The sequence below is a fragment of the Populus nigra genome, chromosome 14, assembly GCF_951802175.1.
Source record: "Populus nigra chromosome 14, ddPopNigr1.1, whole genome shotgun sequence".
NCBI classification, from domain to species: domain Eukaryota; kingdom Viridiplantae; phylum Streptophyta; class Magnoliopsida; order Malpighiales; family Salicaceae; genus Populus; species Populus nigra.
Genome location: NC_084865.1, coordinates 4,560,637 through 4,631,992, shown reverse-complemented (window position 1 = coordinate 4,631,992; position 71,356 = coordinate 4,560,637). Strand labels below are relative to the sequence as shown.

The 71,356-nt window shown below is 33.5% G+C and overlaps 6 protein-coding genes and 1 long non-coding RNA gene across 12 annotated transcripts in view; 2 read left to right on the top strand and 5 right to left on the bottom strand.

The window, feature by feature from the left end:
- The first annotated feature begins 21,407 nt into the window (after positions 1-21,407).
- Positions 21,408-28,425, top strand: LOC133672686 (short-chain dehydrogenase RED1-like). The gene is made up of 3 exons (XM_062093174.1): positions 21,408-22,018; positions 27,045-27,204; positions 27,852-28,425. Exons 1-3 carry the CDS (start codon positions 21,517-21,519, stop codon positions 28,186-28,188), a joined length of 999 nt encoding a protein of 332 aa, XP_061949158.1. The 5' UTR covers positions 21,408-21,516; the 3' UTR covers positions 28,189-28,425.
- Positions 28,426-30,808: 2,383 nt separating this feature from the next.
- Positions 30,809-35,102, bottom strand: LOC133673408 (uncharacterized). The gene is made up of 7 exons (XM_062094189.1): positions 34,603-35,102; positions 33,887-34,134; positions 33,610-33,765; positions 33,313-33,472; positions 33,045-33,187; positions 32,648-32,683; positions 30,809-31,710 (listed from the first exon to the last, which is right to left on the bottom strand). The coding sequence occupies exons 1-7, from the start codon at positions 34,676-34,678 to the stop codon at positions 30,958-30,960; spliced, it is 1,572 nt and encodes a 523-aa protein (XP_061950173.1). The 5' UTR covers positions 34,679-35,102; the 3' UTR covers positions 30,809-30,957.
- Positions 35,103-35,800: 698 nt separating this feature from the next.
- LOC133673037 (uncharacterized) lies at positions 35,801-39,710 on the bottom strand. The gene is made up of 2 exons (XR_009834943.1): positions 39,182-39,710; positions 35,801-36,089 (listed from the first exon to the last, which is right to left on the bottom strand). It is a non-coding gene; the product is annotated as an uncharacterized LOC133673037 (long non-coding RNA).
- Positions 39,711-42,788: 3,078 nt separating this feature from the next.
- On the bottom strand, positions 42,789-44,748 carry LOC133672694 (large ribosomal subunit protein eL30-like). The gene is made up of 6 exons (XM_062093183.1): positions 44,642-44,748; positions 44,522-44,566; positions 44,281-44,386; positions 44,063-44,164; positions 43,162-43,230; positions 42,789-43,061 (listed from the first exon to the last, which is right to left on the bottom strand). The coding sequence occupies exons 2-6, from the start codon at positions 44,540-44,542 to the stop codon at positions 43,021-43,023; spliced, it is 339 nt and encodes a 112-aa protein (XP_061949167.1). The 5' UTR covers positions 44,543-44,566; positions 44,642-44,748; the 3' UTR covers positions 42,789-43,020.
- A 2,525-nt stretch (positions 44,749-47,273) lies between these two features.
- Positions 47,274-52,696, bottom strand: LOC133672415 (uncharacterized). Of its 2 annotated transcripts, XM_062092822.1 has the most exons (6): positions 52,375-52,696; positions 52,078-52,109; positions 50,483-51,940; positions 48,500-48,700; positions 48,254-48,405; positions 47,274-48,083 (listed from the first exon to the last, which is right to left on the bottom strand). In XM_062092822.1, exons 3-6 carry the CDS (start codon positions 51,909-51,911, stop codon positions 47,613-47,615), a joined length of 2,253 nt encoding a protein of 750 aa, XP_061948806.1. In that variant the 5' UTR covers positions 51,912-51,940; positions 52,078-52,109; positions 52,375-52,696; the 3' UTR covers positions 47,274-47,612. The 2 variants fall into 2 exon arrangements, with proteins under 2 accessions (XP_061948806.1, XP_061948807.1); XM_062092823.1 differs by lacking the exon at positions 52,078-52,109.
- Positions 52,697-54,064: 1,368 nt separating this feature from the next.
- LOC133672720 (uncharacterized) lies at positions 54,065-59,790 on the bottom strand. Of its 4 annotated transcripts, none has more exons than XM_062093223.1 (4): positions 59,150-59,790; positions 58,852-58,924; positions 55,921-56,032; positions 54,065-54,847 (listed from the first exon to the last, which is right to left on the bottom strand). In XM_062093223.1, exons 1-4 carry the CDS (start codon positions 59,368-59,370, stop codon positions 54,732-54,734), a joined length of 522 nt encoding a protein of 173 aa, XP_061949207.1. In that variant the 5' UTR covers positions 59,371-59,790; the 3' UTR covers positions 54,065-54,731. The 4 variants fall into 4 exon arrangements, with proteins under 4 accessions (XP_061949207.1, XP_061949208.1, XP_061949209.1 ...); XM_062093224.1 differs by having other exon boundaries at positions 58,852-58,942; positions 59,178-59,373; XM_062093225.1 differs by having other exon boundaries at positions 59,178-59,373.
- A 10,302-nt stretch (positions 59,791-70,092) lies between these two features.
- The window catches only part of LOC133673447 (MICOS complex subunit MIC60, mitochondrial-like), a 5,961-nt gene continuing 4,697 nt past the window's right edge, over positions 70,093-71,356 (top strand). For both annotated transcript variants that reach the window (XM_062094257.1, XM_062094256.1), the window contains exons 1-3: positions 70,093-70,368; positions 70,550-70,616; positions 71,022-71,356. The exon at positions 71,022-71,356 is cut by the window's right edge and continues 409 nt beyond it. In XM_062094257.1, coding sequence (XP_061950241.1) covers positions 70,358-70,368; positions 70,550-70,616; positions 71,022-71,356 — 413 coding nt within the window. In that variant the 5' untranslated portion in view covers positions 70,093-70,357. The remainder of the gene's footprint in view (positions 70,369-70,549; positions 70,617-71,021) is intronic.

Here is a 71,356-nt window from a genome sequence, read left to right as displayed (position 1 = left end):
CCACTTAAGGTCTCTTTATCCAAATATTAATAGTGAATAATAACAAGTTATTCCCATTAAATATTTTGGATATTCATCCCTTTGGGATTTCTTTATCCAAACATTAATGGTGAATACTAGATGATTTCTCCACAAAATAAGATTTTTATATTTTTTGGAATATTGGCCAACACCCTTTGGAGTTTTACAAACATGTTGTAAAATCCAGAAATGCAAGAAAATAATTTTTGTGTTTAAGAAATCCATGCGAACATATTTTTCAAAACTTCCAATTTTTTTATATAAAAAAAAAACGTTTAAAATATGTTAGGGTATTAGCCGTATGCAACACACAAAAAAAAACATTTTTTATATTTTCTTTGTCAAAAATACAAACATTACATTTAATCACAATAAAAAAAAAACACATGTTAATCAAATTCTTAAGGCTTTAATAAATCAGTTATTAAATCCCAAAAAATATGTAGAAACATGTTCTTACATTTTCACAGGAAATACAACAGGATTTTATTTTTCCTTCAGATACTTGATCATATAAAAATTAAAAAATTAAATTCATTTTCTTTTTTATCTTTTTGATTTTTTATAATTCAATGACATACATAAAACAAATACAAACATACACACACATCCATTTTTATTATGTTTTTTTTATACACCCATATGTCATTACAAATTACACAAATTTAAAATAAAACAAACAACACATCACACAAATAAAAAAAATACATAATAGCCCCCAAAAATCCAGGAAACTGCTAGGAAGGCTTCTGGCAATGCAGGAACAGTGGCGGCGCGTGTTCTCACTCGCCGCCGCCACTGGCGGCGCGTGGGTTCACGCGCCGCCAGAACAAAATGACAGGGGAGATCTGCAACGGCTTCCTCCCCTCTTCATTGTCTTCGCCGGCGGTGACAACCATCGTGACCTGCAACAAGAAAAAAGAAAAAACACAGGCAGTTGATTTTAAACCATTTCTTTTTTTCAAATATGCTATCGGTCTTCCCCTTTTTTAGATCTGTTTCTTCTGTAGGTCTGTTTTTCTTTGTTTCACCTTCTTCTCTGTTTCAGGTGGCCGGCGGCAAGGAGGAATTATTTAGAAAGGGGCATCGCTGCTGGGGAAAGGAACAGCGGTGGCTGGCCTAGCTGCTGCTTGTCCGTGGCCGTTACTGTTGAGGAGACCGAAAGGGAAGAAGATCTGTTGAAATGGGGGGAGCTCCGCTGGTTTCTGTGAAGGCCGAATGAGTCGGCGCCTGTGAGGGGGAGAGGGAGATCGTGACTGAGGGGCTGTGGGTTTGTTTGATCGGCTGAGAAAGGAGAGGGACGATGGTGGAGCGGCTGTTTGAGAGTTAAATGGGAGACGGGAGCAGCTGAGTCTGTTTAAGAGAGATGAGGGAAGAGACGGGGCTCTGTCGAAGAAGAAGAGAGGATGAGCGGCTGCCTTTTGTTGGCTAGGAGAGGGGGAAGGGAGGTGGTGTCCGGCGGCTCTCTGGCTTTTGGCCAAAAGAGAGGGGATTGGCTGGAGGCTTGGGAAGAAAAAAAATATATCAAAAGGGAGGGGGCGCCGGATTGTTGGCTTGTTTTTGGCCAAGGACGGGGGCAGCCACTGTAGCTTTTTTTAATAAAAAGAATAGGGTTAGGTTTTTTGTTTGCCCTCTATTTTTATCTCTAAAATTGCTTCCTTCTTCCTTTTCTTTTTCTCCCCCTTTTTATATGGCTGGGTGTTCACTTATATAGAAAATCTCTACACGTGCTATTTAAAGAAATATTGCAATAATTATTGTAGAGATTGTCTTCTATAACCAGCACCAACAAATCCTATATATATGGTATTTTTTTATTGCAGTGATTATTTTCCATAACCAGCACGAATCAAATCATATATCTATGGTATTTTATATTGCAGTAATTATATATGATTCAGTAATCATCTCCTTGACATATTGCTTCTTTAATATTAGCCCTGATGCTCTATGTTGTCGCCACAAGTAAACCTTTATTTTTTTATTTTTAAAAATTATTAAAACATGGGTCAAAAATTTGGTAGCAACAGATGCCCCCTCTTTACAATGCTTACAAAGCAAAATTCCTCAATATTTTTGCATAGTAAGCTTGTAAAGAAAAAAAAGTCTTCCTTGCTTGCTGAGTGATCCACTCATCCAAGGACTTCAATTTTTAAAAGAAAATAGTCTCGTTATCATGGGTGACCTGCCCCTTTTTTTTGTTTTTTTAAAAAAATTGGTTTATTTTCACGGGCGACCTGCCCACACACACTCAAACATGGTCTATTTTCAGGGGCGACCTACCCACATACTCATGCTGGTCTATTTTCACGGGCGACCTGCCCTTTTGAGGGGGTTAACCTAAGATCCCAACTGGCGATCTCCTTTAATCCGAAGTAAAGTCGGTGTGTAGCTCGGTCAATCTGAAATCCCATCTGGTGATTCCCTTTAACCAAAGCTAAACTTTGTGTGTGGTTGGGTTAACCTGAGATCCCATCTGGCGATCTCCTTTAATCCGAAGCAAAGTCGGTGTGTAGCTCGATTAACCTGAAATCCCATCTGGCGATTCCCTTTAACCAAAGCTAAACTCTCTGTATGGTTGACTTAACTTGAGATCCCATCTGGCGATCTCCTTTAATCCGAAGCAAAGTCGGTGTGTAGCTCGATTAACCTGAAATCCCATCTGGCGATTCCCTTTAACCAAAGCTAAACTCTGTGTGTGGTTGACTTAACTTGAGATCCCATCTAGCGATCTCCTTTAACCAAAACCAATACAAAAATGTGTGTGTGGTCTTATTATGACGGGTGACCTACCCAAATGCAAGATGGTCTCATTGTGACGGGTGACCTACCCAAATGCAAGATGGTCTCATTGTGATGGGTGACCTACCCAAGTGGAGAGAAGGGAAGAGTGGTCTCATTCTTATGGGTGACCTACCCAGTGGAAGAATGGCCTCATTATAATGGGTGACCTACCCAGGTAAAAAAAAAAAATGGAGAATGGTCTCATTCTAATGGGTGACCTACCCAAAAAATGGTCTCATTGTGATGGGTGACCTACCCAGGTGGAAAAGAGGAAGAGTGGTCTCATTCTTATGGGTGACCTACCCAGGGGGAAGAATGGCCTCATTATAATGGGTGACCTACCCAGGTAAAAAAAAAAAGATGGAGAATGGTCTCATTCTAATGGGTGACCTACCCAAAAAATGGTCTCATTATGATGGGTGACCTACCCAAGTGGAAAAGGGGAAGAGTGGTCTCATTCTTATGGGTGACCTACCCAGGGGGAAGAATGGCCTCATTATAATGGGTGACCTACCCAGGTAAAAAAAAGATGGAGAATGGTCTCATTCTAATGGGTGACCTACCCATAAAAAATGGTCTCATTATGATGGGTGACCTACCCAAGTGGAAAGGGGGTGGTCTCATTCTTATGGGTGACCTACCCAAGTGGAAAGGGGGAAGAGTGGTCTCATTCTTATGGGTGACCTACCCAGGGGGAAGAATGGCCTCATTATAATGGGTGACCTACCCAAGTAAAAAAAAAGATGGAGAATGGTCTCATTCTAATGGGTGACCTACCCAGAAAAAATGATGGTCTCATTATGATGGGCGACCTACCCAGATGTAAGAGAAAAGGATTTTAGAAAGGGGTCTCAATATCTGGAGACCTGCCTATTGTAAAAATTTTAGAACAACTCCAGGTTTTTTTATTTTTTTTAGAAAAATCCCACGCTTTTTTTTCTAGGAAACAGTCTCAATATCGGGTGACCGGCCCCTCTTAAAATTCTTAGAAAACTCCACGCTTTTCTAAGAAACGATCTCAATATCAGGTGACCGACCCCTCTTAAAATTCTTAGAAAGCTCCACGCTTTTCTAAGAAACGATCTCAATATCAGGTGACCGGCCCATCTTAAAATTCTTAGAAAACTCCATGCTTTTCTAAGAAACGGTTTCAATATCAGGTGACCGACACATCTTAAAATTCTTAGAAAACTCCACGCTTTTCTAAGAAACGGTTTCAATATCAGGTGACCGCCCCTCCTAAAATTCCTAGAAAACTCCAAGCTTTTCTAAGAAACGGTCTCAATATCAGGTCACCAGCCCCTCTTAAAATTCTTTAGAAAACTCCACGCTTTTCTAAGAAATGGTCTCAATATCAGGTGACCGGCCCATCTTAAAATTCTTAGAAAAACTCCACGCTTTTCTAAGAAATGGTTTCAATATCAGGTAACCGGCCCCTCTTAAAATTCTTAGAAAACTCCACGCTTTTCTAATGAATGGTCTCAATATCGGATGACCTGTCCTATTTTTTAGAAAAATTTAACGCTTTTTTTCAAAAAATGATCTCAATATCGGGTGACCTGCCCGTTTTGAACTTAAAAAGAAATCATCTTACCTTGAGGAATGAAGCAGTGCTGGTTCACAATTCCTATCATTTTCTGTAGTTTTGTTGACCTGAGATTTTGGACCTCAGCGGTTTTCCCAAAAACTTGGAACTATTTTGGCCTTCGTCACACCTTCTCCTGCCAGGTTAGTGTTATGACAAATAGCATGCATGTTTTTTTTTGTTACCTATTTTGGAAACATAGGTCCCCCTTTCTGTTGTAGACTTATTGAGCTCTTGTTTCCATTTATTTGTCCGACTCATCCTCTTGAAACAGAATATGCTTGACGCGCTATACTTCCTATCCTCTTGGTGAAGAGATCTTTGGTTCCTTATGGGGCCCTTTCTTGCTCCATTGAGTATTGTCTTTTATTATTATTTTAAAAGGAAAACTCAAAAAATTTGGTTTTGTTCATGAAAACTGAAACTTTCAATGCAATTAGCAATTCTCATAAAAGATGCTTTTTTAGAAGTTTTTATGATGATACCCCTTTGGGCTTTGGTTCACTATGGACCCCTATGTGCACTTCGTACACTTCTTGCCCCTAGTGTGGTGTGCAAAAATATGTCAAGTTTAGATTTGATTTGGTTCTCCCCAATTGATGGAGTCATCTCCTTAGTCATGCGTTAAAAAAAAACAGTTCTTTTAAGTAAAAGATTTCAAATGCTATAAGATCATACGTTTTATGAAAAAAAGTTCTTTACAAAGAGAATTCATGACCGAACTTTATTTTATTGATTGGGAAGCATAGTATTTCTTTATAGAGTCAGAATTCACAGGTCTAACTAGATCTTCTCCATCCATTCTAGATAACAATAAAGATCCTCCCGATAATGCTTTCTTTACCACGTAAGGGCCCTTATTGTTTGGCGTCCATTTACTCTAATCTTCTCCTGGTAAAAACAACATTTTCTTCAGTACGAGATCTCCTTCGTGGAATCCTCGAGGTCGGGCCTTCTTATCATATGATTTGGTCATCCTTCTTTGGTATAGTTGATGATGACAGATTGCCTATCCTCTTTTCACTGATCAGATTCAACTATTCATATCTAACTTTTACCCATTCCTCTTCTTCTAAATTCAGAGTCTACCAATACTCTTAATGAGGAGTTTTCCACTTCTAAAGGCATCACCGCCTCCATTCCATATACCAAAGTGTACGGGGTGGCTCCTGTTGAAGTTTGAATTGTGGTGTGGTACACGTGAAGGGCAAATGGCAACATCTCATGCCAATCCTTGTAGGTGACCACCATCTTCTACATAATCTTGACATTTTCGTTAGCAGCTTCTACTGGACCATTCATCTTTGGCCTATATAGCGAGGAATTGGAATGCTTGATTTTCCATTTAGCGCAGAGTTCTATTATCACCTTGCTATTGAAGTTTGGACATTATTAGTTATAATATTTTCTAGTGGACCATATCGACAGATCAAATCTCTTTCCATAAATTTCTTTACCACCTTTTGCCTCCACGTCATCCAAACATCTCAACAAAGTTCTGTCAGATGATTTCTTATACAAAATTTCCCTATCAAGATAGAAATCCATTGCCAACCTCCTCATAGTCTTCTTGTTGATTTTGGATGCCCCCATGGGATATGTCTGGTTTTGGATCATAGTACCAAAGGTTTTCATCTATTTCTCTTTCAACTGAGCAACAATGAGCTGAGTTATTTCTGGTATCAATATGTACCGGTTGTACCTTGTGTCCAAAGTCTATTCTAGCCATAGAAGCTAATGTGACCAAAGCATCAACAAAATGTTTTCCTTCCATTCCTAAATGGGTGAACTTTATTTCCTCAAATTCTCTAGCCAATTTAGACAGGTATTCTTGGTAAGGTCTCAACTTATCGTCCTTGGCTTGCCCTTTTCCTTTCACTTGGCAAATAATCAAAATTGAATCTCCATACACATCTATCTTTCTGATATTCAGCTCCAATGCTACCTCTAAAACGAGAATGCAAGCTTTATACTCCTATGTTGTTATTGCACCCAAACTACGACTTAAATGAAACCGGATAATGTTTCTCATCAGGAGAGATTAGCACTGCCCCCACTTCGTTACCATAGCACCATCAAAGTATATAATCCACTAATCTGATTTCCCTTCCTCGAATGAAAACACATCTTCATCAGGAAAATCAAAGTTTAACAGCTCATAATATTCCATAGCATGGTCAGCTAGGTGATCGGCGATGACATTCATGGATTTCCTTGTCATATATACTATGTCGTACTCAGCCAGTAGAACTTTCCATTTGGCTTGATAGATAAGGGTGGATTAAGTAGGTACTGCTTGATTTTCGCGAAAGCTTCTTCACACTCTTATTCTAAATTCCAAGATTCTTCTTCCTTAACAATCGAAGATTGGGTCACAAGTCATGGTTAATTGAGATATAAACCGGGCAATGTAATTCAATCTTCCTAAGAACCTTATTACATCCTTCTTAGTCTTGGGAGGTGGCATAGATTGAATAGCCTTTACTTTGTTGGGATCCACTTTTATCCCTTTGTCACTTACCAATTCTAACAACTTCTCATATTTCACCCCGAATGAACACCTCGTTGGGTTAAGCCTCAAATTATATTTCCTTAGTCTTTCAAACAATTTCTTCAATATTTGGACATGATTCTCTCCCTCCCTAGATTTAGCAATCATGTCATCCACGTATACTTTAATCTCTTTTTTGCATCATGTCATGAAATAGAGCCACCATGGCCCTTTGGTAGGTGGCCCTGACATTCTTTAACCTAAATATCATGACTTTGTAGCAAAAGGTCCCCTATAGTGTTACAAAGGTTGTCTTCTCCTTATCCTCTTATGCCATTTTTATCTGATTGTAGCCTAAAAATCCGTCCATAAAGGAATATGTGGAGATATGTGCTGCATTGTCAAACATATCTATGTTTGGTAGACAAACTCTGATTTTATCTTCCTTTTCGGGTACTACCACTATATTGGACACGCATTATGGATACTTGACTACTTTTAGAAAATCGACGTTCCACTGCTATTCAATTTTTGCTTTTACTTTGATTAAGACATTCGGATTGGTCATTCTCAACCTTTGCTTAACCGATTTGGATCCTTCTACTAGTGGTACCTTATACAAACCAGGCATATCCTTGTAGGACCAGGAAAAAAAAATCTACATAATCTTAGAGTAGTGCAGTCAACTCTTTTTTTTAGGGGTGATCAAAGTCTATATCTTCAACTCTCTCTTGATTTCTTCATCGCCTACATCTATGGTTTCAAGCTCCTCTCTAGCGGGTTTCCAAGCTTGTTCGTGTTATTAATTTTTGTGAATCCCCTAATGTTATTTTCCTAACATTCTTCCTCTTTTACAACTAATATGTATTCTTTAAAGTCCGGCCATTCATTCTCAGTGTAAAGTGCAGGTGTAGTTATGGAAGATTCGCTTTGAAAAAGGAAAGTGATGTGTAAAAACAACAAGATGAACTTTTGAAAATGCATGATCTTATTAAAGGGAAAAGTTTGTCTAAAAAAAAACAAGGATAAAATCCCATTGACATTTGAAACCTCGGTTTAAAAAGTTGAAAAAGGCAAACAACACAATATCATGATCACACAAGCATTGTTGATTAAATTTTGAACACCAATGGAGCTTCTTGGGTCTCCCAATTCTGGAACATCTCTCTCTTGGCTAGCTTTTGAATAAAGGTCTTGAGATTCAAGATGCTTTGAGCTTAGGCTTATTTGGATGCAAAAGGATATTATGGAGCATACATCCTAAGGATAGGTTCTAGTTCCTTTATGTGAGACATAGGGTTGGTTTACTACTTGGTTCTAAATAGGGTCTCTTGCTGTCCTAGTGATCACCCTCGTAAAGGCAATATGGGGGTTCAGCAGATAGTGGGATGGTACATGTACCAATCACTATCAGTCTAAACACTCAGCAAAGAGTTGGGGTTTACACAAACTTAAACCTTGACTCAAGTCATAAGGCAAGCTGCTAGTCCCCCACTTAACTTAAAATTTAATGTGTGTGCTCTCCAAAAAGAAAATAATAATAAAGTGATGAATGACTACATCATGTATATCATAATGTAAAGATGCATGCTAAAGCTTTTAAACAAATTATCATTCATAGTAAAAAAAACAACGACACATAGCATAATAAAAAAAACAATTACCAAGCTTAGTCCAAGGGTCCCTAGTGGAGTCGCCATCCTGTCGCACCCTCGCGAGCGGAGCGCGGCGTCGCGGCGATCCTCTATTGGTTCCGGGGTCTTTTGTTTTATTGAATAAGGGGAGTCGCGCACCTAGTATTATGGTCACTAGGAAACCTAACTGGTCTTTCAGAGATTCTAAAGCAAGGGACTGGTTGCGTAAAGGGAAGGTATTAGCACCCCTAGTACGCCCTACCTAAGGTAAGCTGCTTGGTGTTTGGTTTGTCTTATAATTGCTATGGTGTTAGTGTTTTCTAATTCCATCAGTTTTTCTAAGTTTGATTCTAACTAAATTTATTAAGATAGAAATCCAAGGAGATTCCATGTGCTTTAAAAGCTCATTTTTCCCTTGGTATTTCAAGAGTTTGCGACTCGTAAATCTCAAGGAGGAGGGACAAAAATTTAGAAATCTAGGGCGCTTTAAAAGCCTATTTTTGCCTTAGTGTTTTATACTCTCACGGCTCGTAAACCGTGGAGTAAAAAAAAAATGAAATGTCCTCGATTATAATCAAGGCTTCTTTCAAGGATGTGTGATGACTTATTATCCCTAGAAAATTATTTTGGATATTTACCACTTAAGGTCTCTTTATCCAAATATTAATAGTGAATAATAACAAGTTATTCCCATTAAATATTTTGGATATTCATCCCTTTGGGATTTCTTTATCCAAACATTAATGGTGAATACTAGATGATTTCTCCACAAAATAAGATTTTTATATTTTTTGGAATATTGGCCAACACCCTTTGGAGTTTTACAAACATGTTGTAAAATCCAGAAATGCAAGAAAATAATTTTTGTGTTTAAGAAATCCATGCGAACATATTTTTCAAAACTTCCAATTTTTTTATATAAAAAAAAACGTTTAAAATATGTTAGGGTATTAGCCGTATGCAACACACAAAAAAAAACATTTTTTATATTTTCTTTGTCAAAAATACAAACATTACATTTAATCACAATAAAAAAAAACACATGTTAATCAAATTCTTAAGGCTTTAATAAATCAGTTATTAAATCCCAAAAAATATGTAGAAACATGTTCTTACATTTTCACGGGAAATACAACAGGATTTTATTTGTCCTTCAGATACTTGATCATATAAAAATTAAAAAATTAAATTCATTTTCTTTTTTATCTTTTTGATTTTTTATAATTCAATGACATACATAAAACAAATACAAACATACACACACATCCATTTTTATTATGTTTTTTTTATACACCCATATGTCATTACAAATAACACAAATTTAAAATAAAACAAACAACACATCACACAAATAAAAAAAATACATAATAGCCCCCAAAAATCCAGGAAACTGCTAGGAAGGCTTCTGGCAATGCAGGAACAGTGGCGGCGCGTGTTCTCACTCGCCACCGCCACTGGCGGCGCGTGGGTTCACGCGCCGCCGGAAAAAAATGACAGGGGAGATCTGCAACGGCTTCCTCCCCTCTTCATTGTCTTCGCCGGCGGTGACAACCATCGTGACCTGCAACAAGAAAAAAGAAAAAACACAGGCAGTTGATTTTAAACCATTTCTTTTTTTCAAATATGCTATCGGTCTTCCCCTTTTTTAGATCTGTTTCTTCTGTAGGTCTGTTTTTCTTTGTTTCACCTTCTTCTCTGTTTCAGGTGGCCGGCGGCAAGGAGGAATTATTTAGAAAGGGGCATCGCTGCTGGGGAAAGGAACAGCGGTGGCTGGCCTAGCTGCTGCTTGTCCGTGGCCGTTACTGTTGAGGAGACCGAAAGGGAAGAAGATCTGTTGAAATGGGGGGAGCTCTGCTGGTTTCTGTGAAGGCCGAATGAGTCGGCGCCTGTGAGGGGGAGAGGGAGATCATGACTGAGGGGCTGTGGGTTTGTTTGACCGGCTGAGAAAGGAGAGGGACGATGGTGGAGCGGCTGTTTGAGAGTTAAATGGGAGACGGGAGCAGCTGAGTCTGTTTAAGAGAGATGAGGGAAGAGACGGGGCTCTGTCGAAGAAGAAGAGAGGATGAGCGGCTGCTTTTTGTTGGCTAGGAGAGGGGGAAGGGAGGTGGTGTCCGGCGGCTCTCTGGCTTTTGGCCAAAAGAGAGGGGATTGGCTGGAGGCTTGGGAAGAAAAAAAATATATCAAAAGGGAGGGGGCGCCGGATTGTTGGCTTGTTTTTGGCCAAGGACGGGGGCAGCCACTGTAGCTTTTTTTAATAAAAAGAATAGGGTTAGGTTTTTTGTTTGCCCTCTATTTTTATCTCTAAAATTGCTTCCTTCTTCCTTTTCTTTTTCTCCCCCTTTTTATATGGCTGGGTGTTCACTTATATAGAAAATCTCTACACGTGCTATTTAAAGAAATATTGCAATAATTATTGTAGAGATTGTCTTCTATAACCAGCACCAACAAATCCTATATATATGGTATTTTTTTATTGCAGTGATTATTTTCCATAACCAGCACGAATCAAATCATATATCTATGGTATTTTATATTGCAGTAATTATATATGATTCAGTAATCATCTCCTTGACATATTGCTTCTTTAATATTAGCCCTGATGCTCTATGTTGTCGCCACATGTAAACCTTTATTTTTTTATTTTTAAAAATTATTAAAACATGGGTCAAAAATTTGGTAGCAACAGGAGTAGTGGATACGTGAGCTGCTGATTTTCAGTTTTTCTGTTACTGTTTGTAAGGCTATTTATAGCAAATTCTCTCTTAATGAAAACTGTAAAAATACTACAGTTGTTTCTTTAATTTTCTGAGATCAACATTTGGTATCAGAGCCTCACAGGTTATTTGATTGAATCGTGAGAAGCAGCAGCTCTCTGCACGAGTGACAAGAGAAGAGATGTCGATGGAAACAAATTTTGTCCAGCCATCAATTCCAAAGTTTGATGGACATTATGACCACTGGTCCATGCTGATGGAAAACTTTTTACGATCGAAAGAATACTGGACTTTAATAGAACAAGGAGTACCTGCAGCAGCAGAAGGAGCATCTTTGATAGACGCTCAGATGATGGCCATTGATGATCAGTGATTGAAGGATCTGAAAGCTAAGAACTATTTGTTCTGAACTATAAATCGATCCCTCCTGGAAAGTATTCTCAAGAAAGACACAGCTAAGGAATGGGACTCATTGAAGCAAAAGTATTAAGGCACGGCTAGAGTTAAGCGTGCACAGTTGCAAGTGCTTCGAAAGGAATGGAAAATGCTATAGATGAAGGTTGGTGAATCTGTGAATTAGTATTTTGCTCGAACTTTGAAAATAGTCAACAAGAAACGAATTCACGATAAGAAGATGGATGATGTTGTTGTTATTGAAAAGATTTTGAGATCCATGACACTGAAATTCGACTATGTTGTATGCGTTATTGAGGAGTCAAATGATATGGAAGCCATGTCCATAGATGAATTACAAAGTAGCCTCCTAGTGCATGAGCAACATATGAATTATCATACTGCTGCAGAAGAACATGCCTTGAAGGTGGCGTATGAAGATCATTCTGGAGGAAGAGGACAAGGTCGCGATGTTTTTAGAGGGCAAGGCAGAGGGCATACTAGGCCAAGTTTTGATAAGTCCACTGTAGAGTGTTACAGCTACCATGAACTAGGGCATTTCCAATATGAATGTCCAAAGAAGGGATTCATAGCAAATTTTGTTGACACAAGTGAAGAGATGTTGTTGATGGCTTATGTTGAAGAAAAGAAAATCAATTCAGCTGAAGTTTGGTTTTTGGATTCAGGGTGCAGCAACCATGTGTGGGAAGAAGGAGCTTTTTTCTAATCTTGATGAGAATTTTAGAGAGACAGTGAAACCTGGAAACAACTCAAGCATGACAGTTATAGGGAAAGGAAATGTAAGGATCATGGTAAATAAGAATACTCAGGTGATCACTGGTATTTTTTATGTCCCTGATCTAAAGAGTAACTTGCTGAACATTGGTCAGCTTCAGGAAAAGGGACTTGCAATTCTTATTTAGCATGGAAAATGCAAAGTCTATCATCCTGATCAAGGACTAATTATTGAGACTACAATGTCATCAAATAGAATGTTCATTCTACTTGCTCATTGTCAAGCAAAAGAGCAGACTTGTTACAACACCGTGACAGAAGACTCAACTAAAGTTTGGCATCGCAGATATGGTCATTTAAGTTATGATAGACTGAAAACTCTTCAACAGAAAAATATGGTGCATAGAATACCTCAGATCAAGCCTCCTACGAAGTTGTGTGAAGAATACATGATCGGAAAGCAGCCTAGAGATCCTTTTCCCAATAACAGTATATGGAGGGCAACCAGAGTTCTTCAACTAGTACATGCAGATATATGCGGACTAATCAAGCCTATTTCTAACAGCAATAAGAGGTACTTTATCAGTTTCATTTATGATTTTAGTCGAACAGTTTAGGTCTATTTCCAAGGAGAGAAATCAGAAACTTTTAATGTTTTTAAAAGCTTCAAAAATCTTGTTGAAAAGGAATCGGGGGTTTACTTGAGTGGATTAAGAACTGATCATGGAGGTGAATTTACTTCCAATGAATTCACCAGTTTTTGTGCTGCACATGTTATACGAAGACAACTAACAGCAGCATACACATCACAACAAAATGGTGTGGCGGAGAGGAAAAATAGGACCATTATGAATATGGTTAGGAGTATGCTAACTGAGAAGGAATTTCCTAAGAATTTCTGGCCAGAGGCTGTCAACTGGTCAATTCATGTGCTGAATCGAAGTCCAACATTGACTGTGATAAACATCACCCCAGAAAAAGCTTGGAGTCAAATCAAACCTTCGATCTCCTACTTCAAAATTCTTGGTTGCACTGCATATGTTCATATTCCTGATAATAAAAGAACAAAGTTAGATGATAAAAGCTTAAAGTGTGTCTTTCTTGGAGTCAGTGGGGAATCAAAGGCCTACCGATTGTTTAATCCACTATCTAAAACAATTATAATCAGTAGAGATGTGAGGCTTAAAGAAGAAGACAGTTGGGACTGGGATAATAGTTATGAAAAAGCCATTTTGGTTGATCTAGAGTGGAGTGACAGCAATACAGCTGCCACGAATATAGAAGAGCCAGCTGACACGAACGCAAAAGAGATCAGGCTACATGCAGAAGAGAGCTATACCATCAGACCACATGCAAACGTCGAAGCAGCAATCAGGCTACATGCAGATGAAGTAGTAACAATTCTAGATGTGAATACAGAAGGGAACGAGTCTGCTGCAATAGAGTCTACTGCAATAGCAGAAAATCATTCAACAAACTCAGAAGAGGGAAGAATAAGGAGACCATCGGGCTGGATGCAAGATTATATAAGTAGTGAGGGTTTATCTGAAGAAGATGATTATGCATTTCTAGCTTTGTATGCAGGCAGTGATCCATTAAGTTCTGCCGAAGCAGTGAAAAGTGAGAAGTGGCAGAAAGCTATGGAGTCAGAAATAGATGCTATTGAGAGAAACAACATTTGAGAGCTCACTAGATTGCCTGAAGGAGGGAAAAAGGTAGGAGTTAAATGGATTTTCAAGACAAAATTTAAAAAAGACGTTGAAGTGGATAAACACAAGGCACGTCTTGTGCCTAAGGGGTACACGCAGCAACATGGAATAGACTATTCTGAAGTCTTTACATCGGTTGCTCATTTGGATACCATTCGATTGGTCATCTCACTTACAGCTCAAAAAGAATAGGTTATCTACCAACTAGACCTGAAATCGGCATTTTTGCATAGAGAGCTCAATAAAGAAGTTTATATTGAGCAGCCTCCTGATTTTGAGAAGAAGGGAAGAGAGCAGATGGTGTACAAGCTAAAGAAAGCACTGTATGGACTTAAACAAGCCCCTCGCGCTCGGTACAGTTGAATCAAATCATACTTTGCAACTCAAAACTTCAAGAAATGTCCTTATGAACATACACTGTTCATCAAAACTGGAGGTGGAGGTAATATTTTGGTTGTATGTCTTTATGTTGATGATTTAATATTCACTGGGAATGATGCAAGTATGTTTGATGAGTTTAAGGAATCTATGGTTAATGAATTTGATATTGATTTGGGAAGGATGAGATATTTTCTGGGCATTGAAGTCTTGCAAAGTTTAAATGGAATATTTGTTGGGCAAAAGAAATATGCAGAAGCAATATTGGTAAGGTTTAAAATGGATGGCTGCAATTATGTTAACAATCCTATTGTTCCCGGTACAAAGCTTTGTTAGGATCATGGTGGATCAAAAATAAACAGCACACGATACAAACAAATTGTGGAAAGTTTAATGTATTTAACTGTCACTAGACCTGATATGATGTTCGTAGTAAGTTTCTCAGCAGGTACATGGAATGTCTAACTGAACTTTATTTATAAGTTGCAAAAAGGGTTTTCAGGTATTTAAAGGGAACAATCAGTTTTCAAGTGTTCTACAAGAAGAGAGGATTTCAAGGTCTTAATGTATATTCTGATAGTGACTATGCTAGTGATGTTGAAGATGAGAAAAGCACTTCAGGTTATGTATTTATGTTAAGTGCAGGAGTTGTATCATGGTCTTCAAAGAAACAACCCATAGTGACACTTTCCACCATAGAAACTGAGTTCATAGCAGTAGCATCATGTGCTTGCCAAGCAATAAGGCTATGAAGAACTTTACAGCAGTTAGGGCATAATCAAGAGGGCTTTATAACAATCCACTGTGACAACAGTTCTGCCATTAAACTCTGCAAAAATCCGGTGCTACATGGATGCAGTAAACATATTGATGTTTGTTTTCATTTCATTCGAGAGCTCACCAACATGGGTGTCGTGGAAGTAACTCATTGTCAAACTCAGAATCAGATTGCAGATATAATGACTAAACCATTTAAGCATGATGTCTTTGTAAAACTGCGTGGTCTAATGAGAGTTTGCTATGTTTCTAGTATAAACTGATGCACTTGGCATACAGTTTAAGGAAGGATGTTAGATATTAAGATTTTAGCTTTAAAATTTGGTTCACCAGTCTTTGTACTGGGTTGTTAATAATTCCTATTTAATAGGATCATTTAGCTTCAGTTTGTTTTAGTCAATCAATTGCTTACCTGCTTCCCATGTTATAGGAGTAATGGATACGTGAGATGCTGATTTTCAGTTTTTCTGTTATTGTTTGTAAGGCTATTTATAGCCAATTCTCTCTTAATGAAAACCGTAAAAATACTACAGTTGTTTCTTTAATTTTCTGAGATCAACAAGGAGGTGTAGTGCAAGGGTTGCTACCCCTCTTTGTCACTAGGAGCAGTAGCTAAAAGCTATCATCGGCATGGGTGCCCCACTCCAGCAGTAGCAGTTGTAATAGCTACCAGCAATGGGCTAACAGCATTGAGAAGAAGATGATGATGGGGGAAATTACAATTCTACCCCTACAACTTGCGTCTATTTACAATTATATTTTGGGAAAATTTATGATTATGCCCTTATCACTTATACACAATTACAATTTGGTATTTAGGGTGAAATTACAATTCTACCCCTGCATGTATAAAATAATGATTTTATATTTAAAAATTAAAATTCTAAATTAAATTAATTGTAATATTAACTTTTCTAATTAGATGAGGATCAAATTAAATTTTTTAATTAAAAGTTGATGACAACGAGTTGTTATACTTGATAAACCTATCAACTATATGGAAGCAATATCTAATATTGATTATGAGAAATGACTATAAAATCTAAAATGGATTTCATGTCACTAACCAAGTATAGATTGTGGTTGATCCATTAAATGGATAAAACTCATTGATGTAAGTGGGTCTTTAAAAGAAAGACTGATGTGAAAGACAATGTAAAAACATACAAAGTTAGACTAGTTATCGAAGGTTACAAACAAAGAGAGAATATTGACTTTGATAAAACCTTCTCGTGAATAGTTATGTTAAAACCCATAAAACTTTTGCTTGTTATACTTGCATACCATGATTATGATATTTAGAAAATTGATGTCAAAACTGTATTTCTAAATGGGAGTCTTCATGGAGATGTGTATATTACACAACTTGAAGGTTTTGAATCTAAAATATTTACCAAAAATATATACAAGCTACACAAACCTATTTATGGACTTAAGTAAACTTTAAGGAGTTGGAATATCCATTTTGGTGAGAGAATCAAACAGTTTGATTTCATCAAAAATATGGATGAACCTTGTGTTTATAAAAAGATTAATGGGAGTGGAGTTATTTTATTAATATTATATGTAAACAAAGTATAAAGGTGTCTTGTAGAATGTTATGCCTTTTATAAACTGTAAGAAGATAGAAAAACTTCTAAAAAATACATCAAATATGAAGGTATCTTGTAGAGGTGGTGGCACTTGATCCCAAAAAAAAATTCAAGATAAACCTAAAACTATAAGTAATGTTTTTATCATATATACCTACAATAGTAATGTATATTAATTTCTTGTATACAAGTCAAGTATTGAATACATCCATCCTAATGCTATTAGAATTAAGGAATGCTATATTCTTTGAAGATATATTTTTGTTTAAAAAAACATATAAAAATCATTTACTTAAAAAAATGATTGAGTTAACTTTAGTCGTTGTCATCAATCAAAAATGTATATCTATCTAAAAATAAAGGTTGGAGAATAAATTAATTAGAATATTTTTAAATAATTAGGAGCTTGATATTTATGAACTGTAAAAGACTAAATATCACATACTCAATTAGTAAACTGAGTAGATTTACTAGTAATCCAAGTTTAGATCTTCGAAAAGCAATAAAAATGATACTCAAATATTTACCTTTGATTATAGGTTATACTATATTGGTTATCTAGCAATAGTAGAAAGATATTGCAATGCTAATTAGATATCCAACACTAAAAATTTAAAATCTACTATTGGATATATCTTCACACTTGGTGAAGCAACTGTATCATGAAAATCCTTTAAACAAATGTGTATTTTAATATCCATGATTAAATTTAAGTTTATTTCTCTTGAAAAGACTAGCGAGAAAGGTGAATGGATTTTAAATTACTTAAATGATATTTTATGTTAGTCAAAAGTAATGCTAGAAATATATGTCATTTACGACAATTAGTTTGCAATTGAAAAGGCACAAAGTAATATGTATAATAGTAAGTTTAGGTATATACAAACATAATATTGTTAAAAACTCTCTCAAATGAAATTATTTTTATTGACTGATATTTTGGTTAAATTTCTGTTACAAGTTTAAATATATGTTTGGTATACATGCTAATATATTTTTTTAATTTCAATTACAAGTTTACTTTCAATAATATAAATGGCATGCTTATAAATTATCAGCTTTGATTTTAGTAATTTTAAGATTGGTTAGAGCGGATTTTTTTTCTCTAAAGAAGGGACGTCACAGTGTTGAGCGTTGGTCGATTGATCGGAGATGATGGGAACTGCAACTAAATTAAATTGTAGTAATTTAATCTTGTAACTTATAAGAATTTTAATAATTTAAATTTTTGACTAAAAATTGTGTCTTTTACTCAATTTTTTTATTTATGCATTTTTTTAGTTGAAGAAATCATTATTTGTTTTTTACTATCAATATGATTATTTGAATAAAAATCTTAATTAACTAATATCTAAAATATATTCTTAATTAATTTAATAAATTTATATATTTATAATATTTTAAATTAGTTTATTTAAAAAAATCAAAGTAAAGATAAAATCAAGCCAACCATGTAGGCCTTAAAAAAACAGCTTAAGTGTGTGGGCCTACCTGCTAGGCCCATATGTCTAGCCTTTATTAAAAAGCCTAGGCTTGTACTTAGTATTTTTTAGTTTTTTTCTCAGGTCTTTTTTTTATTGGGCAATAGGTCATCTGTAGTGGCAGGTGACATGTCGTCTATTGTTATGTTTTTTATGAATAAAAAGTCAGAGTTCAAGTTTTTGGACTTTAAAAAAACAAATTTTAAGTTGTTTTTACCTGAAAAAACCTCAAAAAACCATAAAAAGATCTTCAAAAACAACTTGTTAACTTCAAAACACTTAAAAAACAAAAAATCAACTGAAGCAAAAAAAATCTAAATGAACTGCAATTTACTTTTTCAAACATATTTATAGAAAGAGAAATTTATAAAAAACATCTTATACTTTGGTTTAAATTACAAATTTATACAAAACATCTTATACTTTGGTTTAAATTACGATTACCTGTTATAGTTTGAAAAATTGCCATTTACAGCTTAAACTTTATATACAAGTTAATACTTAACATTCTTTTAAAAAGAAGTCAACAAAAAGTATATAATTATTTACAAGATTGCCAATATTTTTTATTTAAATACTACATAGCCCTTACAATATTAATATTACAACTTTACTATCAAACTTTAATTATTTTTCATTTGTTGACTGAAAAGCCTTTGTAAATGATAATTTGTATCAAAGAACATGATGTTTTATGTAACTTTTCCTTAGAGGAAAAAAAATCAATAAAAACTCATTAACATCAAAATATGCTATTTTAGTTACTGAAATATGGTCAACCAAATGTTTTTTTTTCATCCACTATTTTTTGATGTTTTTCTCTATTTTCTCTCAAACTTAAGAATTAATATGTAAAATGAATAAAGTTTTGGACTAAAATGAATAATTTTTAAACTAAAATGTTAAAACAAAGTTTGACAAAATTTTAAGATAAAGAAAAATTTCATAGAGATTCTCACCTAAGTATATTTTTATCAATTTGAACAAGAATTAATAATAAAAGGATAGATGAAAAAAAATAACATTATATTCATAGATAAATTGAAACATTTAATTTTTTAAAGATGAATTGGATACTACGTCTAACATATAAATAAGTTTAAGGTGTGTTTGAAAGTGAGGTGAGATAAGGTGAATTTTGGTTTTTTAGAGGTAGAACTTATTTAAACACAACTCACACCTTACTAAAAACTATAAATACATGCTTTTTGTTATTTTTTTACCTCATTAAAAAAAATCAAACTCACCTTACCACACTTCCAAACACACATTTAGTTAATTATCTTTTTTACCCTGATATTAATTTTTTATCTAATATTAATCATATATATATATTATATAATTAAATGATTTTTTAAATTTTAAAATGGATTGAAAAATCATTTATTTTATAATAATACAATTAACTCAATTAAAAATATAAAAGATAAATGAGGCATCGAACTCCATTATAAAAGAATAAACTAAAAGAGGAGGGGGAGTTTAAACAATGTTTTTATTGTACCAAAAAACTAATTTTACTATGGATTCCAACAATAAAATAATTATTTTACCCCTGAATCAAATAACATTTGTCCTGGTTGATTGGGGTAAAAAGGTCTTTTTTTTTTACGGATAGTAAAAATATATGTCTGGTGTCTAGGGATAGTTTTTGTTTTTTTAATTTTTGATGCATAATTAAATTACTTGAATGCCCTTAAAGTAAAAAAAAAAAACCTTGGTTGAGGGTTATTTTTGCATTTTCAAGTTGATTTCTTTTTGTTATTTACTGATTTATTAAGGGTATTTATGGTCTTTTAATGCAAATGAAATAATATTAAATTTAAAAAAGATAATAGCACGTGCATTATAAATGTCAGTACGTGGAAGTTGTCCATACACTTTAATTAGTGCATGCGACACTTTCTTATGGTGAAACCTGTCATTTTGTCATGTTGTTGGATGCTTTATTATGTCCTCTTTCTTATGTGTGACATGTGTCGATAGCGGGTGGATATTTTGTCATCAGTGGGGTTTTTTTTTCTTTTTTTTTTTCTCTCTCCTTCCTCATTGCATATTGGTCTTCTTTGTTCTTGACATTTCTACTTCTACCCTTTTTCTTTTAGTTTCTAATTTTTATTCTTGAGTTTTTTTAAAAAGTTTATCTCTTTTCAAATTAGTATATATATATGGTTTTTATTCTTTTGATTTCTTGTTTTTTTCCTTAATCCTTTTATAAAAGTTTTATTGGTCTCCAATTTTGTCATTCAATCCAAGTTTATAGTGTGTTATTGTTTTCAATTTGATCCTTATTTTTTAATTTTTTTTTCTTTTTATGGAGTTATTTTTCTTGTCAATCTAACCCTCTAATTAAAATTTATGTCCATTTTCTTTTATTTTTTAATTTTATTCTTGGTCATTTTGTAAAAGTTTTATTTCTTTTAAATTTAGTCCTTCAATTCCAATTTGTCATATATTATTTTTTTCAGATTGATCCTTATTATTTTAATTTCTAATTTTTTTCTTGATATTTTTATAAAAGTTTTATTGGTTCTCAATATATTTTTCAATCTAAGTTTATGGTATGCTAGTGTTTTTAATTTGGTTCTTATTTTTTAATTTTTTTTGGCGTTATTTTTTTTTATAATTTATCCCTCCAATAAAAAAAAATTAGTTTCCCTCTATTTTATTTTTTACTTTTATTTTCACCTTTATTTTTTTAATTACTATTTTTTAAGATAATTTTGTGATGTTATTTTTTTTCTCTCGTTTCATTCTTTAGTATTTAATTTGTTTGGGATTATTTTTTTTTCATGAAAGATACTTTTAATTTAATAACCTGAATTATGAATTTAAAAAATTAGAAGATATCTTTATTTTTTTTAGAAAAATATGGGCTTGCAATACGGCCTAGAATAATAATAGTGTTTGATATTATGATCCAATTATAGTTTTCAGATTTATTCAATTTTTTTAATGTTAAATTATTATTTTTTAATTTTAAATTATTTTGATATACTAATGGAAAAACTAATTTTTTAAATAAATTATTTAAAAATATTTTAAAAACAATTTCTATCGAAGCATTAAAATATAAAGATAGACGGAACGATATCTCTTGATGCACAGAAGAAAAGTAGCTACTTCTCCATTATTGCAGTGCCGTATCAACTGTCAGAAGTGACACACTGAGTCACTTCGAAAAAAACTAATAATATATGTAAAAATAAAAACAGCTTAAAAATGGCAGCCTTATTCACTTCACATTGTACAAACAACGAAGACACACCTTTTACTTCTCATTCACTTCCTATAAATGCCCTCAAAATCTTTCCTTTTCAATCTAAGTTTTTCAACTGCCAAGACCTGCTACCTATCAGAAAAACCACCCAAATGAGTAGTAATTCAATGGAATCTTATGGCCAGCAAGTGGTTCTAATCACTGGTTGCACTCAAGGAGGTATAGGCCATGCCTTGGCACGTGAATTTGCTAACAACAACTGCCTTGTTGTGGCCACAGCCAGGTCTTTGATTTCCATGAGAGACCTTGATCAAGATAAGAGATTTTATCTCCAAAAATTGGATGTTTTGTCAGATGAAAGTGTGCAGCATGTTGTGTCGAACGTTGTTGAAAGATATGGTAGAGTGGATATCTTGGTGAACAATGCTGGAATTCAATGTGTTGGCCCTCTTGCTGAGGTTCCTTTATCTGCTATGCAAAACACTTTCAATACCAATGTCTATGGTAATCTTCTTCTTCTCATCAAGTTCTCCTCTTGTTTGTTTCATTAATCTGTGTTTCTTTTGATGTTTTCTTCTTATGCCTTTTTGCCCTTTTCACTGTTTTGTTCTCTTTTGAATTGATGTGTGCATCTTGATTTCGTTTACTGTTTTCGTCACCCCCTTTGGCTAAATTGCTGGGTTTCTCTGTCTTGGTTTGTTTATACGCCATTTTGTAAATGGGACTTTGGAGTTCTTGTTAGGTTCCAGACTGTGCAAAGATGAATATTTTCCCCTCTCTCTCTAATTCTTAGGGTGCAGATTGATAGGAGTCATTATAGCTAAGATGGTTTTGAATATTTGGTTTGTGATTTGTACATGAACAGCATAATTAGGTTGAATTTCAACTTGAATATGTGAGATCTGGAATTGGTGGTTGATATCCCCTAGGTGCTGAGTAAATATCCAGATCTTTTTCTGCTCATTCTTTCTGCTTTTGGGAGCCAAAAACCCAATCAATCAGAATCTGATAACCTTAAAACTATGGAATTGGTAACTGCTATTATGTTCTCTTAAAGTAGTCTAAAAATGGCCGACGGGGGATTTTCAATTATGAAGATCAGTATCAGCCACTGATTTATTCTTTTATATATATATTGATATCAAATTGAAAAAAACCAGGAAGGAAATGGAAAAGGTAAACAGAGTAAAAGCTAAATGAAAAAGAAAGCAAGCTAAAAATTTATTCAAAGTCAAGCAACAAGATCACTTAACCTAGTCAACTGATTTCTTGTTAGGTTGGCCTAATGGGCCTTGAAATTCTTTATTGTTGTTCATATTGGTGATTCTTCTCTGTTTCCCCTAGTAATTCCAAAATATTCAGCTAATGACTGGAAATTTCGTCCTCCATCTAAGAACATTTGTCCTAACCACGTTTTGAAGGATTTCATTAGCTGACTTTTTGTACAACTTGCTTTTGTTTCTTTGGAGTTTCGGCCATTGCTTGAAATGTAACTGGTTTTCAATTTCCTAGGTTCTCATTTTTTCATTGTAATATGAGGTACACGATGCGCTAATGATTATATTTACTTCTATAAATCTCGCAAATCAAACAATGTCAGTGTACAATTTACTCTTTTAAATTGCATCCTAGGACACTTTTTGTTTGGATCTTGTTATTGATTCTGATGCTAAATCCTGTTTGTGTGTGAGCGAGCAAATGTGGTTTCTGGTGCCTTGGTTTTTTTGTCTAACCGTGATAGTCTTGGACTCAAGTAAACTTATTCATTTGGACCATGGCAGTGTTGCCTCACGTGATTTAACTTATGAACTATGGGACTGTAGTAGTCAGAAATAACAAAAGAAAGACAACAAGCATAATAACACAAAATCATGTTAAAAAGAGTCTCCGCACACAAATTCTAATTTGAATTTTATTCCTATATATTTTCTCTCCAAGTAGTCTATGTCTCTAAAACATAGTTTTAAAACCCGGCTCGGCCCGGCGGGTCGACTCGGGACCTGGCTGACCCAGGGCTAGAACCGAGCCGGGTTTAAGAAAAAATAAGGAAAGTAAAAAACCCGGGTGACCCGACAGGTTGACCTGGCAAGACCCGGTCAAAAACTTGATTGCAACCCGTTGACTATTTATTTTTTAAACCAAAACGACGTCGTTTTGATTTATAAAAAAAATAGGGGTTGACTCAAGTGACCCGATCAAAACTTGGTGACCCGGGAAAAACCCATGACTCGGGCCTTGGTCCGGGTCGACCACCAGGCCAGGTTTAAAAACTCTGCTCTAAAAGGTATACAACTCCTAAATAAACCCAAAAACCTACTTAAATAAGGTCAGAAACTAACAGTCCTAATTAGAAAGGAAAAAATAATAAAAGTCCTAAACAAACTGAGAAATCAAAAAATAAAGAAATAAAATTGGGCTAAACAACACGTTTTTGGTCTAATTTATAGGTGTTCCGAGCCTTAGGTGGTTATAGCACCTTCCTGTGAGGTTGGGCATTTGGACCCTCCTAGTCAAATTTGAGCATATTCTTGGGTCGAAAGTTATACATCTTTTTACTAGACCAATCACTTTGCGCAACCCAAGTCTCTTATTGGGCTTGGTCCTATCTCATCGGTTCATAAATATCCTTGCAAAGCTATCCACGTAATTCAATCGTGGTAGATCCGGAATTGAATGATTAGAATACCTTGTATCAATTTTCTCAGGTTAGAAAAAACTTGTTCTCAAGTTTTGGTCATCCATCCAACAACATTGTCATTGTTGTCAACCATTAAAAGCAATGTTGGCACCCTTGTGCTCCATTGACCAATGGTGTGTTGGCACTGTACAATTAGTCAACTCAAATAAAGTAAACCAAGAATCAATCTACATACCACTCCTAATCTTTACAAAACTATTATTAGTTGTTAACGACTTGTTCCACATTGTATCCTTTCTCAAATCATTTTGATTCTCTACGCTATCCTTTTTCTATTCCATAAATTGGGATAAAAACAATATATTTTTACCCTTGCTCTAAATAACCACCATCTCTCTCCTGTGTGCCAATGCTATATGCTTCCCCTTTATACTGAGGGTATACATGTTATGTTGTCTGTCATGTATGAAATTCCTGTTATATTGTCATGGTTTGTCTAACGATAAATGACACGCATCCATAGATACTGCATCATACCGAACACTATCAAAATATCTTTTGTCTATAGAAAACAAAACAATAGAAAATGAAACAAGATAATGTTTGTCCATGATTACCTTGTTGTCTCGATTCAGCCTGTTTAGTTTGTAGGGCTTGAGGTGTTTTTCTATCTCGAGTCACAACTTTCTATTATCCCAACTGACACTACATTCTCACAACTACTATTGTTTATGATCAGGTTACACACCTTACAAATTGAATGGAAAAGGCTAGTGTATAGTCAATCCTCGCTTGAACCACGAGTAGGCAAAGCTCATTTGGATGACTAAGGTATCATTGTCATCATCTTGCAAAACCTCCTCATTGTTCATTGTCATCTGAATCATTATAAATAGGATCACTTGCCTCCCCATCATGTCATCAAGTTGTTCTACTAACAACTTCTTACGCAAAAGACTCTCTAAGCTAAATTTAAGTGCAATTCAACAGTTGAATAGAAAGTTATATGTTTTTTTGTTTGGTTGATTACTCTGTGCATCCCAGGCCTCTTCTGGGGCTTAGCTCTATTATATTAGTGCATAAATATTCATGCAAGGCTATCTACTTAGCCCAATTATGACTGGTTTGTAATTGATTGATTAGAACCACTTGCATCACCTATCTACTTATATATTCCAATAAAATAACCAAATTAGCAGGATTCTGTTGCTGCTGCTGGTAACTGTTTTTCATAATTTTGACCATTTAATTGTCTGTTTGAACATCTGGAGCTGCTTATCCCTCTTCATGATGCATGATAATCAGGCCTGATAATCATGGCGCTCTCTGGACATTGACACACAAACAATTCCTCTGATATCTATTTTGCATATGTACATGAATTTTGAGTGATCGGGAACAACCTTGGCACATACACTCCCCATTCCCTTTTTTGTCTATGAGCATTTCCAGGGAGAACAATTATGATGCTCAAGCCAAATATCCTGATGCAGCATCACCTCCAATCCACACAGATTCACTATTGTATATGTCACTGTCTGCGATTCACCACTGTCTGCGATTCACCACTTAGATCTGTTTCTGTTAAAGCGTGCATGTTCTTAGCAGTAATTCTTTATTCCGTTTTAATAACCATGACTCACAGCTATGAATGATGTAAATTTAGGATGCACAGGCACCTATTTCTTTTACACTTAACTGCAATGTTTGCTGTTTTCTATAGTCAACTATTTTGATTATACATTAAAAATAAAACTTTCCTGGTAGTCTTACCATTAGGTTTGAACTTGGGTACACTTATCCCAAAACAACTCCTAAGATATTTTGGAAACTTCTGAGGTTATGCTACCTCATGAGTTAAGTCAGATTCTTCAGTAGAAGGTCTCTGCAGGAAAGTAATTCATCATAAGATTAATTGAAGTGTAATATGTGATTTGATGCTGGCAGTAAATTTTCTGGGTAGAATTATGAAGCCTAAAGTCAAAATACCGGGGATAAGTAGATGTCATAAATTGATGTCTCATTGTTCTTGACATCCATGAAATGTATGGATATTGCTTTTGTTCTCCATGGTATGAGAGGCTGCCTTGAGCAGTAATATAGTAGTGAAGGTCTATGCTATCTACTTGAGTCTTGAACGTGGCTCAAATTGGTCTTATAATTATTTTATCTCTTTGGTACAGCTTATTTTTTGCATTTGTAGAGGTTCGTGTGAAGCGAGTTATTCCATAACTGCACCTTTTGGCACATTCAGTTGGATTTGCAAACATCTTACTATTTCATTTCATTTAATACTAGAGTTACCATAAGATCATAACAGCATCAGAGTCATTCAAACCTTATTCTCCACCTTTTGGTTTTGTAAAGAAAGAGTTTATCTACCACCTTCTTTCCTCACAAAGCGCTAGAGTTCAAATGATTTTGAACTTTTGTTTTCTATTAAGCCGGCAAAGAATTTTCTTTTCTACAACTACACAAGGAGGAGCCTCCGGTACCTTGTAAACGTGTTGGTTAATAAACTTCTAAAACAGTTCATATTAACATATCGGAAGACAGTCTATCAATATGGAAATTTCTTGGGACGACTGTATTGGTAACAATGTGCTGCCTTGCATTCTTGTTATTCAGAAGCTCCAGTATGCTGTCCGGTACACTCTTAACACATGGTGCAGCATTCATAATTCATAAACAGACTTTCCTGAAAATACGGCAAAGACAAGTTTATTGTTGTAAATCATGGATTGATCCTTGCATCGGAGTTATCTATGATGTCTTTGTATGAATTTCAAGCCTCTCCCATCCTAACTGATCCTGCTATCACCTAGCATGCTATTGATGAAATACCAAGATATTGTTTTTCCTATTCTTTTTAACATCAAGCATATAATGTAGGGACAATGAGGCTGGTACAAGCTGTTGTTCCTCACATGGCATCTAGCAAGAAGGGAAAAATCGTAAATGTTGGAAGTGTTACTGTTATGGCTCCTGTTCCGTGGGCTGGAGTCTATACTGCAACCAAAGCGGCCCTTCATTCACTAACTGATACCTTGAGGTTTGTATCTTTTGAGATACCTGTGTTACCTATCATCTCCTATTAAACATCTGGTTCATATCTGCATAAAATCAATAGTACCAAAGTGTTTGAAAGAGTACGGACCACCCTTCCAGAACCTGAAGCCTACATGCACACTTAAGCACACAAGCATTTAGACACATATCTGATGAAACGTGCAGGACTCTTTTGGCATCAGCCTTCTAATAATCAATTAATGTGTATGAAGAGAACTGGATAGCAGAAGTTTCATAAATTACTACTGCAAGACAGTCTTTTGGTACCCTTAGTGGTGATTATTCAGATGAATCAAATCTATAATCCATTTTCTTAAACTTCAGTTCAGCATAACTTCTGATTTATCAACAATGTAAACGAATATTTATTTCTGCCACCTTCAGCTTAAGATAAATGGACATTTTTAAAACTAGAATCTTAGTTCTTTTGTTATTTGATACATAGTAATTATTTAAATAAATTAGATTATGGTTCATATATGATCCAGAAATTAATCCAAAGCTATATTTCTTCTAGTCGAATAAGAGGAAGAGACATTGATGATTCTCAATATTTATACAACATGGGAAACTTAGCTATTTTTTATGCCGGAGACGCTAATAGTAGGAAATTGCCCATTTTAAATGCAGGCTGGAACTCAGGCCTTTAGGGATTGGTGTGATCAATGTTGTTCCTGGAGCTATTAAATCAAACATAGGAAATTCTGCCGTAGCCAGCTACAACCAGATGCCTAAGTGGAAGTTATACAGGCCATTTGAAGAAGCAATACGGGAGAGAGCGCATCTTTCACAAGGACTTAAGGCCACTCCCACGGAAGAGTTTGCGAAGAAGACGGTTGCCGCCGTGCTAAAGGAAAACCCTCCGGCATGGTTCTCCATTGGCCAATTCTCCACTGTGATGTCAATCATGTACCATTTGCCACTTTCTGTTAAAGATTTTATCCTAAGGCGAAAATTTAATTGCTGAGTTCTGCACCATGTAAGTGAGTTGGTCAGCTTTGCATGTCTACAAAGCCTTGTAATTGCACATGTCCCCGCATGGTTCTTGTAAGCACCTTCCTCCTCGTCCCTGCACAGCAGCACAATACAGAAATAAGTAAGTTGTGGGGTTATGGAACTGAAAAGGATGCTGCTAAATTTACTGCCAGCTTTGTTGTTCCCACCACTTGACCTTTTGAAATGACAAATTCAACCTCTTTATTTATTCTTACTTTGAATATTTAATATAATGTCTCTTCTGGGTTGGAATAAAATAATTATCAATAAAAGGTCGCGAAAAATGTATGTATATGTTTTTATGACTTGACTATGAGTGTGCTTTTATAAATTATTATCCATTAAAATATTTTGTTTTTGTTTGAAGATAAAAGTATTTTTGGGCTAACATGAATGCCAAGCAAGATTACGTCTCCCAATAGATGATTTTAAAAGTTTATTTTAACACCCAACTCCTATATAAATTTAATTTATTTTCACTTGTTCGTTTAGTACTAAGATTAAACTTATTTTTTATTAAAATTTGAATTTTGTTTTCATTTTGACGAGTTAATAGCAAAAATAAATTTTAAAAAATAAAAAATATATTATTTTAATATATTTTTTAAAAATAAACACTTTGAAACAATTCTACTCCACTTTTAAAAACTCTTGAATGAAACAAAGTTTTTTAATTATCAGCTTAACCCTTTGAAAATCCCTTTGAACATCCATTATGTATATAAAAACATGAATTCTTAAGCATTTTTAATATACTATCCATTAAAACAATATTATCATTGCAATTCATCTCAATACTAATATGTAATCCTACCCTACCTTCTAAATTAAAAAAAAATCATAACATGGTAAAATTCTTAAAATACTTGTACTTTGACTAATAAAACTCTAACAATGTTTCGAAAGTAGCAAATAAAAACAAAAAAATAATAGAATTGTATTAAATTATTAAATATTCTTAGTATTTCTGTTGTAGGATTTCCTTGGTATTGTCTTGGTATAAGTGAAAGGATTCATAAAATTTTTATTACACCTTTTTGCAAGCTCTGCTAGCATTAAAAAAAATCTTTAATCAAAATAATTTATACAATTTTTATCCTATGAATTGATTTTATTCATATAAATTAATTTAAAATTTTAAAAATGAAAAGATTCAAGAATAATATTAAATTAATGCTAAATATTGTCATGCAAAAAGTAAGTAGATCTTGAATAAGGATTTTATTCCCGTCATATACCTTATTTATGATACAAACATATTTTATTGAAAAGACAATATTAACAATTATATATTGAATGACAATTCATATTTTTTTTTTGTAAGATTATAATTATGTTATATAACTCTATATATATAATTCATTAAATATTTGAAAATTTTCTTTTTTATTAAAATTTTAAAAAAATCTTGTAAATATTAATGGACAATATTCAATATATAGTTGAATAATACATTAGATAGGGAGCCATGAGTTGACCCAATTTTTTCCAACATAAAAAAAATGCTAAGGTGACACGTGCATTTCTTAAAAAAAAAGTCATTGATTCTATTGTATTTAATAAGCATGAATAAAATAAATATAAAAACAATAAATAAACTCAAAAAAAATAACAACATAAAAAAGGTTAAAAACCATTTATATTCATTCGGGTTAGCATGTCAAATCTACAACTTAATTGTGATATCAAGATAACACAATCGAAAGAAAAATAAATAAAAATATAAAACTCAATTATCAAATAACTTAATTTTGAAGAACAAAACTAAAAAATATGAATTAAGAAAATAAAAAAAAAAATTCGAGTCAACTTGATCTAACCTGTCAATCTCATGATTATAGATATAGGATTAGGAAATCTAGAAGAATAAAATAAAAATAATAATTTAAAAAATAAAACTAAAAAAAAAATGCATGAGCACTAGTTCAATGATGGGCAGGTGTCGTAGTGAGTATGAGCAGCGCTGTATTGACTGTCTTTGAAACCAAATAATACAAGTCTTTTAAATATGTCAACACTGAAACTCGAGCACTGATCATGCTTGTGCAAGAGACAGGGCCTTTGTGGAAGATATAATGGTGCGCTCAGATGTTGACTATACCCCAATCAATCATCCCTGGAGTGTTGAAATGCGTAAGGTGGCCATCTTTGGAAGACGTTCAGGGTAGTTCTCAATACAGATGATCCTTGCTAAGATGGTGGCCAGGTCTAGCTGACGCTGATAAAAGGTGCGGTTGCCAGGATGATTTTGTTTTTCAAACGAATGTTTGATCAGCATTGCAGCTGAATAATATGGGCTGTAATTGCTGTCTAGATACCGCGTGGTCTCCTTTGTTTCAACGAGTATGTATGGTTTCCAGTGTGTATGATGCCTGTTGACGAGTCTTGAGATTTTCCATCCGTCCTCTTAGCATGAGGGCACACCAAAAACTTGAAGGGTTAAACAATCTTGCTCATTAACTAAGAATCTGTGCTTACCAGTCGAGATATCTGTAGCTTGTCATATTTCTGGGTGCTGGAACCTCGGCATGATGCATAAATAGCGATTAGATAGTGTATGATATGATGTCATAATAGAAATCAACTAGAGCTTATGCCAAAGATTACTTTCTCATTACTGGAAGTCCTACTCATGTGAAAAGGAGGAAGGTCGCTAATTACAAGCAGCGTACCTACGTGAAGATCAATTAAACTGGCCTCTGGCTAAAATTAACAAAAACACCATTAGTATGATTTTTCACTAAGAATGAGAAGGGTGGCCATAGTACACCATTCCATGTGGTCGCAGAGGCCTGAAATTAGGACCCTGGGGTTGCTGGTTTAAAGACATTGGTTGTTGCTGGTTTATTGTGGCCTGCTGTTGTGCCAATGGTAGCTGTTGCTGCTGAGGTATTTGTGATGGTTGTTGCGCCATGGACACCATTGGACTTACCATATAGGGTGGGGGTGGGGGTGGTGGTGGAGGTGGTCCTGGAGGCAAGGGAGAAATGTTACCATAAGCATATGGGGTCATAATCCCTCCTGCTGGCTGTAAATATTGCTGAGAGGATTGGTTGGGAAGCATGTGAAACTGAGCTTGAGCACTTGGAGTCTGATTCTGCATTGAAGGTTGGGGCAGCAAAACTGACTGATACGAGTGTGTTGTTGGAGCAGCAAGTGGTTGGGCTGGCATAAAAACATTTGGATCTGAAACAGGCAACGAGTTTTCCGGTTTTGACAATGAATCGTAGGCCTTTGTTAATTGAGCATTCTTTGCTTCTTCAGCAGCAAACGAAGAGAGAACAGAGTGCATGATCATTTGAGAAGATGAGGAAGCTGCAAGCTTTTCTGCAACCTCAGCAGCAATATCAGCAGCTGTCCTCTTAGGTGTTTGTCCTGCTTTTGCATTTGAATCAACTGATACTGTTGTTGCAGTAGATGCTTTCGACACATATTCTTCACCATTAAGCCGCCTTCGCATGTTGCTGGCTTCCTCTACCTGTGCCTGAGAAACCTGAAATTGACCAAAAATTTTAATTGAATAAAACAAATGCTCCAATAACCATCAGATATAGATAGCCCTGATGGGGACAGACATGAGTCTAGATGGCCAAGGAGGCTTGGAATTAAGATTTCAGAGCAGCAATGCTCAGTAAATTAATCAGAACTTATTGAACTGATTGCATCTATAGGGCCCACGTTACAAAGTGGCTTCAAAGCATACTGGCCTTGAAAACATCCAAAATTGTGAAAACTCATTGAATATGTCAATGTTACGAGGATGCGCAGGCCAATGTATTTCTTTGTCAGAAATACAAAAGTTGTATTAACTGAGCTTCCAAAACAAGGTGTCAAAAGAGAATGCAAAGACTGGTGTTCTTTTAGAACAATACAAAATCAAAGGTTTATTGGTTGAATCAAGGACTATAGGCAACAGTAAAAAATCTTTTTCACTTTTTATATGTTGGCATTTCAGAGTACAAAGGATATCAAGGATCTACCATTAGTAAGTCCGCTCAAACTCTTAATGACACAAGGTATGAACTTTTATCTAAACATTAAAAATCCCTTCAGATATTGTTGATAAAAGTTCACCCTAACTCAACAAGTTTATAGGCTAATATTTATAATACAGATATTAATCTCATACATCTATATTTCCAGAAATTTACGGCTGCCAACTAAACATGAAAACAGTCTCAACTGACGTTAGCAGCCAAGAATGTATAATCAGATAACTGCAAAAGCATATAGCATTCATAAAGGCTAACAATGAACTAAATTGTGTATTATGGCATAAATTATTATCTCTATTTTATCAGCAAAGATGATCACGATTGACTGAGCAGCATACATGCACATTCTATGCATATGCCCAGTGTTTATCAGAACCCACCATAAAATAATTGAAAACAGAATAAATATTCAAGGTCCAGAATGAACATTCGTACCTGAATCTGAGTTTGAACTCCCTCCAATTCAGATTCCTTGGAAAAACAACAAATAAATAAGTCACAATTTAATCAAATAGAATTCCACAAACTTGTGCATCTCATTCATTCAAAAACACACTGGAAAAATTCATAGAAGAATACAAGCAGGGTAAGACATCCTCCTCTACAGGAAAAGAAAACTAATAGAGAGGAGCATTTCAATTGCAGAACATCTGCTGGAGAAACTCCATTCAAAAGCCCCTGCAGATATGCTCTATAGAGAGGCCAGATAACAATTTTATCACAGATTCTCTAGAGTTCCTCTCGGCCCAAACACTCCAAATGATGACAATTTATGAATAAGTTAATAATTTACATTTCAACAACTACTGAAGGTGATGATAAAATCAGATACCTGTTCGTGTAGAGCTTCTTTTAACAGAGACACAAGTGCTACTCTACTTGCTTCAATTGATCTAAGTTTCTCAATGCTTTGTTTCAAAAGATTCTCTTCATCCTCTAGTTCCTTGGCCAAAGTCTTTCGTTTTGGATCTTTATCTGAGCAAAAAAAGTTGAGCTTCAGAGACCCACAAATTTTCAAAGTCAAAACTCAAGCTGTAAAAGCATTTCCAAGAAACCACTTTAATCTGTTTCTATATTAACTTCAAGTTCATCTCTCTTACCATTACCACTACAGGCAACATCAACATCTTTCTCCATCTTCCTCACACGACGAACTGAAGATTTGCAATTACTCATCTCTGTCTCCTCATTGGGTTGCTCACTAACCACCAAATGAAATGCCGATACTATTTTTTCAGCATCACCTCCGATGGACAATTTCTAGTTTCCAGAGCAACGACAAAACAGTGAAACACATTATCAAGAAAAAAAAAGAGGTCGATAATATAGAACTAGTGCATGCATCCATAAAAACAAATGGAGGAGAAAAGGAAACAATGAAAGGTCCTTGGTCTAACCGTTCTAGTGGATCGTGAATCTCGTTTTGTAATTTTGACGGAGCGTGAACGTTTTTTGTTGAGCTCCAAGGGTGGAGGTGCATCTTCTCCAAGAATTACCTCTTTGAGGCTCCGGGCACGTGACCCAAATACTTTCCTTTCTTCCCATATATTTACCTGGTGATTATGCAAACAAAAGTTTAATTATCCTAATGCTCCAACTTTCTTGAAAGACACTACACCATTAAGCACATCAATGGCATCTTAAACTTCTGTCAAGGCTCAACTAACATCTTACCAATCTAGAGACTGCCTTCTTCCCACGGTCATCACCTTTCTCAACTACATTTTTTAGCGCAGTAGGAAGAACTTTCCAAAACTCCTTAACAAATTCATTTCCTTTCCGCTTACTGTTCTGTAGGATGTCATTCGCAAGATACAGTAGAGGAACTTTCTGGAGCATATCTGAGTTGTGGAACTGTTTATCCCATGTCTCTACAACTGATTCTGCTTTGCTTCGGTGAAAGATGCACCAATGGGACAAAGCTATACAATAAAGTTAAGGTAACATCCATTCCAAGTCAATAGATAATCAAAATTCTCTGTAAGAAACAGGGATAGTCAGAGATGGACTTGCCAGAACCATTTCTCTAACTTGATGAACATTGAAGTAGAAATGCCAAATGAAAAGGAATCAAAGTCAGACCTCAAATACATCAAGCAATGACTTTGAAATGGATCCAGAAACTCAAAACAAACATCGGATAAAACTATTAAAATCAGAATCAGTTCTGTCACAGCGGACAGTATTGAAGGCAGGCAGAATTTTCCCCGCGAGGTAACACTATTTTCAATGTAGTGTCCAATTTCTTGCTTACAAATAATGGGATGTCCAGAAGCAGAATAAAATACAATTTAAATCGCAAAAAGTTACCAATTTGTTAGGCATATACAAAGAGCTGAAATAAAGCTGCAAGAATTCATTAATTCAATAAACAAGAAAAAGAAGGATACTTTCAATACACTGCTGGGTGCCATTGAGCTTAGAAAGCTTATCTGCAAGTATCTCTTCACTAAATACACTATCCATATCACCCTAAACAATGACTTTCGCTAAACCCCACCACGGCACCACCAAACCCTAAAAGAAAACACTTCAATTGTTGAAACCAAGCAAGACCCTTTATAAATCCAATTGAAAACAAGAAGTTACAATCATAAAAACACAGCTACAACTATCCAAACTGATGAAAACTCCAATCTTAAAGCCCCAATCTTTAAGCCCTAAATATTAGCAGGGAAGAAAAGGGTTGTTTCAATTGCCCAAAAGAATTTCCTAGAGTATACCAAATTTGAGCAAATACAGAGAAGAAGGGAGGAATATGAATTGGACAGAGAGAGAGATGGACACAACAGATCGAAGATAGTAAATAACAAACCCTAAAATTCTAAAATAGAGAGAGAAGGGTTAAACGACGACATTGCAGGAAATAAAAGAAAGGGGATGGTAGTTATAGATTTGTTTTTTCTGGTACTTTGTATATAAAAAAAACCTTACAAAATAAAAGGAAATGAATTGGCTAGTGAAATTGTAAGGTGCACATTTTATTGTATTATGATTTTTTTAAAATGAAAAATAAATAATATTAACATTAAATGAAATAAATTAAAATATATATATATATATATATATATATATAAATTGATAAACTTATAAATATTAATTAAAATATACAGGAGCAATATTAATTAAATTTATTTCTGCCGCTAGGGTATAATTTTAAATTAATTCCCAACTTAAAAAGAACATAATAATAATTATGTGGTGGATATTTTTTAATGTATTATATTTTTTTAATTGAGCAACAAAAAAATGTTGCGTCTACTTTATATTATAAATGAAAAAAATATATAAGATGATAAATCCAAAATGAGTTGTTAACTTGATTAAATATTAATACACAGCTAATTTTTATAGGAGAAATAAAATATAGATGCATGTATATATGTCTTATATTAAATTTCTTTTTTTATTTTAAATATTTACATTTATTAATTATCGTTGGCAATAATAAATTATTTTTGTTTTTATAAAAAATTTATTCAAATACAGTTAATTCATGAGTTGTGCTGCCAGCGCGCTGCAGCGAGATGGCTCCCTAACCGTGGATTTACTCGGAGTGAATAAGTACCGTACCATAGGGGGAAAAAATGTTGAAAGCAGCAAAACTAACGGAGAGCATGAGCTTGGAGATCAAAGTAAGAGCATCAACATTTGCCTAAACAACAACGGTGATAAAAACATTAAAAAAAATGCCTTGGCGAGGCCAAGAAATATGTGGTTTGCAAGCGAAACTTGAGATGCCAAGGGTGTCTGGCTAGGAAAAGCTGCTGGAATTGTTGCCATAGGGGGCGGCAGTTTGATAGGAGAGAAGCGCACAAGGAGGCGGCCAATGAAATCGACACCGTGCAGAAGAGCAACCCGAGCACCTGAAAGCTAGCTGGCATGCAACAAAACGGAATTGTTAGTAGCGGTCGTCAACGTAAGAGATTAACGTAGAAACAAGAACGAAAAGCATTTTGAAATGTCAGCAAGCTGATCGCAGCAGGAAAAAAATCAAGAGATGGAGCAAATGTAAATTCATTAAAAAGGGACTGAAAGATGCTTGCTCGCATATGAGAGATGACATTCTCACATCTTGCTGAGGGCACACCAGAGAGACAGCAAGTGCTCAAGAAGCAGAGAAAGCAATCGGTTTATTTTCTTGGTATGTTGAGTCGGATACAAGACAAGAGCAGTACTATTTGGAATACAAGGCCATGGAGAAAAGGGATAGAAATGTAGAGACCCCTGCTGATTTATGAAGAAGGAAGTTGCTTGAGATCATAGCAATTATACCGCAAAGTTACATTTCAAAATGGAAAAACTACAAAGCCATTTTGACAACACCAAGAATGCTTCCCAGGTCTTCGGTATACATGACAGAGATTCTGATGTTGTTTTAGAACAAGGTGTCAAAAGAGAACGCGAATACTGATGTTGTTTTAGAACAACAAAAAACCAGAGGTTTATTGTTTGAATCAAGGGCCATAGGCAACAGGCAAAAAGTCTTTTTAACATTTCTTGTTCTGACATATTATCAAATGCATCCCAATTAATCAGAGTACAATGGATCCAGAATTATTAGATCCACTCGGACTCCAGAATACTTATTATCAGAAGATACGAACTTTTGACTAGAAGTTATAGGCGCCTTCAGCTATTGTTGATGAAAGTTCAGCCTGACTCAACAAGCTCATAGGCTAGTATTTATGATATAGACTGATCAGTCTCATGCATCTTTATTTCCAGAAAATTATAAGACTGCCAAGGAACCATGAAAACAGTTTCAACAGTGATGAAGTCCCAAAATATCCAAGTAACTTGGAAATAGAATTCTTAAATTGAATAATCGATCAATCAATTGATCCTAATAATCTCATTTTATTATCCCTAATCAAGGTGTATTTTAGCATATGAATTGTACTTGGTAGGCCAAGGCAGCTTGCAATCAATACATGCAAAAGGTTATCTTTGATAGAGGTGAAGACTTTTTTATATTTAAATAAATATCTTTTTAGAAAGAGAAAATATAATGATATTCTAAAGAGAAATGCTCTGAAAATATATTTGCAGTAGAAAATAAAGAATGTGAACATTTACTATGAAGGTTTCATGGTGTATTTATAGCTCATGAGTCTTGTTCTTTTATGAAGAGAAGGGGCTGGAGTATAATTTTACTCTAATAACATTTAATGAGGGATAAATATCTCTTACATTTATATTAATGTTTTGATGGGAGTATGGCGGGTCCTTGGAAGATTTTTATACATTTAAAAGGTATAATCTTACCCTGATAGCATTTAATTGGAGATAAATATCCCTTACATCTATATTAATATTTGATGGGAATATGGTGGATCCTTTGGAAGACTTTTAACACCTAAAAGGTGTAGAAAGATTAGGATCTAAGACGTTAAATGTAATTAAACTCATGAAGACTAGGTTCTTCCCTGAGGTTAGACTCAAGGAAGGTTGGTCATTTTCTTTGGGTGCACCAAAAAGAGGATGGTCATTCCATTCGACTTGGTTAACTATCAAATCCAAGTGCCTTGAGTCTAACATATTTGCTAGATCCATGTTGTCTTAGACTTGGATAACTACCACGTTCAAGTGCCTTGGGTATGACATGTTTGTCAGACTCACATTACCTCATTTTCGTGGATATGCCAAAGGAGAATGGTCATTCTCTTGGACGTGCCCAATAGAGAATAGTAGTTATCTTGGACTTGGCTTACTGTCAAGTTTAAGTACTTTGAGTCTGGCATGTTTGTCAGATCTATATTATCTTGTACTTGACTGACTGTCAAGTTCAAGTGTCTTGAGTCTGATATGTTTGTCAGATCCATATTACCTTAATTTCCTTGAGCATGTCAAGGGAGAATGGTCGTTACCTTGGACATAGCTAACTAATGGTCGTTACCTTGGACATAGCTAACTACCAGGTCGAAGTAACTTGGGTCGAGCATGTTTGTCAAGCACACACATTACCTTAGGCTTTACTTTGGGTCTGACATGTTTATCATATTCATGTTATCTTAAAGTTGGCTAACTGGCAAGTCCAAGTGCAATGGACTTGGCTGATTATCAAGAACAAATATCTTGGGTTGGTATGTTTGTCAAACTCATATTGTTTTGGACTTAGCTGTTTGTCAAGTTCAAATGCCATAAGTCTGACATGTTCGTCAAACTCACATTACCTTATTTTTTTGGGCATGTTAAGAGAGGATGATCATTCCCTTGGACGTTACAACAGAGGATGCACATTCTTTTTGGCATGCCAAGGGATTGGCAATAGCATGCACAGGGTTTAGTACACTACCAAGCCCCTACTTAGAGCATGCTCATTCCCTTAAACGTGTTGAAGGGAAGAGGGTCATAAGAGTTTTTTAGACCCGTTAAAAATAGGTTTATCAAATAGATGTTAGCAGCAAAGAGTGTATAATCAGATCACTGCAAAGGCATATAGCATTCAAAATGGCTAACAATTGAGTAGATTATGTATTGTTGCATGAATGTATTATCTCTATTCTATAAGAAAAAGATGATCGTGATTGACTGAGCAGCATACCTACAAATTCTACATCTATGTCCCTTGTTTATCAGAACCTAGCATAAAATACGTGAAAACATAATAAATATTCAAGGCCCAGAATGAACAAAATAAAACATGCATCTGAGTTCAAACACCCTCATAAAGAAGTCAAGATTTAAGCGAGTAGAATGGCATAAACATGCGCTTTCGTTCACTCACAAACACACTGGAAAAATCCATAGAAGAATACTAGAAGAGCATTTCAATCACGCTGAACATCTGCCGGAGAAACTCCATTAGAAGCTCCTGCAACTTTGCTCTATAAAATGGCCAAATAACAATTTTATCACAGATTCTCTAGAGTTCCTCTCTACCCAAACACTCCAAGATGGCAAATGATGCATAAGTTGATAATTCACATTTAAACAACCACTTAAGGTGATGATACAATCAGATACCTGTTCGTGTAGAGCTTCTTTAAACAGAGACAAAAGCACCACTCTACTTCAAGTGATCTGAGTTTCCCAATGCTTTGTTTCGAAAGAATCTCTTCGTCCTCTAGTTCCTTCCCTTCATCCTCTAGTTCCTTGGTCTGGCCGCTCTAGTGGATCGTGAATCTCGTTTTGTAATTTTGACGGAGCGTGAACATTTTTTGCTGAACTCCAAGGGTGGAGGAGCATCTTCTCCAAGAATTACCTCTTTGAGGCTCCGGGAACGTGACCCAAATACTTTCCTTTCTTCTTGTATAATTTACCTGGTGATTGTGCAAACACAAGTTTAATAATCCTAATCACCGATCCAACTTTCTTAAAAGACACTACACCATTAAGCACATCAATGGCATCTTATACCTCTGTCAATGCTCAACTAACATCTTACCAATCTAGAGACTGCAATCTTGCCAACAGTCATCACCTTTCTCAACTACAGTTTATGGGTCCGCAGGAAGAGCTTTCCCAAACTCAGTGATCAAATAAAATACTAGGAACAAAAATGAAAAAAAAATAAAAAAAATGAATTCGTCAATATTTGGAAGTATGTTAAAAGTTGTGTTTTAAAATATTTTTTACTAAAAAATATATTAAAATAATTTTTATTTTTTAAAATTTATTTTTAACATCAGCACATCAAAATAATTTAAAAATACTAAAAACAATTAATTTTAATCATAAAAAATTCAAATTTTAGGCAAATAGTATTTTGACCACAATATCAAACAAGTTCAAATACCAAATTTATGGCAGTGTTTGGCTATGGGTATGTGTCGCCTAAAAAGCATGGGTTCCTCTCACTTTGTGACATGTGCTACACACACCTTCCAATATTTTTTTTAATTATTTTATATTTGTTTAAATACCAAAACACTCCTTATACAAAATAGATAATTACAAAAAACCATATAGAAAATACTTAAAGAGCCCCTAACCGTAAGTTTTATTTATATTTTTATAGGTAATACGGTCATTTTATTGTGTATTCAAATCGCAAAAACCCCTTAACCCTACTTTTAATTATTTTTACTCTTAATGGTATACAAGTCATTGCATTGTTTATTTAAAATGTAAAAAAAACTGATTTATCACCAATAATATAATAATAACAAATGAATCTCATAAAAAAAAAGATTTAGTTGGTAAGTTGATGCCGATATGATGATGGGTTTTCAATTTATCATATCCATTTTATCATTATAAAATAATTGAATTTCTATTTATCCTTTTAATATTTGTTTTCCATTTAAATTAACAAAACTTATTGTGTATGAGACTCAATGTTATGAAAAAAGATTACAACCTCGAAGAGGTTGTTTGATATTGTGATAGCGATTATTTCTCAAAGTATTTTTTGCTTAAAAATAAATTAAAATAATATTTTTTTTTATTTTTTAAAATTTATTTTTAACAACAGTACATCAAAAAAATATGAAAATACCATAAATAATATTAATTTAAAGTAAAAAAATTAAATTTTTCAAAAACATTTTTAAAACACAAAAATAAACAAGCTCGAAGTCACCACAGAAAAAGAAAGAGATCATGAAAGAAAAGGGCGAAGAGAGGGAGAAATGTTTTTATTTTATTTTATTTTATTTTGTGACTAATATTCCATAAGATGAATAAAAAACTATAGATAATAAACTATTAGGACATGTTACAAACTCACTTCAACTAGACCATTTGCATAAAAAATAAAAACACAATTGTTAGTGTAACGGTACATTTGACTAGGGGTGTTCACGGTTTGGTTCGGTTTGGTTTAGACTAAAAAAAATAACCAAACCGAATTTTACTATTTTGGAGAAATATTAACCGAACCGGACCGGAAACCGGTTCAAACCGAGCCGGTCCGGTTCGGTTCAATCCGGTTTTTTTTGGAAAAAACCGGGAAACCTAATCCCTTCATGAAATCCGGTTTATAAAAACAAACTTTATTGCTTCAGCAAAAGTGAAAATGCCAAGGTTCAGACAAGACAGAGCTCCAATCAACTGCGCTTCTGTAATTTTTGTAAGTGAAGCATTACATTCAATAAAACCTACCGATCAAAGTGGTGTTGTTCAAAGCTTCAGATTTCGAAACTTCACTTCTATCTCCAAATTAAAACTACAGCAGTCACTTTGTGTTCATATAAGCTGGAGCTATCAAAGATTCAGATCATGATTCGGACAAATGTTACTAGTGAAGTACAAGTGATGCCTCTTAATTTCTAAGGCTAGCAAGTGCATGGTTCATAGAAGATGGTTAGACCACATTGAAGAAGATTGAAACTAAACCCATATTTGAAGACACCAACAAAATGCAAGGGAGCAGGACTAACGCACACCAAAACATAGCCTAGAAATTTACAGTGATACACTTATCAATGGAGGAGCCTTGTTGTTCTGCTACAAGACTGCAAGTGAAGAGAGAAGCCTGAGGTTTTCTTCGGGAGATGCAGAAGGGAGAAGAGGAAGGATGCAAATTGAAGGAAGAGAGTTAAGAGACACTGAGACAGATACGAAAGGAAGAAGAGGAAGGATGAAAATTGAAGGTGAAGGAAGGGCATCTGTGAAGAGACAGATGCGGAAGGGAGAAGACGATAAATCGTCTTTGGCTCTTTGCTTTTTGGTGTGGGCGGTGGCTTTTCAGTTCAGAATTGAATTAGGGTTAGGCATACTGAGTTACTGTGGTATTTAGACTACCGATTCGGTTCACCGGTTTAAGTAGTCAAACCAGAACCGAACCGAACCGGCCAGATTTTATGGTTTTAAAATTGATTTAATCGGTTTTCTATCTCGGTTCGGTTTTCTCGGTTAATTTTTCATCGGTTTTCTCGGTTTTTTTGGTTAATCGGTTTTTTTAAACACTCCTACATTTGACCCCTCTATCTTCCAAGGCCAGCAACTAGTTAGTGTAACGGTAAATGAGCTTCTAGAATCATGCAATTGATGACATATTTGAAGGACAGCCATAACTACCTCAAAAAACCCTAATCTTTGTCGGAGAAGTCGGGGTTAAAATGGAGTAAAATGTAGGGTAATTTTACCATGACATTACATTCACGTACATCATTAGGGGATGGGATATAACAATCACGAATATTATAATAAACAATTAGTGTTTGTTATATCCTATCATCGCCTACTTTTCGACTAAAATGTGATTTCTCTAAAATTAACACATTCATCAAAAAACCGAAATGAGGCAACATGCATCACAGATGGAATCGCCAAATATCATAATAATGGTGGGGAAGATCGTCAACAGATGATTATGCGCCGGAAAATAATTCTACTCGTACAAACCCCTCTCTTGAGGCGCAATCCTTGAGCCTTGATAATGCTGGCCAAACTTTCTCATGTACCAGATTGCTTTAACAGGAAAGCCAGCACATAAAGACTGCAGCCATTGGGTCGACCATTGCTAGTTCACCAAGAACATGTCTAAACAAAAGCTACCGAAGAAACGCGATACTAAATTGAACCCACAGAGCTGTTAATGCAATAGAAATGAGAATCAACAAAGTTTTTCGTTTTTTAACTGTTACACTAAAATCGTGTATGATTAGAGGTATATCTAGATGGGTAGTTTCCAAAAACTAATACTTCATAATAAAAAGATTGCTGTATCAATAACTGAATCAAAATTTGCCACTTCAGTACACAGCAGTTCACAATAGATGGGAATAAAATCCAAAACTGAAGGATGGGATGAAAGATGAGTGTTATAGACTCCAAAATATTCTAAAAAAGATGGGGAAAATCTAAAGACATAAAACATATTTCTGCTGTAAAATATCGGAACCAGAAGAAAAGTCTGCTCAATGATCACCAGGGACTGTCTTGATAATATCAGAATCACCTATTCCACAAAGAAAAGAGTTACGTTCAGGCAACTGTCAATGGCATCAACCAATAGAAAATATTAAGTTCAAAACATAATGATTTCTTTCATGTATTACCTGCATCAATAATGCTCAGGCAAGATACACGGAAATACTTGCCACAAGCAGTTCCCAAATCGACATTATCTGTAAAAAGAAAAAAGTACAAGAATTAAGCCAGGTAAAGACAGTTCAGTTTCAAAATCATTAGTTCAGGTGTCATGCAAGAACTATGTAGGAAAACTCCAGTATTCTTGGTGCACGCACAGTTCAGTACAAAACCCTCTTAAATGAAGCCATATAGACAAATTGACAATCACATTATGATTTTTAAGTGTTTTAACAAAATGGAAACAACATATGAAAATGGAAATGAGAATAGTATAAACTATAATGTGTTACATATCAATTTGACCATGGACTTAACTTTAAATGGATCCTGCACCAAGTGTTGGGTACTCCTAGAGTTCTTCCCAAAAATATGCAAAACCTAGGTAACTATATGCATGAACTAGCCACTGCATGGTTGCGCAACAAAACCAAAAAATTAAAGGCAAACAGTCCATAACAAGTTCTACAGATGATTAAATTGGTCAACATGTCATCTCAAAGCTATCTGTGCAAGTTTCTAACATATATTGTCTAGGCATGTAACTTCAGATTGTAGTAAGTTTAAGACAATATGTTCCATGTACCAATAAGAACTTCTTAGAACTCTTAAGTGTCTAACAACGAGACTACAATGGCTGCACTGGCTGAAAGTGTGGTAACAATCGAGTCAATCAAATTCAAAGTTTTAAACATGGTCAAGGTTGCAAAACCTTTTTAAAGGAAAAAACAAAATTGCGGGAATACACAGACACAAAAGGCATACATGGCTACCAGTACTAGACCAAAACCCTTTTCTATCAAAACCCGACCGATAACAGAGGAGATGCTGAATCAAAAACACATAAAACTCATAGAAGGAAACACTTACTTCCATTATAATGATGAACCCCAACCTTTGCAAGCATAGCATAATACTCAATCTCAGATTTCCTCAAAGGTGGGCAATTGTTTGATAATAAAATCAATTTTCCTGCATCATGACCAATCACCAAATAACCTCAAATTAAATAGAAAAGAAATCCAAAATCCAAAATTAAGATCTTAAACATAGAAATAAAAACTTATAATAAGGAAAAAAGAAAACACCTTTAGAGCTCCTCAGAGTTTTAAGCACAGTTTTGTAACCAAGAGTGTACTTTCCACTCTTCATCACCAAAGCCAATCTGTTGTTGATGCTCTCATGGGTCTTCTTCTATAATATTCATACCAACAAAACAAAACGCAGAAAACAGATAACAAAAAATTAACACAAATATTCAAGATTTTCAATGAAACAAGTGAAATAAAAGGAATTAAAAATTTAAAACAAAACGAGTAAGGGATTTACAGTTTTCTTTGCCGTCACCATTTCAATGTTGTTTGGCTAGTTTTCCTGGAATAGAAAATTAGGTTAAAATGGTCGAATTTGTGTTACTGAAATGCTAAGAAAGTGTAAAAATGGGCTTACAGTGGTTAGGGTTTATTGCGATTGAGAATCTGAAGAAGAAAGAAACACTAGAAGCTTGGCGGCAGTTATAGAGAGCAGGGAGTAGGGTTTGTGTGTTTTTTAGGTTATAAACGGCTTGCTTACCCGTGTGCAGGTCACGTGTGTTGATTATTGCTTCAATCTGTTTAGTCCTCAAAGAGAAACTTAGTTCAATTATATCCCTATAGCTTTACCAATTGTGGGAAGTTATGTTTAAGAAAAACAAGAGGCTATAGCAAAAAAATCATCATGATGTATAATATCAATAATATGGTTATTCAAATGAAAAATATGTTTGTAAGGTGTGAAAGGTGTCTTTAAGGTGAAACTAAGATGTTATTAACATGATTCTTTTATTTATTTATTTTTAGATTAATCACTATATCAAGATTTTCAATTAATTATTTGTTATTAATTTCAACAATAAAGAGAAATTGCCCTACTTGTTTTAAGTATCTCATGGGTATTCATTATCTAATATTATTTATTAATAAATAAAAAGTCAAATAGTTAATATATATATATATATATATTTGTTGAATATTTAGATTTTTTAATACAATATAATATATACATACCTTAATATTATTACAAAAAACACACACACGTGTGTGTGCGCACGCGTGTGTGTGTTAACATACTTGTCTTTTTATCATTTAATATATAAATACACACTTCAAAAATAGGTTTTAAATTGAGTTTAATAATATTTATATTCTACTTATTATTTATTAAATCTAAGAAATGTGTATACATTATTGATATTCATCTAATTCAAATTAAATTATATTTTATAAATAGAAGATAATAATAGTCGAGGTAATAAAATTAAGTACGCAGTGCATGAGGAGAAGACATGAAGGATGATTTGAACATCTTTCTAATTTTTTGTATAAATTCTTTATTTATTGGATTTGGTTTTTATACACCTTGATGAGATTAGTACGAGTATAATGCTCTGTATATGCAGTGCCCGCTTTATTTGTATTTTATTAATGATCCATGATATCGTGGTCCTAATAAAAACAATAAAAACAAAAGTGATAAATCTTGTGCATATGAAGTGTAGTTATGAATACTTTTTAAAATATTTTTTATTTAAAAATATATTAAAATAATTTTTTTTATTTTTTAAAAAATTATTTTTGACATTAAAATATTAAATGATCTAAAAATATCAAAAAAATATTAATTTAAAATAAAAAAATAAAAAAAAATTATTTTTAAATATATTTTTAAAACATAAAAAAAAAAACTTTCTAAACGTTTACCATGAACCGCACTAGGATTTCTACAAGATACTACCTATTTGACTTGTCGGTAAATGACTTGAGATAGAAAATGGCAATCTGAAAAGAAGAGTATTCAATGTTTTCCCATCTCTAAATGCACCAAACTAATAGGATGTTTATGCGGGAGTTATTGTGATTTTAAGTGTTTTTTATTTAAATATATATTAAAAAATTATTTTTTATATTAATATATCAAAACGATTTGAAAATATAAAAATAATTTTTAAATTTTTAAAAAATACAGTTTCAATTATGTTTTTTAATACTATCTAAAAGGCTAGAGAGAAGAAAAAAAAAAGAGAGAGTGAGAGAGGGCTGCAAGAGAGTTTAAGAGAAAAGTGAGCAACCTATAGAGATAAAGAGAGAGAGAAGGGTGATTGCGGAAGAAAAAGAAATTAAGTGACGGTATTATGATTAAAAATTTTTTTGTTAAAATTTGAATTATATTTTTTTAATTAATTTTTTTAATGTTTTTTTATTATTTTATTATATTGATATCAAAAATAATTTTTTTAAAATAAAAAAATTATTCTAATATATTTCCAAGTAAAAAAACATTTTTAAAAATATATTTATCACACTTCTAAATCTTAAAAAAAATAAAAGTAGAGAGAAAGAACATTTTATACCTAGAATTGATTTAGGGTTGAAACTGATCTGATTCAATCCAATCAATTTCAAGCTTTAGAATCAAAACCAAAAACCAGATCAACAAAATTAAGTTTTCTATTCGGTTAATTTATTTTTTTCAGCTAATTTTTTATATATATCTTTCTTAGTTTAATTAGTTTTTCTGGCTTTTCTACGCACCCCAACTCAACTCATAGACCTCTGTAGCAACAAGTGCGTGAACAATGATTGCTACATTGTTTTTGCGATGAGATATAGAGTTTTTGTTAACTAGCCGTATATCAGCGCTCCAGAGCAAGGCGTTACCAGATGGAAAGCATCCAGCACTGAAATATTGCTGCAATGTGCTGTGCTCGTAACTGCTATATTGCACTGAAATATGCCTAGAAGACCATGAACGATGAAACTAACACCTTCGATGCTAAAGATGCGATCACAGATTATAGACTTACTATTTGCAAATGGGTAATCACTGGAGACATTTAAGCTGCAAATGGAAAAAAATACTACCACATACCATACCCTATTGATCTCCCTCATTTTATATGCATCCACAACACATTTCTGGGAACCAACCTGCTACCCTAACCAACTGGCATGGTATTACAAAATACATCTCTCCCAAACATGCAGACCATTTACACAGAAAAAACTTCAGAATCCTACATAATGAACCGGATAGAGAGTATAGATGCAAGGAATGTAGATCCAACCAATTTACGATAGGGAAAGTTTCTTGTTCAGAAGAAAAACAAGATATGTCCACATGAAGATCATTCCACTCATATAGAGCGCTCTCAATTCAAAAGTTTCTAATGCTAAAAAAGAAGAATACAAAGCTTAAGCTTTAACATCAAGCAGCCTTCCAGAAAACCAAATCCAGCACCGAACCACAACCCTCTGCTTGGCTGGACAATTCCTTCCTACAAGCAACACCTGCAGACCTGCAAAGAGGCAATTATGTGATACTATCTTACCATTATCTAACACGATCCTACAAGCAGCCAGGGATGTAAATAATAGCCCAGTCCCTATTGCTTGGTGTTTTTTCCATGTTCTGCAAGTTTTGCTGCAACTTGCTCTTCCAATAACGGTAAGTAGTAGATTCGAGGAGCTGTTTTGGTTTTCCGGAAGAGGTCATCCAGGGTGACAATGGGTGGGTCATGCTTCTCAGGAAGTGGAGGTGGTGGAGGAAGATCAACTCGTTCCCTGGCATGGGGCGGGTTAGATAGTGGTGGAGGAGGTGGAAGGGAAGGTGGGGGTGGAAGTTGCTGCCTAGAAACCTGTTGACGAGGAGAGGGTTGTGGCTGCAGGGTGGGAGGAGCAGGTGCAGCAGCACTAGGAGTGACAGGTGTAGATGGAGACTGAGGAGGAGCATCCACCCGCATTTTCACTTCCTGAGGATCAACAAACTCAGCCACTAAAAGGCGTCCACCATTTGGCGGCCATTGTAGGTTATAAACAGCATTCCGTGTCTCCGTGGCTTCTTCCACAGATGAATACTGCACAAACAAAAGTGTTCAGATACCTGGTAGATACCAAGTAGTGCTGAGACCTACTAAAAAAATAAGAAGACAATACATGTATGCTGTTGTCCCAAAGAAAGAGTTTTCCACATTTAAACATTTCCAGTCCAGATAAGGGGAGAGAGACACACACAGACATGTCTTACCGTAACATAGCAATGGGTTTTGATATGATCCATCCAAAAACTTGTGACAGTCCCAGTTTTTCCCAAGAGTTCTTGGACAGCTTTCAGAGTAAAAGGACGCAGAAAACGATCAATTCTGAGAGAATTGGTCAAAGGTTTTTGTGATGGTGGAACTGCCAGATAACAATGATAGAACAAAATGTGTCAGATGTTAAACGAATTGTCCCTGGAAACACTTATATTCCAACTAAGAGAAAATTAACTCACCAACACGTTCCTTGGGTACCTCCTCACTAACAGAGGATTCAGAACGGGAGAAGTTGCGTCTCAAAGGAGCAGGCTGAAACTCATCCTTCGGTGTGGTGGTGGGTGTCAAATTTGAGCTTTGCTGTTCAGGAACCTTGATGTTCTCAGAATTCCATCTGCGTTGCCGCTTCAAAGGTTCCGAGTTTCCAACAATTTCTTGATCTATAAAAAACTCAAATGAAATATATTGAGAAACTGAGTTATCATGCTTACTCATGAACTATTAACTTAACAGCAGAAAGGGAAGATGAGTCGAGAACAGATTTGCAAGCACAACTGCTCAAGAGGCAGTAATCATACAGAACCAAATAGCCACACTTATTTTCCAAAACACAACTTTCAGAAGATCTGATGAAAGGCATAAAATCACTCAACAAATATAAAATCAAGGCAGTCAAGGCAATGTGATGTAATAAATCAAGTAGAAATGTCAATGGCCAACAAAAGCAGAAGCTTCATGAAGAAAGACAATGTCATCTCTGTGAGAGTTGCACTTCCTTGTAATTTAAGCAGGTTCCTATTGATACACCTGGCCTTTGTCCACAAAGTTACTTCAGTAAAAGTATAAAACCATATAAAAACACAAGGTTACATTGATACCTAAATAACCTAAACTTCAAAACTAGAAACAGGAGAACATACAGCCAGCAAAAAGAATTTGAGGCAGAGACGCTAATTTAGATTCCTATTAAAAGACATTTTCCAATTAACATCGGCTGAAATATTTAACTCATACAAATATGCATTCAACTGTGACAAACTTGATCCTAAAACAAACTTTAGGTATATAATATTAGCATCAGACCTTCAAGCTCACCAAAGACATTGCATGCAAATATGAAAACCAAAACTAAAAGGCACGCACACACCATATTCAATTCTCATGTATTTAAAAAAAGCCAAGGTACTTCAGCTAAAGCAGAGGCCTAGAAGAGCATCCAAACTTGGATCATTTTTTCCACATTGCTTAAACAATACTAAATTGAAAGTGTAAACTAGAACCTACAAATCCTACACTTATCTGAGGGCTTCCTCAACATATAACTTTCACAAGGCCTGGGGATAAGTTCAAAGAAGCACTAGTGAAACCAGATGTTAATGCTTCCAAAAGGTCTTGTAAAACCAGTTCCTCCAGACTTACATAACTGGTAAAGAAAACCAGAGAAACTGCAGGCTGTTTTTATCCATTCACAATTTCCTTTTTTTCTGTTTATTTTTCAATTCGGAAGCAACTTCAGATGTGGAGACTAAAGATTTTTGAAGATCTAAAATGATACAAAAAGATCAAATAAAAAAAATTGAACTAAAAAATGAAAAAAAAAGAGTTGTATAACTTATCACAATAGTTTTAAGGAAGAGAATTTGTTTGTGGCTGTGAGCTGAAAAGGAATAGATAGTCATGAAATTACAGACATGAATTCACAACTTCATTTGGGATTGTCTTACAGGCAAACCCAAATCATTACAGTTTCTCGCATGTCTTGGACATAATCAAAAAAATTACGTGGTGACAAGGATCTCAGGGAACCACATTTTCCTTATTTCCACATACACTCTGGAGACAGCATGCCTAATCCATTTCACTAAGTAAGGAAAATTTCAAATTATCTACTTAATTGCAATGAGCAATATTACATAACATTGAAAGCATAAAATCTCGATTATTTCCTACTTCCAAAATTAGATCACTCATGCAAATATTTATCAAACTACATGGTCTTTTAAAGGAAACTATTGATAAAGACACTACTACATGGAAGCAGCCTATATGCAAGTAAAATAACCAGACCTCTGAATCACATCTGGTCATTAATAACTATTGAAATTGAAAGGCATAAATACATCATAATCAAAAAACCCAGGTGGCAATACCATGTAAAGGAGCATCAGTCAAGTCCAGAACATATGACAGTCAAAAAAAAATTTATAAAGAACAAATCCTACCGTTAAATTTTCTTTTCTCCACAGGCACAACTGGATGAATCTTATTCTCAACATGGACCTCCTTTTGATCAGTAGATAAGTCCTTCCCAGCAACACCAACAAGATTTTCCTCCTTCACAACAGGCCCCTCATTTTTCTTTTCACTCACATCACCCACTTCATCAGAATTATACTTTGAATCAATTTGCTTACTTTCTAAAACATCTTCCTCCATGGAGTCATCACCAGAACTCCTGTCTAAATTCAACTTTTCCGAGTACCCCACATCAACACTATCATTATTCTTTCTCATATATGCATTTGTACCACTGCTGTCATCTTTCTCTTCAACAGATTCCCTCTTCTCTTGTGGCTCTTCAACATCCATCGGATGTGATTCACCACCAACTGGGACAACATTACTGAATGATGGTTCCACCATCTCTGGCTTAACATTATCTAGTTCTAATTTGACATTATCAGCAATTATATTATCCTTTAGTTCAATCTTTTCATTAATTGATACAGAATCAGTAGAAATAGAATCAGATTTTACTTGAAACCCTAAACTAGGGCTGACCTCAGATACCTGGTTGTCTGGAGCAGAAGAGTCAAGCGTGGCATCCTCGTCTGGAGGCTTCAAATTCTCATTCTCCAGCTGGGGCTTTAAACCCTCATTCTCCAGCTGGATATTTGAGTTCTCATTTGCCTCCTGTGTTCCAGAATTTTGCACATCTTGCCCACTCAATGCTACTTCTGGCACCACACTCTCGGTAACAGTAATACTGGTCTCCACAGTAGTGGCATGAACATTGAGATCCTCATCTGTACTAGAAGAATCAATACCAACCATTTGGAACTCTTCTTGAAGTTCTCCTGTACCCGTGGCTTTCACACTCAATGCTACTTCTGACACCACACTCTCGGTAACAGTAATACTGGTCTCCACAGTAGTTGCATGAACATTGAGATCCTCATCTGTACTAGAAGAATCACTACCACCCATTTGGACCTCTTCTTGAAGTTCTCCTGTACCCATGGCTTTCACACTCTCATTGGTGCCAACCTGAATCATAACATTATCCACCTTCTCATCTCTATTAGCGGCATCATCCACGACATCTTTAACCATCTCAGCAACAACTGGTACTGCCTCTTCCATTTTCACCCCTACTATAGGTGGGTTCTCTAAATGAACACCATTATCCACATCCACCACAACCTTCGCAGCATTTTCCTGCTCGCTGCGTAGTGCTTCCTCACTTTCCCTCTCAGTGCGAAGTGCTTCATCATTTTCCATCTCAACACGAAGTGCGTCATCCAACCGTCTAATCAAATCATCCTTCAAACCATTGGTTTTCAATCTCCGCCTTTTAAGCTCTTCTTTTAACTCAGTAACCTTCCACTGGTCTATGGGTTTTGTTCCAAGAACTGGATATGGTGAAGACATGATTTCCAACTAGAATTGCCCTCAAAATCCTGAATAAAATACAAAAGTCAACATACATTTTGCAACTTGAACAAAATCTCACAACTTTAATACAATTTTTCAAAAATAAAAGGCCATCATATCAGTAAATTTAACACAATTTCAAAGCCAGAAACTAAAAACTTACCAAATTCACTCAACCAATAATTAGCCGAAAACCTAGATTCAACAACACAAACCAAAAAATTCAGAACAAAAAAAGCACGTTAAAAAAGTCATTTCAGAAACCAAATGCTCTCATCATCCAGAACCCATCTTCCAAAAAAATCCCAAAACAAAGGAAACCCTCACACAAAAAAAAATTCACTGCATCACAAAAATTTACAAATTTCACAATGTGTAAATTTCTAAATAGAATAAAAAGAACAAGTGCATACAAATTATATAAGCCAAAACAAGAAGAAGAAAATGAGAGACAACTTACAGAAATAATTTCTTGGCTGCACTCGCAATAGAAACGGATATGTAAGACCCCAAATTTCAGAGCAAAAAAGCCACCATTAGAGATTACAAAACCCAACAAAGAGACGGCAATTATCAGCGATTCAGTTTGTTCTCCTGAAACAGAAAGACCAAAACAAAAGGCAGAAAACTAAAACATGAAAAAAGAGAAAGAAACAAATTTACAAAAACTCTAAAATGTAAAGCAGAGAAAAAGATCAGTTCTTTTTTTTTCTTTGCCTTCTTCGTTGGAGAGAGAGAAGGTAATTTAGGGTTTTGGTTTTCTTATCGAGAAATAATAGAGAAGGAGTGCGTTTGGTACTTGAAATAGTGGCGTAGATTTTGCTGGTCAAATACCGGACTTGCCCCTAATGAGCAGGGGATTCTTTTTTGTCTCCCGAGCGGTGCTCGTGGTCAGTTACGGGAAGTGCTAAGAGGGTGTGTGATGTTGCTGGCGAATTGGCATTTCCCTTATTAAAAGGGTGAGGAAGATCTGCCCGGAATTGCCTTCAACCAGTATTTTAAAAAAAAATTAATTTTTTTAATTTTTAAATTATTTTATCTGCTATAAAAAAAAATATTATTTTAATAATTTTTTAATCAAGAACTGGATACGGCGAAGACATGATTTCCAACTAGAATTGCCCTCAAAATCCTGAATAAAATACAAAAGTCAACATACATTTGGCAACTTGAACAAAATCTCACAACTTTACTACAATTTTTCAAAAATAAAGTGCCATCATATCAGTAAATTTAACATAATTTCAAAGCCAGATACTAGAAATTTACCAAATTCAAACTGATAATTAACCAAAAACTATAAAATTATTATTTTAATATATTTTTAAACAAAAAATTATTTTAAAAAATAATATTAGTGTATATCCAAGAAGTGAAAGATTTTAATAATAATAATAATTTATTTAATTAACGTGGATGTCCGGACCAGCTTACGCATACCTCACTAATTCCGTTGACTCTGAAATTCACGATCATATAAACCTCCAGTAGCTCTAAGCCCTAAAGTTTATAGGACTCAAATTAATAATCTCTAAAAAGCAATCGAGAGTCTGACCAGTTAAGTTACATCCTTTAAGATTAATAATAATAATAATAATAATAATAATTAATACCTAGATTGTGAATGATATTCTTGATGATTTTTCATTAACAAAAACTGTAAAATGATGCGAATATACGCAATCCAGTTCTCCTTGCTGATATTTTTCACAAAATTCAGCGATGAGTTATGGTAGAAACCCAAAGAAGTATAAGCCGAAGATCATCCACGAGCCCCAGATACTAAAAAATAGTGTTTTGTAAAGTCAATTTTGAAGGATGCTTGACTTGAATATTAGGGTCCAAAGAATAAAACCACACTTGATAATAATTTAATGATGCCACCCTCTTCTTAAAGGTCTTGGATTCTGACTCTCTTTCAGTCTCGTCCGTACGAACTAACCTGAGAAAACACAACCAAAGACAACTGTTTCTGGTTTCTTTGTGTATATGTGGTGGAAGAACATGTAAGAACTCGAGAATAGCCATACATGCAAGTGATGAGGAGGAATGAACAAAAAAAAAATAATAGGAAGGAAAGAAACATTAAGAGAAAGAAGCTAAGAATTAAAAGTCGGGGGGGGGAAAAACCAGAAAAGAAAAGAACTAGATTGAAAAAAACATGGGACAATTTGTATTCAATTCATCAAAAACTATCTCACAAAATAGAAAAAAAAATCAATTATCTGGCTCAACTCATTAATCAAAACAATCTAACATAAGTAATTCAAATAAATAAAATAAAACAATAAAATAGATCCAAATAAACTCAGTCTTAAGCCATCTTACATCTGCGCGAGTCTGGCCACAAGTAAGAATCCCGGGAATGTCCATCATATTAAGCCGTCTCCTGGATAGCGATTTCTGAGATGTGCTGTGAGTATCTAAAGAGACAGAGGACATTATAATCGGAGCTGCCCCGCATACTTGGGAACACAGTTGCATGCCTTTAGCACCTGGTAACAATTAAAATAGCTGCATTTCGTCATGAAACATGAGTTCCCACAATCAAAAACCTATCCATTAGTTCTCTTCTGTAACTCACCATTACATCTCAAAGACAGAAAAGAGGACACTCAAAGGCAAAAGGTCATCTTATAATCCTACAGAATATAGAAACATGTTGAGAGTGGATGCCATCAACCAAACACGAGACCATCTTGAAACTGCAATTTCGAGACACCACGGCCCTTCTTGTATATTGCTCCATTTTCGCCACCATGGTTCAAGTTCATATTGTTGTTGTCTCATCGATTTTTAAGTATGGCTCTATCTACTCTACTCGCTTTCATCCTCACTTTCCTCAAAGTTCAAATGATTCATATTCCTTTCTAGTGGTGGAAACCCATCTTGGGAATCATCAGAAGTGCCTTCATTTTCACTTATTTCACCTCCTGTGGCAGCATAAACAGATATTATAGGGTCAGAGTGAGATCTTAATTTGCATGCTATGCTCAATATCCTGAGAAAAATAAATATATTTTCCTCATCCAGATTCCAAGCATCAAGATTCACATTAATGAAAACGACCACAGTAATATTGCCTACCTGGTAAAAAATAGTAACACAAGCTGGGTCCATTGGAAAACACGCAAATGGATTCATGGAAGCTAAGGAGCACATACATTAAACTTGATCACATAATGTATTCTAAAATTTAGAATATTTTGAGAAGAACACGTTAGGCTTGCATTACTTGCAACCATCCCTTGCCTACGTTAAAAAAGGAGTTCCAGCAGCAAGATACTTCACTAAATATATGGTCACGTGGTGTATTGGGCCCAACATTAAGTAATTAATGATAATTTGTTTCTAAGTAAATCAAAGAGAATTCACAAAGAAGCAAAAGAAGGATTTAAACTGGTTTCACAATATGCAAGACCAGAAGCAAATGTCTTGAACATTAAGTGAAAGTAATGAATTAGATTAGTTAATGGTTCAAATCAATGAATGAATGTTTAGCGATCTACATAAGCTGATTATAAGTTGCAAGAGAGATATTTGATCTTATGTTGCCAATGGCTGATGGCATTGAAGCAAAACAGTAATAGAGCAACTGATTGGGGAGGTATCCGGGATTAGTTTAGGGCAGACAGGTGCTTCGGCAATGTAATCAGAGGTCAGTGTTACAACCCAGCCTCTACGAAGTGATATAATTTAAGTTACTAGTCAAGCAAACGTAGGAAAATTTAAAACAAAACTTTTATTGGCATGGAAAGAACAAATTGATAGTATAATTAAAACTGAATTACTGTTAAATTGCTGGCTGACTCACAAGGTCCATAACAATAGATCCATTATCCCAATTTTGCAGGATATATACTTAAGATAAAAACACCACACTGCTTTTACTGGTGACAATAAAACTACATTAGAAATGTGTTTGCTTCATTTCAAAAAAACAAAATCTATTGCAGTAGCTTTTATAATGTGAAAAGAGATTTTCTTGGCAACACACATAAATTACCTTCAGCGTCAGACACAGCCTTCAGAACCTGGTTTTGTTGAGAAAGCCAAGCATTTTGGACAGAGATGATTTCAGCACTGTTCCACATTCCGAGTATGCTTTTAGAAGTTCCCTGCACCAGGAAGTTGAAACAATGTGAAGTACGAATATCAGTAAAGATTATGACCAATTAAAACATCAGTTCAAACATTTCACTGTAACTGCACCCTTCGTGTGTTTCATTAAACAAAAATGTGTACATGTCACACCATTTGTGGGATTATCTTCATTAAGTTCAAGTATGAAATGGTTGCACTCTAAAAGGAAAAGTTTATGTCTTCGCAGCAGCTTACAACAACAATTATACTATTCAATTGGACATCCAGAAAAAATCCTCTCTTTCTCAAAAACAAATTGGCTACAGAATCACCAGGTATTCCATGCTAGCAGGGATTTGAGACTCAACAGAAGAATATTCTAACTTTTCTTCCTAAGTAAATTTAACAGCCATTACAAGAATTCTACACATGTTTTCCATGTTTTTTAAAGAGCAGGTAGAAAATTAAACACTACTTCAAGGAGTTGGAACCTACAAACACATTAACCACCATAAAGGCTCCAATCAACCTTCATCATTCTAATGCATATTGCAGTTTAAAACACATTATGTTTTTTACCCTTGCGGTTCTTGATGGAGTTTAACAATCTTTAGGCTATCTGTAGAGCGGCAGGAAGTTAAAACATATTTCAAACAAGCAAATTGAATGTTAAGGATTTGTTTGATTCCTGTTTTAAGAAACTGTTTTCTGATTTGAAAACAGCAAAACGTTCCCTGCACGAGAAAACATGTTTGCTGTTTGGCTGACTTTTTGTCCAAAACAGTTGCTGTGTTTTGAATTTTTTATTATTATTATTATTATTTAGTTTTCAAAATAATTCCATTATCTCCCCATCATAAAAAAACAAAAAAAAAATTCATTCTTGTGAACACTGTAAAAAATCCAAAAACTATTGTTTTCAGCTCTCAATTTCCAAGATAAATTTTGAGAGAAAAACAGGAAACAGAAATCAACCAAGCCTTTAGATTTTATCAAGAATTAATGCCATTCTGGAGCAGAAGTTTTGTGCTATTCTGACAGCAAATGAGTGTACATGCACAGGCATTTGGGGTGGTGCAATGCACCAACATCAATCATAGCTAACAACAAAAGATCCAATGCATAACCCTCAAAAATAAATCATAAGCTTTACTAAATTGTTTCCTCGTCTCAAAATGCATTAAGTAAGTCTCAAGATTCAAATCATTTTACCATTTGATGTTGTGGATAGTAAAAATGAGGAGATACTGTCACGTACAATTAATGGAATAGAGAGAATGAGACTAGGGAATACTTGGGGAGCTTAAAGTTCGTGCAAGAATGAAAAGTGGCGTATAGGGTAGAATGGAAAACTAACCAAGCAGTGAGGATAACAGATTTATACTTGTCCGTGATGTTATGCAGTATGGTGACAAGAAAAGGCAATCAATTTATCTGTCATTTTACTGAAGTTCATAGATTTGTTACTAAATAGGAGTTTTTTGTTCTTTTAGAATTTAGTCTATTCTCTGCTTTGTAGCTAGTAATAACTAAGAGTTTAATATTCAGATAGGAGTTTTCTTCCTTTATCATCAGGGATTCCTGTTTCGCATTATAATTTAGGATTTTGGGTTGGCCTATATAAGCACATCATGGATTTTGAACAGCCATTTTGATAAATGAAATTCAAGTCTTGAAATTTCTTTGTTCTTGTGGATTCAAGAAGCAGCCCATGAAGATTTCAAGGGCAAAGCCTAGTAGATTCTAGGTTCTCTATCCTTTCTCTTAACTCCTTTTGCTGGTTTTACATCAATTGATATTGGTGCTGCATCAATTAATATCATAGCTTAACCTCAATTCAAACACTAAACAACATCTTAAACCTTGACCCATAAACTTAGAACAAGGAATTATAATTTATGGGCTCTTTTTTTTATGGTTGTTTAGGATTTAAATCAAGTCAAACTGTGATACCAACAGATGTTGGACCAATATCAATTGATGTAGAATAGATTAAAAGGATTGAATGAAAAGGACTGAGACCTAGAATTCACTAGGCTAAACCTTTGAAACCACAAGCGGCGCTTCTTCAATCCCCGAGAAACTATGCTCTTAAAGCCACAAGAGCAAAGACATTTCATTCAGAAAAATGGCGAATACATGATATGTGTGCTTGCATAGGTATACAGAAAAACCGTAAACTTTAATACAAAATAGAAATAGACTGAATTCTTCAATAACATAAAAGTTCCTGTATAGAAACAAAATGACAAATATATTGATGGAGACTTTTTTTTTCTTCTAGTGCATCAATGATTGGTATTACTGGTTGCGTTGAGAGTTTATGATTGTCTGAGTGGATTTATTAGAAAATTTGTCCTTTTGATGAAATGCACTAACAATACATCCAATTGAGGAATTAGTGGGTATTTATGTAGGAAAGGGGAGGTTTCACCAATGAATGAGTTTTGAGGTTGACCAGTAATATGCACAGATAGGATAAGTTTAGACCAGTCACATATTGAAAAGTAAATTAGGTTCAAAAAAAATTAAAAGGGTGACTTGCATTGTGGATAACACATGGTTGAGATTTGAGCCTCCTCAAGCAATTCTAAACTCAAATCATGGTTGATATATTGTAAGTTTAATGTCTGATCTTGCAATAACAACAAGAACTATCAAACAAAAGCCCGTGTAAAATTGCATTTACAGGAGTCCAATAATTGAAACTGTTCATAACCAAACAAAACCCTTTCAATAAATTTTGTTAAAACAGATTATAAGGGTAATGCATAAATATAAGAACCAAAAAGAGTTCAACAAAAATAGTAGCATAGAAATTAATTCCATATAGAGTTTCAGAGGAAAGTTGTACCATATTAATAAAGCTGCAGATAATGCCTTTGCACAGGATAGCTGACGAGGTCGACCATAATTTACTGGATTTCCTGCAACCAGCCATGGTACTGCAATTTAAAACAATTTTTCTTCAATTTCATAGAGAAGTTCCTAGTAAGAAATTTTTTTTAGTTAAGGACAAATGATGTATTCAAGATAAATAGATGCACCATTGTCAAGAAGTGAATATATAAAATATAAACAATAAAAAGATGCATAATCATTTGTGATACAACTGATAACAGTGCCCATGAAATCAGATTCTTCCACCTGACATGATTTCAAGGGAATGAATTTTCGTACATAAGCAAGGAGAAGCACATCGCAGCTTGACAAATGGTACATCTCCCAAACATGCCCATGAGCAATCCACGACAGCCAATCCCTTCCTCTCGATCAAGCTATAATCTTCTCTGGAGACGCAGTGACTCCCAACTGGACTGCAAACAGAGAAATGATAAGAAAAATACAGAACCGTAATGCCCAGGTTCCGCATAAGCCTAGAGAGCTCTCTGGTGAACCACAACAATAGGTGCTCCCACAGTTTGCTAAGCTTTAGTTTTGGATGTCTAAAAGAAATGTGGTATCTATGGAATCCTTTGGATCCACCACAACCTAGTCCTCACTATTTTGGACTTGCTACACCAGGACAGGCCAAACCCATTTGCCCCAAGAGCCGTAACTGATTATTTGAGGCAGCGGCACATGCCTTCTCTCATGGATGGAAATTCTCAAGCACTGCGAGGGTAGGAGTCAAACTCAGGACCTGGCAAATCCTGAGACAACTCCTTATCACTTCAGCCATCTATACGCACTCACAATTTGATTCTTTTACATAATTATAATTCTTCTATGTATGCAGAAAATATCAACTGCTCCAAACACTGCTAGCCCCACCAACCTCTCCGTCCTTCCAAAAACCATCATATAGAGAAGAAGCTCATAAAAGGTCTAGGCACTTGGGCTTTTTTAAAAGGCCCGGCCACCTTGTCTTATTTTTTATTTTATTTTTTTTATTACTTTTTTTTAATTTTATTTTTAATATTTGTTATTGGTTTTTTTAATTTTATTTTTAATATTTTTATTGGTTTTTATATTTTATTCTTTCATATTTGATTAATTTTAAATTAGAATTTGAAATTTTTTTTCATTTCGTTTGTTTTCTATAAGATTATTATGATTTAAAAAAAAACATTTAGATATTAAGTTGGTGATAAATTTTCCGTACATTTATTTTTGTTATTATATAATTAAATAAAAATAATTTAAAAAATAATTATTAGAAGTGAAGTTAATGACTCAGGTTATTGGATTAACAGGTTAAGCCACAAAGCTCAGGTTAATTTAATATATCATCATCTCAATATTTAATAACAAATATGTCAACTTAAATTTTTTTTTAGAATTATGTCATGTTTTTACTGATCATCCGAGTTATTTTTTTGACTTATTAAGTCGATTCGGTTATATTAAAAAAACCTCTATATAATTTAATTTAAAATTTAAATTAAATAAAAAATTAAAAAATTTTAAATTTAACCCGATCAAATTTAATAAAAATACTAAAAACTTTTCCAATGTTCTTTTGTTATGTTGACTGGGAGCAGGAGAGCTATATGGCAAATTAGCTTGATTTATGGGCATGCGTTACATCATTGGTAAAACCATTATTTTATTAATAAAAAAAGACATATAAGCTAAACAAGCATGATTTAAAAAAAGTTTTTAAAAATATGACTTGAGGTATATATCTGACTAAAAAAATGGTTAATATACGTACCAACATAAAAAAAAAAAAGCATGGAACTTGCAACAAAATAATAATAAAAAATAAAGATGATAAAATTAAAATTCCAACCAATTAAATTGAAAGAACCAAAGTAATATGAAAAAAAAAGACCTAGGTCAACTTGACCGAACATAACAAATATACAAGCTATTTAATGAAATTGGAATAGGCAAATAGAAAGGAAAAACAAAAACAAAAATAAAGTTGAATCCCAAAAAATTATAGTATCGAATGATGAAAACGAAAAAAAAAAGTCAATTTAAAAAAAAAAGACAAAAAGGAGCATCCAACAAACCAAACTCTATGATCCGGATCATGTGAATGAGATAACAAAAAAAAATTCTCAAGTAACACAATATTGAAGGATAAAATTGTAAGAAAATCAACTTCAAAAACTCGTCAAAGTAAATCCAACAAATAAAAAAAACTAAAAACAACCTTGGTCATTTTGAAAATTCATAAAAAAAATGTATAGAAGGAAAATAAAGAAAAAACAAAGCTTAATCTCTAATAATATAAATGTTGAATGATAAAATTAAAAAAATATCAACTTAAAAAAAAAAAACCAAACAAACCTTAGTGAACCTTCTAAACTTGGCTAAAGTTCTCAAATTTGCAACTCATTAAATCCTATACCTGGATGAATCAAGAAGCTCAATTCCCAACCAATTTAATGTTGATCAGCCAAAGTAAATTCAACAAAGAACAATGAATAAAAAAACTCAAGAAAACCTAAGTCATTTTCAAAATCAGTAAAAAATCCTACTATAGAAAGCAAATACATAAAAATAACGGGGCTCAATCTCCAATTGAATAAGTTTTAAATAATGAAACTTAAAAAATATGAGCTTAAAGAAAGGGGAAAAAAACCCAAAGTCGGTTAAACCTCCCAAACTTGGGTTAATCTTCAAACCTGTGAAATCCTAAACCCGAGCTCAATCAAGGAGATCAATTATCAATCAATCTAATATTGAATAATGAAATAAAAAAATCAATTTAAAAAATTTGGTAGAATAAAAAAAGTTATAATAAAAAAAATAAGGATCAAATTTGATAGAAAACAAACCTCAAGGATGATGAGAATATATATATATATATATATATATATATATTATTTCAATTAAGATACATAACAATAAAAAGAATAAGAACTAAATTCAAAAGATTAAAAAAATTAAAGGGAAATGAAATAGAAAAAGAATTCTAATTTTATAAAATGTTTTAAAAAAAATCATTCCAGTTGTTGAAGAAAAGAATCAGAAAAAAAATCAATTTAAATAATTAACAAAAAAACCCAACTAAGAACGATAAATAAAAAGATCCACTGGGGGTCATTTTCAAGACTAACAACAACTCCGATACAAAGCAAGTGAAAAAACAAAACTTTGTTTCCAATTGAATAAACATTGAAAGGTGAAAACAAAGAAAAATAAAAAAACCAAGTAAACTCGGGCAAATGATCTAAAACTGATCGAATCTTTAAAACTCATAACTCATGAAACCCTGGACTCGAGTTCAATCAATAAGATTCATTCCCAATCAATCTAAAAATATCAATTTTTAAAACTTGTCAAAATAAAAAAAAATACAGCAATTGAAAAAATAAAGATAAAAAATGACACAAAAAAATCAAAGGAGAATGAAATTGTAAAAAAAAATAACAAATTTAAAATTTATTACAAACAAAATAAATAATAATAAAAAAAATGAGTACTAAATTTAAAAAATAAAAATATGGAAGAGGGGTGAAATTAAAAAATAAATATAAATGATTCAAAATAAAAAAAATAGTAATTAAGATGACAATTATCAAATGTCAAGGAAAAGGAAACTAAAGGGGTTAGCTTGAAATTCTAAAAAAAAAAAGAAAACAAGTGAAAAAATGACCTTCATCGCCAAATTGAAGGTGCATTTGGCACACATGCACCTCATTATGTACGCACTAATACTTTTCAAACATAATTATAGAAAACAAATGTTTAGTGACTGGACAACCATATACACGTTGCTTGAAGGGTGTGGGAGCCGCTCACCTATGCACACACCAACAATTTTTTTTTTTATTTCTAACAATTATTGAAATACAAAAATGCCCCTAAGTTGAAATTACAAAAATAAAAAGACCAAAAAACCAATGGCTGACGGTTTTGTTAATTTTGCATTAAGGGGCAATTAAGTAATTTAACTTTTTAAAAAAATTTAATGAGGCTTTTTTTTTTGGTGACGTCTAAGTAATTTAACTGTTCTCAAAACCTAAAAAAGTTTAATCCACCTCCAAGCAATTTGAAAATAACATTGTATTATGATAATAAAAAAAAATTATCTTGACCGAAGTTGTTATGACTAACTTTGAAAATAACATTATTTTAATAAATATTGCTCCGAATTTGAGGTACAGTAACTTCCTTTTCTCCTTTAATTAATTAATTAATTAATTAATCCCTCTGGTCTGAGTAGCGCCATGTCTCTAGCCTGCCAAAAAACATAAAAACTAAACCGACACACTTGCAGGCTTCGCGACGACTTCAATAACTTTACCTGCACTGCCATATAAATTAGCTACCTTAGCCGCATAGGGATTGGTGATATATATATATATATATATATATATATATATATATATATATATATATATATCACTGGAAGCTTACTGTAATAATAATAATTTTTTTAAAAAATTATTTTTAATATCAATACATTAAAATGATTTAAAATTATAAAAAAATTAATTTAAAATAAAAAATTAATTTTTTACAAAAAAACACTTTTTAACCATGAAAATAAACACAGCTAATTGGTTGAGAGAAAGGGAAAGAGGGAGTATTGCTAGTGCTTGTTATAATATTAAAAGAATAAAATTACGTAAACAAAATTTAATTCGTGTGTTTACTAGAATCATATACATAAAAACATATAAGCGAAGTCCTTAATTTATTTAAGACAATTAGAATCAATAAAAAAAATTGAAAGATATGAAATAAGAATAAATAAGGTATCTCTCTGGTCAAAACCCATCCCATCTATCTTATTAATGTGCATATTTGTTACTTATACATTCCCTCTGTCAGGATATATGTTTTTTAAATAACAGTTTAGTATCATCACATAAATAGGCTTTTTTATACAAATAAAATGTTGCAATAATATTACCGCGGAAGCAGTAAAAAAATATCGATTTGACATGGCTGAAACCTAATCTGACTATATATATAAACGATGCTGATCGAACTTTCTTTTTTTAATAAAAAATAAATAATGTTTTTCCAAGCATAAAAATATGAGAAGACGGTGGGAAACCTGCGATAGTGTAATTAAACTTAGCCTTGAAATTTCTTAACTCAACTCCTTACATTATTTTTATTTTAAATTAAATAATTTAAAAATTATCATAAAATCAACTTGTTAATTTGATGGGTCTAAATGTAACACAAACAACTAATAAAAATATTATGTAGCTCTAAAAAATCTCAGGGTAATATTTTTTTTTAATACTAAATGATGACAAATTAGATCGGCTCTAACTAACTCAGGTTAGCTATAAACTCATAACTCGGACCACGTGCCTAACCACAATACGCTAACTTGGTTGGCTAGCTGTCTCTTTCTTTTTCCTTTCCCAGCTAATCTTCCATGTTAGGTCTTCATTTAGCGTGAGCAGGATGAAAGTCAGACTAAATTGAAGAGTTATCAGAGAATCATGAATTAGATTGAACGAAGAGGGCTTGGGTTCGGTGAAATGAAATTTGAAACTCAATTGAAAAGTTATTATAGGACGAGGGACTAAGCTGTATCTTGGTGAGGATTTCATTCCAAAGTGGCGAGTGTCTAAGAAGGAGGTCTGGTGTGGCTTTAATGATCATTTCTTCTTTTATTTCTCTTCCTCATCTCTTTCTCTCCCCATTCGATTCACGTGCATGGCTTCTTCTCTAAAATATAAAGGGATGTTTTTTTTTCAATTTCAATTCTAGTCCTTTTATTTGCAACTATTTAGAAAACAAAAAATTCAAATTATTTTTCACCATATCAAGCATTAACCCAATCTTTATTGACACCATGAAAACTCCATGCGAAGCTAATTAAATCAAATTATCAAAGCCCAAATCTCAGTCCAACCAACTATGAAGGGATCTAATTGAAAAAAATATATGATAATGAAAAAAAGAGGGGGGAAAGCCTAAATCTCAATCCACCTAATTGTGAAAGGACCTTATTGAAAAAAAATGATAATGAGAAAACAAAAGAGAAAAAAAATACTAAAAGGATGAAAATAAAAGACAAGCAATGAATGAGCAGTAAAAAAACAATAAAATACCTCGGCTAAATGGCATGTTACTTGGTAATAAATTTATTCTCAATTTTATTTGTGAGTTTCTTTTAAAATAAAAGATTCGTGTAAAGGATTTATGAGTTTCCAAGCTCATTGTATTTGCAAAAAAGTTGTGAAATCCAAATTATTCATTTGAAATATTTGAGTTTAAAAAATATTGATTATAAAAAAAAATTCATGAAAGCAATTGAAATCTTTTTGTAGACTTTCAATTTCATAAACCAGTTGAAAGTTCGAGTAAAAGGGAATTTTATCAAAGTAAAATCGTTTTTGGATTGATGAATGGCCATGGTGATAGAAATGATACGGGAAAAGCTGCATTTTTTCAATTATATAAAAAAAAACTAAAAAAAAAAGGGGTTTTGCTAAATCTCTCCCTACAAAACACTCTTCACTTAGAATAATATTTGTTTTTATTTTTTAATTTTAATTTTATTCTTCAATATTAGGTTTATTGAGAAGTTGAGTTTAAAATTGATTTTAATTTATTTTTTATAAAATTATTCTAGTTTTATAATCTAGATCACGAGTTTAACGAGTTAATTTGGTTAACTTGAGTTCTTTTCTCTTTTCTAATTAATTAAATTTTTTTAATTTTATCCTTCAACATTGGACCAATTGAGAATTAGACTTTATTATTTATTTCATTTTGCTTTCTATGAGGTTATTTCCGTCTCATAATTCTCGACCATTGGTTTTATATGTTAACCCAGGTTTACTGGAGTCTTTTTCTATGTCTTTTTTTTTAATCGAAACTTTTTTAATTTCATCTTTTTACACTAGGTTGATTAAGAAATATTTTTTATAATTTATTTTAATTTTCTTTTTATTAGGTTATCCCGGTATCGTGACCTGAGTCCTATGTTTGGCAAGTTAATCTTGATCAACGCGAGTTATTTTTTGGTGTTTTTTAAAATAATTTTTTTTTATTTTTTTATTATTCAAAATTAGTTTTATTGGAAACTAAGCTTCATAATTTGTTTTGATTTTCTTTCTATGAGGTTATCATGATTTTATAACCTGACATGTGGATTGGTGGATTAACATGGGTTGACTCAAATCGATTCAATATGTTATCATCTCAATATTTATAAAAAATCTCATATTGAATATTGATTTTGAGTCAAATTATATTTTTACCGGTCATTTAAGTTACTTTTAGCCTTGCTAAGTTAATCAGGTTATATCAAGTTAATCTTTATATGGTTTAAAAATATAGTTATCGTGATTTTATAACCCGACATGTGGATTGGTGGATTAACATGGGTTGACTCAAATCGATTCAATATGTTATAATCTCAATATTTATAAAAAAATATCATATTGAATATTGATTTTGAGCTAAGCTATATTTTTACCGGTCATTTAGGTTGCTTTTGGCCTTGCCAAGTTGATCAGGTTATATCAAGTTAATCTTTATATGGTTTAAAAATTCTTTTTTACTACAAATAAATATTAACAATACCTAAATATTTGTTTACATGAAAGAAATATTAATTTGACCCACAATATAGTTCAAGTCAATGATCTAGCTAACATGAACAAAGTCATGAGGGGGTTATACTGTGCAAAATGTATTTTAACTCTTCTCACATTTCATTGTGGATTCGCATAATGATTTTTATTTTTATTTTATTCATAAAACTTTATTTTGGGCGATTTGATCCTTTTGTGGGGAAATTGAAGGACAATTGCTTTCAATTTGTTAATGAAAGCAAGATTGAAAGTTAACTTCGGTCCTTCTACTTTTTCAATTGATAGATTTTTTATCTCTATATTTTTTAAAATTCAATTTTGGTCCAAAAGTTTATTTTTTTATTTTCTAGTTCCTGGTTCCTGGTTTGATATAAGAGAGATGGAGAGAGAGAAAGGGAGAGAAAGAGAGAGTTGCAAGATTCCGATGATATAAAGAGAAAATCTAGGTTGACACCGATTTTGACCACCAATATGGTCAATCTTGGTATGAACATTTTCATCTAAATGTTCTCTCACCTAAAAATTATCTAGAAAAGTAGATATTATATTAGAAAGTTTTTGGGTCTCAAATTTTTTTTTATTTTTGGACTGATTCTTGTGTTATTTGAAGGCATTAAGAGGTTCATTTAGGTCTTTGGTATATTTTGGGTTAAAAAATGATTGAACATAGATTTTCGAGTGTAAAAAACCCCTGACTTGATTTTTCAATGACCATCTAGTTGTCTGAATCTTGATTGCAGACAACGCGTTGCCTATAATTTTTTTAAAACAAATACTAGGTGAACGATGTGTCGTCTTCCAAGTTTTCTTAAAAAAAAGAAAGAATTCCAAGATGCACAAGATTGGATATTTTTTTGTTGAGTCCTAGATGTGTTGAGCCTTGGCTAATATGCCCAAGCACTTAACCAACTTTTTTTTTTATTTAATGTTTTTTTGTCCTTTAAACTAAAAAAATTAAACATTTCATAATTTGTTATTTAAAGGTCTATTTTTCTTATTTAACTATTTTTAAAAAATCAACCTCCTTCTGTTACTCGAGTCCTATATGCTTTGTTATGTTTGTTTATTTTTTTAATGCATTTTTAGTCTATTAAAATTTTTTTGAAAATTCATCCTTTATTATTTAAAGGTCTTTTTTTTTCTTATTTAACTTTTAAAAAATGAATCTTTTTGTTATTTAACTTTAAAAAATTAAGTTTGTTCTTGTTATTTTAATCCTAAATGCCTCTTCTATCTTTTTTGTTTATTTTTATTTTTATTTTGTTTTGATAAAAAAAGGTTGTACATTAATGATTGTCGTATAATTAAATGAAAAATAATTCTATTAATTAAAACTTAATTAAATATTTTTTACTAATTTTGTCACCGATATTACATTGACCTTAGAAAAAAGAATAGGGTATATGGTTCTTTTGGGAAAAGATGTAAACTTGTAAAAATAATATTTGTCACCTAGTATTATGGTTATTAGAAATTGTAATTAGTCTTTAAAGATTTGTGGTAAAAGACTAGTTATGATAAAGAAAATATACTATTACCTTAAAGCATAATACTCAAGGTAAGTTGAATTGCTAGTCCTTTTTAAATTCTTAATAGTCTGTTATGCCTAATCTACTAATGATTTATTTACAAGATGATAACAGGTCTACTGTAATGGGTTAAACAATAATCGTTGCTTCCAGTCTAACAATTCTAAGGTTTGGTCAATTTTATCACTCATAATTGCTTGGTGAATTGATAAATCTAAAATAAGCCCCTTCAAATCACAACTTAAGTCATATTAGTTAATGGCTCGACGAGCCCAACATAAATCATTGGAAAGTTCCATAAATAGAGCCTCAAATAGATTTACTTGTCCTATGATACATAGATTCTCCTTGCAATATTTGTTGAATGAGGTTTTCGAACCCCAATCCTAAAATATCTAAGCAGTACTCATTTTGAATTGATCTATTTGGAAGTAAGATCCAGTAATATTGATGTTAACACTTAATTTTTGTTATCGATGAATATTAGACTAAAATATTTAATACTTTCAATTTTATTATTGATGAATATTATACTAAAAAAATTATTGTTAAACAAATCAAAAGGATGCATCAATCCTTGTTAATCTTTAAAATAAGAACTCAATATAAGTGTAGTATATCAAATATTATGAGTGACTAATAAAATATTTTTTTCTATAATTTTAAGCAAAGAATATTTTTAAAGGATTTTGAAATGAGCATTAGACTTGCATGGATGGAGAAAAATGAGCTTTGGCCTCCTGTCTAACATGTCCTAAAAGGTGACACTCATGTTTATTGGGTCCACGTGAGGTCATGTTAACCTATAACAAAAGAAATAGTACAATGCACAAAAATTATAGTACATAAATAAATACAATAAAAAAAATCATAATATTTTTTATATTAATATTTTTTTTTATTTTTTATATGTGAATTTTTTTTTACCATAAACATAAAAAATTTCTAAGATTTTAAAAACCATGTCAACACATTAAAATTCTCAATTAAAAATAATATCAACATATAAATTTCACAATTCAAAAAAACTATCAATGCACATAAAATTTCACAAATTATAAATACATATATTGACAAACATTGAAAATTCACACCTTTAGAAAGTACATACAACGTCATCCAATGTCTAAACACCTCTTCATGAGGCAACATTATAAACATCTTGTTATATCTTTTTTTTGGTGTCGTCCACGTACATTGCGGCTAGACTTCAATAAACTCTTTTTTTTTTTACTCTATCTTTTTTTTCTTTTTTTCTTGCCAAAATATATAAGTGTAATTTAATTTGTTTTTTCTTTTCAATTTGGTCTTTATTCTTTTAATCTCTCTTTGTTTTTTTTTTGTAATTAAATTTTATTTTTAATTTAATCTCTCAACATTTGATTTCAAATAATGTTTATATCATATTTAGTCTCTATTTTTTTAATTGTTATTTTTTTTGTTTTCGATCCTTTATTGATTGTATTTTTTTAATTTCATCCCTCATCGTTTCATGATTTGGAATTTTGCTTTGTTATTTTTCAGGGTTTACCTTCTATAGTATAAGTTATGAGCTCATGATCAGAGTTGTTGGTTTTAAAGAGTAACATAGGTTGACTTTGTTCTTTTTTGTTATTTTTTTTTCAATTCTATCCTTTAATATTTGATTTATTAGAAATTGATCTTAATGTTTTTTCTCTTAATTTTCTTTCTATAGGTCCATCCCAATCATGTGCCCATGATCACAAGGTTAGAGGGTAGACTAATATTTTTCTTCGTTGCTGTTCTTTAATCTTTTTTTATGAGGTTATCTTGATATTATAACTACCTCTCATATTTGACGTTTTAATTCAAACGGCTTGAGTCATATTTTTTTTACTTTTTTATGTTGTCATTTTTTTATTAGTTTATTTTTTTTATTATATTTTTTTATTTGTATTATTTAAATTAATAAACTTATTAAATAAATTAGATAAATCTAAAATTGTTTTAGCTTTATTACAGAAACGCTTGCATTTTCGTAGGTTTTTTTTTTCTCGTTGAAAATAATTTGTGCGGGCTGGGAACGTTGCAGCCCCTATCCAGTAATTCACTAAACATTACACGCATGGAGGAGTTCTTTTAAAAATAATAAAAAGAAAAAGAAAAAAACCGGCAGTCGCAGACAGTATAGCTCTTTCTCGTGGAGACATCAATTGGAAGAAGGCGATCATTTCACCTTCAATCCAATCCAAAACGATTTCTCCCTTTCAAATCCAATGCTGACATGAATTAAAACCCCAAAACCCCAACTGAAAATCTAAGCTTTCTGTACTACTGAGATTTTTTTCTCAGTCATTTTATCAAATACTTACACTCTAATAGAATATAAGTCTCAAGAACAATGCTTCGAAGGTATGGCCTTCACATTTTATGCTTTAGTCACTCACCTTACACTATTTACTTGTAAAAATCATTTCTGTGATCACTTTTGGGTTTCTTCTTGCTGTATAATAACTGGAAAACTTTGATTTGGTGATCGAGCTTAAATGCTGTTTTCTCTTCTCTCCTCTCTCTCTTTTGCGTTGTCTCGCAGGTCCCTTTTGGAGTTATCAAGTCGTCGTCAATCATTAAGCAGGATACCGAGGCAGATTACTTCTCAGGCATGTTTCTTTGCTAACAAATTGTAAATTTTGCAATTATATATTAGATAGTCTTGTTTTTAGATTTGAGATAATTCATTCTAAATTCGAGCAAATACTTGAGAGTGGAGTTTATCTTGAACCTGGAATTTATTTTCCGAATTTTATTGATATCATACAAATTCAATTTATTAAGCTTATGATATGGCACCACAAGTCTCGAATGTTGATTTTTCTTTTTGTCAATATCTCACTTGCTTGTCTGTGCCTGACCTCATAATTTCCCCTTTTTATTATTGAGTTAGTGTTATTTTGTAAATATATACTTCTATTTTTAGCTAACATCTTGATTTTTGGTAAATGATTGTTGCTGTAGCTAATGTGTAGTTTGCTGTTATTGGGTTCTTTTCTGTGGTGTAATTTCAGCGTGTGTCCCCCTTCCTTTCTTCAAGGAAGGAATTCTCAACCACTTTCCAGAAGAATGCATCCCCAAACGGTGATCAGAATGATAAATCAGAGAGGACGGGTTCACTTTTAGCAAAAGGCTTAGGTGCAGCTCTTGTTGTTGGGACATGTTATTATGTAGGTTGGTTAGACCCATTTATTGAATTAATTGGTAAAAAGAAGCAAGGTTATGTTAACTCGGGTGGGGATGGCATTGATCATGAAGATGTGTCAGCCATGAGTGAAGAGGCTAATAAATTAAGCCATTTTATAGAGGAGGCTGCGCAAAAGGTTCAAACTCAGACAGATCTTCCTAA

Bases quoted from the DNA above. Each gene is read 5' to 3' on its own strand.
- LOC133672686 (XM_062093174.1), top strand. From the start codon at position 21,517: ATGGCAGCCTTATTCACTTCACATTGTACAAACAACGAAGACACACCT. The intron at 22,019-27,044 runs GTAATCTTCTTC...CATATAATGTAG, and splicing joins TTTCAATACCAATGTCTATG to GGACAATGAGGCTGGTACAA. The intron at 27,205-27,851 runs GTTTGTATCTTT...TTTTAAATGCAG, and splicing joins TCACTAACTGATACCTTGAG to GCTGGAACTCAGGCCTTTAG.
- LOC133673408 (XM_062094189.1), bottom strand. From the start codon at position 34,678: ATGGATAGTGTATTTAGTGAAGAGATACTTGCAGATAAGCTTTCTAAG. The intron at 33,188-33,312 runs GTAAGAGAGATG...TTTTTTGCTCAG, and splicing joins TGTTGCCTGTAGTGGTAATG to ATAAAGATCCAAAACGAAAG. The intron at 32,684-33,044 runs GTATCTGATTTT...TGTTTTTCCAAG, and splicing joins AAGAAGCTCTACACGAACAG to GAATCTGAATTGGAGGGAGT.
- LOC133672694 (XM_062093183.1), bottom strand. From the start codon at position 44,542: ATGGTGACGGCAAAGAAAACT. The intron at 43,231-44,062 runs GTAAGTGTTTCC...TTCTTTTTACAG, and splicing joins GGTTCATCATTATAATGGAA to ATAATGTCGATTTGGGAACT. The intron at 43,062-43,161 runs GTAATACATGAA...TTTGTGGAATAG, and splicing joins CCTGAGCATTATTGATGCAG to GTGATTCTGATATTATCAAG.
- LOC133672415 (XM_062092822.1), bottom strand. From the start codon at position 51,911: ATGTCTTCACCATATCCAGTTCTTGGAACAAAACCCATAGACCAGTGG. The intron at 48,701-50,482 runs GTAGGATTTGTT...AGTTTTTTATAG, and splicing joins GGAGAAAAGAAAATTTAACG to ATCAAGAAATTGTTGGAAAC. The intron at 48,406-48,499 runs GTGAGTTAATTT...GTTATCTGGCAG, and splicing joins GGTACCCAAGGAACGTGTTG to TTCCACCATCACAAAAACCT.
- LOC133672720 (XM_062093223.1), bottom strand. From the start codon at position 59,370: ATGCGGAACCTGGGCATTACGGTTCTGTATTTTTCTTATCATTTCTCT. The intron at 58,925-59,149 runs GTCAGGTGGAAG...GGCTGGTTGCAG, and splicing joins ATTCATTCCCTTGAAATCAT to GAAATCCAGTAAATTATGGT. The intron at 56,033-58,851 runs GTACAACTTTCC...TTCCTGGTGCAG, and splicing joins TCTGCAGCTTTATTAATATG to GGAACTTCTAAAAGCATACT.